General features: G+C 50.8%; 1 protein-coding gene and 1 pseudogene across 1 annotated transcript; both read left to right on the top strand.

Moving 5' to 3' along the window:
- The first annotated feature begins 712 nt into the window (after window positions 1–712).
- On the top strand, window positions 713–2,390 carry LOC105856110 (SNW domain-containing protein 1 pseudogene; annotated as a pseudogene).
- A 13,496-nt stretch (window positions 2,391–15,886) lies between these two features.
- WDR1 (WD repeat domain 1) lies at window positions 15,887–57,037 on the top strand. The gene is made up of 15 exons (XM_076001093.1): window positions 15,887–16,102; window positions 16,538–16,659; window positions 28,153–28,243; window positions 33,251–33,398; window positions 34,519–34,699; window positions 43,773–43,850; window positions 44,108–44,188; window positions 44,513–44,746; window positions 46,560–46,649; window positions 48,050–48,204; window positions 49,915–50,002; window positions 52,054–52,164; window positions 53,818–53,991; window positions 54,219–54,363; window positions 55,893–57,037. Exons 1-15 carry the CDS (start codon window positions 16,087–16,089, stop codon window positions 55,997–55,999), a joined length of 1,821 nt encoding a protein of 606 aa, XP_075857208.1. The 5' UTR covers window positions 15,887–16,086; the 3' UTR covers window positions 56,000–57,037.
- The last annotated feature ends 13,550 nt before the right edge of the window (window positions 57,038–70,587 follow it).

Here is a 70,587-nt window from a genome sequence, read left to right as displayed (position 1 = left end):
TTTGAGACAACCTAGCAAGACTGAGTGCTGTGGCATGAGCCTAGCTCACAGCAACCTCAATCTCCTGGGCTCAAGCAATCCTTCTGCCTCAGCCTCCCGAGTAGCTAGGACTACAGGCATGTGCCACCATGCCTGGCCAAATAACATAGAAAAAGTTACTATAAATAGAAATTAATTGGCTAGAGACAGGGTCTTGCTCTTGGCTCCAGCTGGTTTCAAACTCCTGACCTCAAGCAATCCACCGGGCCTCGGCCTCCCAGAGTGCTGGGATTATAGGCATGAGCCACCATGACCGGCCAGTTGTGGGATGTTCTTACGATAGGGAAAAGCCCCCACACCTGGGAGCCCTGAGGCAAAATCCACTGCAGATTGGATACATGAGAAGCTTATTGGCTGATCCTACTAATCCTACCATTAATCGGATAATCTTGCATGCTCATAGGTGATTGGCTACGTGTGATCCAAGAACCGTATATAAGACTGGAGAGAAGGCAGCCTCCTCTGGAAGCTGAGCAGTTGGGACGACCGGGAACCTGCTAAGATGAATCCTTTAAGGTGAAGCTCATCAGAGAGCTGAATGAGCGAGAGGTCCAGCTTGGGGTGTCGGAGAAGGTGTCCTGGCACTCCGAGTACAAAGACAGCGCCTGGATCTCCTTGGAGGTCTTCCTTATGAATTGACTGAAGGTGACATCTGTTTTCTCCCAGTATGGGGCGGAAGATGGCGCTCACCAGCTTTTTACCTGCACCTACTCAGCTATCTCAGGACCAGCTTGAGGCTGAAGAGAAGGCAAGATCTCAGAGGTCACGCCAGACCTCACTGGTATCCTCCCGAAGAGAACCTCCCCCATACGGCTATTGGAAAGGCTGGATACCTCGGTCATTAGAGGATTTGGGAGATGGAGGCGCTTTTCCAGAGATCCATGTGGCCCAGTATCCACTGGACATGGGACGAAAGAAAAAAGTGTCGAATGCACTGGCCATTCAGGTGGATCCTGAAGGAAAAATTAAGTATAATGCAATTGCTCGACAAGGACAGTCAAAAGACAAGATCATTTATAGCAAATACAGTGACCTGATTCCAAAGGAGGTTATGAATGCAGATGATCCAGACCTGCAAAGACCCGACGAAGAAGCTATTAAAGAGGTAACAGAAAAAACAAGGGTAGCCTTAGAAAAATCCGTATCGCAGAAGGTTGCCGCAGCCATGCCAGTTCGAGCAGCTGACAAACTGGCTCCTGCTCAGTATATCCGATACACACCATCTCAGCCAGGAGTGGCTTTCAACTCTGGAGCTAAACAAAGGGTTATTCGCATGGTAGAAATGCAGAAAGATCCAATGGAGCCTCCAAGGTTCAAGATCAATGAGAAAATCCCCCGGGGACCATCCTCTCCTCCTGCACCTGTCATGCATTCTCCTAGCCGAAAGATGACTGTAAAGGAACAACAAGAGTGGAAGATTCCTCCTTGTATTTCTAACTGGAAAAATGCAAAGGGTTATACAATTCCATTAGATAAATGTCTGGCTGCTGATGGAAGAGGGCTACAGACAGTGCACATAAATGAAAATTTTGCCATCCTGGCTGAAGCTCTCTACATTGCTGATCGGAAGGCCCGTGAAGCTGTGGAAATGCGTGCCCAAGTAGAGAGAAAAAGGGCTCAGAAAGAAAAGGAGAAACATGAAGAGAAACTTAGAGAAGTGGCCCAGAAAGCCAGGGAGAGGAGAGCTGGGCTCAAAACCCATGTGGAAAAAGGATGGGGAGGCACGTGAGAGGGACAAAATCCGGCATGATAGGCGAAAAGAAGGACAGCATGACCGGAATCTTTCTAGGGCCGCTCCTGATAAGAGGTCGAAACTTCAGAGAAATGAAAATCGGGGTATCAGTGAAGTCATTGCTCTTGGTGTGCCCAATCCTTGGACTTCCAATGACGTTCAGTATGACCAAAGGCTCTTCAACCAATCCAAGGGTATGGACAGTGGATTTGCAGGTGGAGAAGATGAAATTTACAATGTTTATGATCAAGCCTGGAGAGGTGGTAAAGATAGGGCCCAGAGTATTTATAAGCCCAGTAAAAATCTGGACAAGGACATGTATGGTGATGACCTAGAAGCCAGAATAAAGACCAACAGATTTGTTCCCGACAAGGAATTTTCCAGTTCAGACCGTAGGCAGAGAGGCAGAGAAGGACCAGTTCAGTTTGAGGAAGATCCTTTTGGCTTGGACAAGTTTTTGGAAGAAGCCAAACAGCATGGTGGCTCTAGAAGACCTTCAGATAGCAGCCGCCCCAAGGAACATGAGCATGAAGGCAAGAAGAGGAGGAAGGAGTAGACACACGTCTCTTCAAAGTGAATGAACTATTATTCAAAACCCTAATGATGCAAGTCATATGGGGAATACTTTGGCTGCGTTATGCTGTAACTGATAAAGGAGACAGATTTTTAAGCTGCAGGAAAAGGATTTGGTGCGGTGGGATTCTGAGGGCTGGGTTTGGCCTTGTCTTCTGAAAGCTGAAAAGGTTCGCTGGTTTGCCGCAAGGCCGGTGTGGACGGAAGGCCACGTTCCCACCTTGCGGTGGGAGTGGGCTGCGAGAAGCCCGCAGTCTAGGCTGAGGTGTTCTCCAGGAAGCAGATCTGAATCTGCTCAACCTCTGCGTCCTGGAGAAAGATGGCTTCATAATGGATGTACTCAACAAACCAGAAAAGTTTTTAAGGAAGATGCTGGGCAGGCTGATATCCTTTGATCTTGGAAGGAAGAAAGATGCCTGTAAACACCTGGAAGTTACCACTGGATAAACACGCTGTTCCCTGGGTTAGAACCCTGAGGTCCATCTCATAATTGTCCATTCTCTTGAATTTGAAAACTCGAGAATCATACAGTCATGATGGCCTTTTGCATCTCACTTTTGTGTTAGTATAATTTTAAATTTCAGAGTACTAAGGGGGTACAAATGTTTTTAGTCTTTTATAATGCTTGAGTCATGGTTATAAGTGCATGTCACCCAGATAGTGTTCATTCTTCATTGTATTTTGGGTAGGTTTTCACAGCTATCCTCTCCTCCCTCCCCCCCCTCCTGTGATGTCCATTGAGTTATACTTCATTCTACGCACAGGTGTGCTCAGTTAGTTCCAATTTAATAGTGAGTACGTGTGATGTTTTTCCATTATTTAGGTATTTTACTCTGGATCATAGTCTCCAATTCCATCCATATTGTTGCAAAAGGCATTAAGTCATCCTTCATGGCTGAGTAGTATTCCATGAGATACATATACATTTTGTTAATCGAGTTGTGAATCGATGGGCATTTGTGTCGATTCCACATCTTTGCAATTGCAAATTGTGCTGCAGTAAACATTTGGTTGTCATTTTTTGATAAAATGACTTCTTTTGGGTAAATGCCATTTGATCCAGCAATACCACTACTGGGTAAGTCTACTTTTATTTAGTTCTTTGAGGAATCTCCATACTATATTCCATAGAGGTACTAATTTGCAGCCCCACAGACAGTGTGTAAATGTTCCTTTGTCTCTGCATCCATGGCAGCATCTGTTTTTTAATTAAAAACATTCTAACTGGGGGAAAAAGACTGGAGAGAAATAAGGAAGTGGTGCTCAGAATTTGGAGGTATGCCCCTGAGCCCGCTGGTGAACCTGAGCCCGCCAGCGAAATAAAAGCTGATTCTCCAACCCTCTGTGCACCACTCGGTTCTTTCCCTGGTCAATCGCTGGAACACCTGCTGGAACACTTAGATCCTAAACGCGAAGACAGAAGCCCGTGTGTTTACATCCCTAGGTGTCAAAAGCACACATTACATGTCCTTCCCCCTGTCCTGACGACCCAGTCTGACAGGAACCAGTTACTGAAGCACAGCTTTGACGTTAACCAGGGGAGGAGAGAATCAGCACTTTGCCCACATGATATCCCAGCACAGGCCCCACTTCCGTGGGATACCGGTTGCGTTTTGATGTTCCTGAACCTCCCTCTCCCCTCAGTGCTGCAAGCCCACACCCTCCCTCAGCTTGTACAACCTACACAAAGCTGGCTCTGACTCTTCAAGACTTCAGGATACATTTAAGTACCATGTGAATAGACCAGGGAATAGAAGCATTGCATGACTAAAAAAGTGACAAGACTTCCAGGTTGCAGCCTTAACTCCTGTTGCACATTCCTCTCAGGCCAGGCAGGTTCTGCCTCCTGGTGTGTACACAGCCCTCTGCTGCCTTAGAGTCAGACCCCACCTGAGCCTGCATGGAAGGGGCTCTTCTCTGCCAGCATCATGAGCTGACTCCCCACCTCTTGCATGAGAAGCAGCCAGCCACAGACCACAAGTGCTGGAACCTGGGGGAACCCAATGTCTGCATGCACGGGGTGAGGAATCCTCTGGGTTCAGCAGATAGCCTGGCTGATGCACCTGCCCTGTACCCCCCCTCCCAGGCTCTGGAGAGTCTCACCTCAAAGACAGGCACGTGTGGGGATTATGTTCCACATCAACCAGTATGCTACCCCCCCCCAAAACCACTGCTATAACCCTCAGCACTCCCCACCTCAAGCAGCTGGCTACCACCACCTGCATGAAGACCCCTGGTGTTGGCGTCAAGCAGCCACGTCTGTTGTGAACTATCACACTCCAATGTATGTGGTAGGCCCAAGATCCCGTGGGCTCATCCCCAATATGTAACCTTTCTGCGCAGGTTCAGGAAGCCTTCAAGGTCCATGGCCGCCCTCGGCTCCACCGAGCAGCCAGCAGGACTCTGCAGGAAGTCACGAGCTCCCACTTGGTTTGTCTGAAAACTCCAGCCTGTGTGTGCCACCAGGGGGAAGGGACAGCAAAGCCACCAGGCCCAAGTGCCCAGCGTGAGACTTTGCTCATCTTCTCACCAGAGGCAGAATGGCTTTTGTCTGGGGGTAAGGTTCCCAGATATGTGCTAACAGGAAGATGAAGGGTCACACAGCACATCATACTGTGTCTTGTCCCCTGCCATGGTCAACGAGTTACCATGAAGTCATGGGGTCCCAGAACCTGCTCACGGATGACTTCCCATTCCATGGGCAACATGACAGTACCCAGTACCCATTATGCCCTAGAGCTGAGCAGACTGCAGTTTCCAACTACCCCCACCCAGCAGATCCTTCCCCATACCCCCACTCAGGGTCTAGATCCTTGGCAGCACTCCCACACAAAGCCCCCCCCCCCCCGTGTCCCACCTGCCTCAGGCCCCTTAGCACTGCCACAGTACTAGGAATTTGAGGTTTTAAAATCAAGTTGTGCCCCTCAGCATTTGCAGGGCATGTTCCCTGTGAGAGGCCTGGTAAGGACACAGTATCTGCTTAGACTTGGCGTCACCAATTCATGCAGGAAGGGCTTAGCACAGGGCTTACCCAGACACCTAAAGATCCCAGAGGGCAAGGATTCAGACGTGGAGGAGGGAGGCATTTCCAAAGTGACTTGAAAGGAGCAGTTGGCGGTCCCTCACCCACCTCACCCGGCCCCTCCCAGGGCAAGATTCCAGTTGATCCCACCCCACCACACTCCAGATTCTAGTGCCCTCTCAAGAAGGGGTCAGTGGACCCGCCCTGCTGTGCAGAACTGGCCACTCCCCACCAGCCCCCTCAGAGCCCCGGTCACATCCGGGCACCTCTTGCTGACTAGGGTGTCTGGCCAGGAAAGAGACTTCAAAGAGCAGCTGAGTCCTGCTAGGAGTCCTGCCTGGAAGAAGGTTCACTTTGGAAGTTGGGCAGGGGGAAGTTCCAAGAGGTCGGGCCACGTGATAAAATATCTTGAGGGTGGAGTTTACCTTGTTCTTTTTCTTGGACTAGGCTTGACTATGTTCGTCTCATGTCATTCAGTGAGGTTGAAATACTTCAAGCCTATCACAGCTGGTATGAACCAGACACCCACAGCTGACCCACCCAGAAGTCTCAGGTCGGCAAGGCTGAAGGCACAAGGGTGAGGTCTCTGCGCTCCTGTGTTCTGCTCAGAGCCGCTTCCAGAAGTTAGCCAGCCTTGCATCTAAGCATGTTTCTCCAGGTAGCCCCATCCCTCAGAGGTCACTATGTCCACATGACGAGGTTCAGCATCTTGATGCCTCCCTAGGTGTCACTGTGCAGCCACTGTGCTCCTGCACCATCTGTCACCCTCCACTTTAGTCCCGAGTGTGGCCCTAGCCAGAGCAGGCCACAGGAAGGCAGGCTCCTCCCTGATCCATGAGCTCTGGGAATGGGTCCCAGCTTCTGTCTCCTCTTAAGGCTCTTCAGGACCCCAGGAAGGCAGCTCTCAAGCTCAAACTCTGAGGTCCGCTCAGACTGAGGCATTAAAGCAGACACGTCTGTACCCTGAGTCCCTTTTCTTTGGCAAGCCCAGCCAGGTCCTCGTACCTGAGGACTCCACTTAGTCACATTTGATACTCCAGCTGTTGTGAGAGCCAGCATGGCCATGCAGGATCGAGCCCTTCATAGCCATAAGAGACAGTAACATCCAGCCAATACAGGCACACGGGTCTCTGCTTATGCGGCCCACACCTGCTGAGAGTGAGCCAAGAACAGCAGCTTTGTAGCCATACAAGGAGGCTTCATTCCAACATTGGCTGCAACTAGATCATCGAAACGATGCCTGTGGTGGGCAAGTAGAAGCCCATGCCATCCTGGCGTCTAAGCCGAGTTCTCCCCATCAAGATCAAGGAGAAGGGTGAAGGCACCAACCCTCCAACCGCAACCCAGCCGTGGAACACTCCCGTCAGGGAACTCCATGAGGAAGTGCACCTTTAAAGGCAGCCACAGACCCAACACCCAGTCAGAAGCTAGGGCAACACAACTGTTACCTCACCACCCAGAGAAACCCCCATTTCCTGCTGATAACAATGGGGTTGAAGGAGAAAGGTCAACACAGCTCCCTTCCAAGAATGCAAGGTCAACACTTCTCCCATGGGGGGAGAAGTGGGTACTTCTCGTCCCTTCACCCCAGCACTCCTAAGTCTGCCCGTGACAACGAACAGCTTTTCCTAGAGTTTGATATGAACCACCCATGACCCTGGCACCAGACTTCCATCATCAAGAAACACCCAGTCCTACTGGTCAGCAAGAATTCTCAAAGCCGATATGTCATGCCAAGAAATACCGGCACTGGGAGGATGCCAGATAGAGCAGGGCTTTCTGAAAGTGAACAGTGATTACCTAATTTGGCAAAGCATCGATCTCTGAACTCCCAAAGCAGAAAAATCTATGGTTCCATATGAAATGGGAAAATTTAGCAGCAAGACTTCCTGAAGGGTTCAAGTTCAGGAATTTCAAAGTAATCTTCATTTCTGTTTCTAACGGTAGTAATTTGATCATCTTTTCCATTTGGAATCAAGAGTATTATAGAAGTCAATGATGAGACAGTCTCATGGTACCCAGGACTGGTCTGACGTCATTCGACTAGTTTTCATCTCCAGGTACCACGGTGGTTAAGGTGACCAAACCTACCTACCACATGGACACTCAACCAGAGTGACCCATCTGAAAAGCATCAGGATGTGCCCCTAGAGTTCCCAGAAGGCCCTGGCCCCAATGACTTGAGCGTGGGTGTTCCAACAGCAGAGCCACCCCTCAGCCTGGCGACAGACCACAGAGGGTTGGTTTTTCCAGCAGATGCAGCAGCCTCTGTCCCTGCTTTTGTCTGCCTAGTCCAGCCAGCACAGCTGCCAGCTGGATGTCTCTACAGGAAGAAGCATTCCTGGGTTTTTTGCCTGTCTCTCCCCCCCCCCAGGGTGTGAGGCCAGGCCCTCAAAGCAATGGTCTGAGTTTTCCCCGACAAGCCTTGAAAGTTTTCCCCAGGAAGAGCTGTAACACCTTGACCTCACCTTGAAGGTTCTGAATGACCAGGGCAGCCCCTTCCCAGCCCTGTGGGTACTCCCCCCTCTGATAATCCCTGGTACCAAGTGACTCACTGGGCTTGCACTGTCAAGTTCCGTCTTTGATTGGAAGGATCACAAGCAGGCTGATGCACAGGAGTGATAACAGGAAGCAATCCCACATAAACAGCTTTCTTTGCACAGGCCACCTCCTCATGCCAGCCCATGCCCGAGTCCCAGCTGGTCCACCACACCCTTCCCATAAAGTGGTCAGAGTAGTGGCCCAACAATCTAAACTCCATGTTCAATGTCCTCTCACTTCCTGCCATGAAGGCAGCATCTGAATTTAAGATGGCTTTGGGAACCCCCAAACTGCCACGGTTCTCTTGCTGATTCCCATTTCCAGCCCTACTCCTAATTCCACACACACTTTCCTTTGGGCAGACTGTTCCTGAGCACATGGTTTACTCACTTTCCTCATTCACATCTCAACTTTGAAGTCCTCTAAGAAATCCTGACCTTCTCAGCCCTGGCAGCCTCCAGTTACCTGGCACACTCGGCCCAGGCACAGCACTCACGTTCTTCCAGGCAGCATGCTCACAGGACACCCAGGTCTTCCGAGAGGTGTGTTCTTAAAGTGCACTAAGACTTCGGGGGGTATTGGGGGGGAGGATAAACCGTACCTGGTACCAAACGCCAGGATTACACTGTCCGATCTTTCAGTGTACACAGTAACATGTGGTATATGCACAGCTTGTGTTTGAACACCATCCCACAGGTTGGAGCTCATGTAGTTTGAGGTATCCTGGTGTGTAATCTTGATCCCTCTGTAGTCAAGGGAGGAACTCGATGCATTTAGCTGGAGGCACCTTTTGAAGCTAGATCATGGAGTGGAGTGACTGGGAGAATACTTGGGGGAAGGCCGAAATAAGGTTTATGCAACGTTTTGGAAGACTGCAATAAGCACTCAGTGGCCGACAGTGTCAGTTCTACCTACTATTGAGCATTAGTTCACGTTTTAGATTTTTAAGAGGAACACTGCCATGAACATTGATTTCACTACTTTGTCCCATATGACTTGAAGTATTGGTCTGCTGGCTCTAAGAACTAGAATGCCACTTCCCTATGCCACTAGAAGAAGCTCAATGGGATTCTGAGTCACACAATATCCACAGTGTGCCAAGCAGACTATGTGTGGCTGGCCTAACACCACACTGCCTTGGTCATCTCTAATCTGCAGGGACAAGCCTGCCTGAGGGTCTATCGTTCCCTGTCCCACACATCTATAAGCCTCCACCATGGGCAAACTGCAGCATCTCCCAACAGTACACAACCATGGTACCAACTCCAAATAGCAGCAGCTGAGCCAAACGTAACTCGAGGATGGACGTACATACTAAACACCTCATTTAAAAATCCCTGCCAGTTGCCCGATGTTCCCAAGGGTACACAGTGATGCTACTTGACTTCAGCATTCAGGTCTCAGCTTATTCGTCCTCCCACCTCCCCTTTGGAATCTCCCTTTGATCTATTGATAAGAAAACCTCATAACACATGACTTGTCTGAGTATAAAGGCCTATTCCAATCCCAACAATGCCATGGGTAGAAACTGAAGCCCACGGGTGGGGGATGGGGTGCGGTCAGCATCTGCACTGAGACAGCATCAGTCCCTGGTCAGCTTGCGGCTCCCACCTAGCTCAGGGTACCTCTGCTTCCAAGTGCAGCCATATGGCCACACCAAGCAAGCTAAGTGAATTGGTCCACAGCACTCAAGGGGCAGGGGCAGACACTGAGTAACTCTTGAACAGGAAGTGCTCTGGTGGCATATTTTAAATGCAGACATTTGAAGCCACTGCATTTGAACATTTTAGGACAGAAGCCAGGACCTGGGCTGGAGCATAAGTGCTTGTCACTTCAGTGACCCTTTGGCCAGGCAAGTGTAGCAGAGGCACCTGATCTCAGACTGTACACTGGTTTGCAGTTTTCCCAAGGGCAGTTGCCTCAGAATGGATGACGATGCTTTTGTGGGGTAAAGGTGCCACTGTCACCAGCAAGGTGGACAAAGAAAACTCAACTGCCTTTACTTCCTTCAAGGGGCCCCAGAGGCTGGGGATTGGGGCTGTTGTCGAGGGGAGGGAAGATGTCTTAGGCAAGCCCTGCCTCAGATGCTGATGGGGCGGAATTTCTTCTCCCAGATCATGTTGAAGTACTAAGTCTCAGTGTGACCTCATTTGGAAATAGGGTTGTTGCAGATGCCATTAAGGTGAGATGAAACTAGAAAGGTAAGTCTTGATCTAGTTAAGACTCGTGTCCTTGTTAAAGAGGGGAAATGAAGACAAGCCCATGGAGAGACCACGTGAAGATGCAGGCAGATCAGAGTGGAGATCTTACAAAGCTGGGATGCACCAAGGATTGCCAATAAGCCCACAGAAGCCAGGAGAGGGGCCTGGAACATTCTCCGCCAGCCCTCAGAAGGTGCCGACCCTGCTCACCTCTTGGTCGAGGTTTCCTGCGCTCTAGAATCAAAGTTTAAGCCACTGGGTTTGTGGTCCTTTCTGGCAAGCAGTTCTAGCTGAGTAATACACTTCTTCCCAGGCACACAGACCTGGACAACTCCAGATCCCTGCCGGTGGGTTGGGTGATGTCCACCTGGAAACATGACCACTTGGAGGAAGCAGATCAGAACATTTGCTCTCAGCAGGGAGAGCCCAGAGTCCAAAGGGGGAAAGGGCTGAACTACACACATGCAGTTCCCCACCAGGCCCATCTAGCGGTAGGTCGAGAAGCATGAGAATGGGCGTCAGCTCGTCAGCGACCTCTCCATGGCAACAAGGGTCAAGAGCTGCTGCCAAAAATATCTGCATTGCTTTCTATGTTTTAGAAAGGAGCTGGGCCTTTGTCAATGTGTTCAAAGAAAAGCAGACTAAAGGCTATTGGTAAAAGGTTTTGGAAGCAGCCGCCACAGGCTAATAACCAAGGGGTCAGGGCAACAATGGGAAGTGTTAGCAGAAGCCAGCTAAACTTCTGAATGCAGCAGTACCCCCTGGGAAGGAGGCTGGATCTGGTCCCGCAGAACGTTCTTGAACACTCACATGGTGTGTGGATGGGCAGAGACAGGCTGTGGGGTCTACACAAGCGGACTTACTGCAGAAAGCAGAGCCACCCATGCTTGAAAACTCCGTATCGGCAACAGGCACTATCCCAAGACCAGACATCCCGCATGACACCAACTGACCACACTAGCCAAGCCCCTGTGCCACAGGTCAGACACCAGCACTCAGAGCCAAGCAGCTTACAGCCAACCACACCACTAGAGGCCAGCCAAGGCCTGGTCACTCTCTAGCCTAAGAGGAGTAAAAAGGGGCAGAGACTCAGCAGGAGTCTGGGTATTTGCCCAAAGGGATGGAGCTTTTCAATTGGAGGGTAACTGACACCATTCATAAATTTGGCTGACAGCGCCACTGGATTCCACCACATTTACTGGAATAAGGTTGGCTATTTAGGGAACTCAACTCAGACTTTCAGTCCACTCTTTTCAACCATCTCAAGAGGAACAGCCTAGGCTTTGAAGACGACAGATTTGAGCGCGAGTCCTGGTTACATCACTTGGGTTAAGACTTGTCTAAGTTCAGAAGTCCCCTCCCCCGCTGTAAGATGCGAGCCAAGTGCGCACAAGCCAGGGCCTGGCTCACAGGAAGTGCTCACATGAGGCAAAAGCAAGCCATTGTTCCAGAAAGGGGTTCTGGGAGGCAGACAGGAGGGACAGACAAGAGGGGAGAGGCCAGGACCATCACACCTGTGCCTCACCCTACCACACTTCCTATCAGGGAAAGGCAAGAGAAGCAACTACATTCTCACATGAGTTTTGTGCAAGAAGGAGCAGGTAGTAGTGTAACTCCTTTGACACAAATCTCAAGCAGTGTAGGGCACAGGCTTAGGGCCTGGTATCGCCCAAATAAGGCTTGACTTCAGCCAGTTAACTCAACTTGGTCCTTAGAGAAGTCATGTTTTAGGTACCCGCACGATGGTTTTAAGAGGGTAACTTGAGTTAGTGTATATTCCCTGAACTGTGTGACTAGTTTAAAACTGTACTAATTATAGTGAGTTCTTGGAAGCACATCTTAGGTGTCAAGTAGGAAAATAAGCTATGTCCAAGGTTCCATGACTTGCAAGGATTTGTAAGCTACCTACTGCTGGTTACAGGTGTTCACCTGCATGCATAACCCACTTCCTGATGGGCTGCTGCTCAGTTGATAGAGGCATTTACAGACAGGCCCCAAGAAGGGATACAGTGAACAAGCTCATCCAGGGTTGAGTAAGGAATTCACTTCTGGCCTAAATTTACAACCCAACAGTGAACACTTTTGAGTAACTGTGTAGGCAGGTCAGGGTCTGTGTTACACCAGTCATCTGATAGAGACATGAAGGACTAAAGCATAGAGAGATTTGGGGGTGATGCCTCAGCTCTTCCCTTCTGAAAGGGCAGCCCTAGGGCCCACCTTAGACTTCCAGGATCAAAGGTGGGTACCTGCAACTTCCCTAGGTTTCACCACCACCCCATCAGTTGATTACAGAGGGACTCAATCCAGCTGGGACTATTTGAGAATTAAGATGTGAAAAGCCCACTGGGTACCCAAAACATTGCAGGCAGACTCAGGGGCAGTGGGCAACCAATTCCTACCACAGGTCAGGCTTCTAAGCATGCCCACTGGCAACCACTTGCAGAATCAACACCTGGCATAGCCCCCCCCCCCTTCCTGGGGGCTCAGGGCAGTTGAAAGAACAGGGAAGAGGAAGTCCTTTCCTCAGTATGACATGAGCTTCGAAGTGCGGAAGTAGGTTGATAGGACTTAGAAGCTTAGGATTGTCCCCATTGCTCCATTTTTGCTCCCTGAAGTTTCCAAGAGCACAAACCTTGCACATCTCACATTCCCAGTTTATGGAGCCCAGAAACAGGGTTTAGAGGCAAAGCGTGCTCAAAGCACAAGGATGACTCCCATGAAACCATGCCCCAGGGCTTGCTTCTGCTACATAACTAAGCACTCAGAACTGACCCTAAACTCATTTCCTCGAAGGAATGTTAAGACCAACACCTGATGCCAATTAAGTGCTACCTTGAGTTACCCAACTCGAGCAATTAGAGCTGGTTTACTTAAAACTAGCCCCAGTTGGATCCAGTTGGCATTTTCCTCGATGAGTACTTGTTCGAAACGTTACTTTAAGCAGTATGTTTAAGAACATGCTAGTTTACACTTTGGAATTAGGTGCAAAGTAATGACACATTCATATTGCTCATTTCCTCAAGAATGTAAAAATTGGCTTTAGATTTTCCAGAATTTCACATGGGGCTCACTGGACAACTGTGGTCCCTGCTCTGTTTGGGGGAGACAGACTAACAGATTGATCTCAGTCTTGGTAATGAATGTAATAGTATGAAAGTATAGCTTAAGAGGCATCTGTGGGAAGACCCAGAAATAGGTGCAGCAGCCCCAAGGCAGGTGCACGGCAGGACAACTTAGTGGACTACCTGTTTGAGCCAGGCAGGGGCTAGGCACTCCAGGACCTAGTATACACAGGAGGGTGCTCGTCTTTGAAGAGATAGGGGGCCAAAGGCTGACCAGGTTTAAGTCATTCTGATTGTAATGAGTGGCTCCAAGTAGATGTAGTGAATAACTGGTCAGGAAGTGGCTAAGGTAGCCCAGGTGAGGTGAAGCCATGTTAGTGAACTAGAACAAATAAGAGATGCAGACATTCAAAGTGACGATTTGGTGAAGGCTTGCGTAGGGGTGAGTGAAGTTTCTGGTTAGTGAAGCTGGAGACTACTGGAAAGGCCACCCCAAAAAACAGGAGAGGGGAAGGCGAGTTCTGTTTCATTACGGCTGCAAGTTGGGCTTCACTGGGTGCCTATGAGATTCCCAGGGAGAAGCCAGGGAGATTACAGCGATGAGGGCAAAGAAAAGTGGGGGGCCAAGACACCAGGGACACCACCATTACTGGGTGTATTATTCAAGGCATGGGTGGGGACTAGGAATGAGCGTCACTAAGCCCCAACAACTAAGACAGATTTATACCCCAGGAAGAACTCAGGAGTAGACACCTTGGTTGCAGTCCCTCTCCTTCCAAACCCTGTAAATTGCCAGGTCTACCCCGTCTTCAGATACTGAATTTTCACAGCAAAGAACTCCACCCCACTCTAGGACTTCAAGCTCCAACATGTAATTTCCTCTGAAGCTAAAGAGAAGCCATAGAGCCCAGCAGCCAGGGGGTTGGAAGTGTGTCACCCAGATTTGCTTTCGTTTCCTTTATCAGTGTTAGTTCCAACAAGGCTAGAACTGTCAGTTCCAACAGTTCATGCACCCGAGTTGAGGTAACTAACTTGTAAGCGCTTGAAGCTGGCACCTCAGCTTCCCTCAATAGTCCTATTATGTAAATACACTAGGGTGGATGCAGCTGTAGCACTTGCTTTAACGGTCTCATTCAAGAGGTCTGATAATTAAAATCCTGGGTTCTCGGAGCAAGTACAGCCCTGCCTGTGGGCCATTTCTTTGCTTCAGGAATCTTAGCATTTTACACAAACACTTGACATCTTAGGGCCCCTTCAGTTCAAACTACCTTTCACGTCCATTTCTTGATCAGAAATTGTAGGTGAGGAGCATTGTCCAGGTGCCACGGATACTCTAGGTAGCCAGTAACATCAGGCGGAAGGAGGAACAGGAGTGTTTGCATAGAAGCAGAAGGCTGTATTTTAGGAGGGGATCAAGGCAGGTGAAACTCATTGAGAAAGTGATATTTGAGCAAGGTAGTACTTTGAAAAGACTAAATTAGATAGGTTTCTGGGGAGATTTTCAAGTAGGCAACAGATTGTGAGGTCAAGTACATTCCTGGAGCATTCTTAGCGCGCCGAGTACACCGCAACAAAAAACAGCAATACAGATAAGGGCAGTAAAGAGCCTGAAGCCATAACGGACCTTGGTTTTTTTACTTCACGAGACTTTGAGTCCCTGTAAGTTGAGGCTTTAAGCTGAGAATTACACTTCCACGTTAAGGATCACCCAGCTGCTATGTGAACACTGAGAAGTTAAGGAGGGTAGGAGCTTGAGGGGCCAGACAGGAAACTTAGGAGAGCCAGGACATTGGCTCCGTTCTGCAGAGTTAGGACCAAAGTGGCAAGTTATCAACCTGGGTACGTTTTAGAAAGCAAAGCCAAGAGGACTTTCAGCAGATTAGACAGAAAAGGAAAGTTGAAGAGCACTTCAAGGTTGGGTTATCTGAACATTTGAAGTACCCACAGGTGCTTTACATTTTCTGTTTTACCACCCTCCTCACTCCCTAACTGAAAGAAGGGTTGTACCCACCCCGAAAGGCGAAGCTTAAAGTATCAACTCCTCACAGCCCTTACTTCCCCACCACAGTGAGCCACTACCCCGACTATTAGAACTTGTAGCTTTCTGAAGTACTCCTGGTTTTCTTAGAACCTAGACCCTTTTCGCCCTTCTTGGCTTAGTTTTCTAGAAGGAAGTTTTACGAGAACCAGCGGTCGGCCCTGCAAGGCACATCCCTAAAGTTCACTGCTACAGCAGCGCTTCAAGGAGTGGGAACTCAGGCTTAGAAAAAAAGAAAAGAGGAAAGAACACCCCGTTTCCCGCCTGCACTCTGAGTTGCAAGACGCACGGCGGCAGCCAACACGAAGGACCCCGAGCGCGCACCACACGGGTACGAAAAAGGCTGCTTCAGGCTTCCAGAGCCTCCGAAACCCCCAGGGGAGCAGCCTCAGCAACCCGCCGGCCCTAGCTCACGAGAAGCACCGGACAGCTTCCCGCTCCCTGGCCGATTCTGAACGCGTGTGGCGTTCGCGCCGCCTTTTCACGGGGCTGCGAGGCGGGTTACAAACGTCACTTCCGGGGCGGGCCGTCGTGCGGGGCGGGGCGGGGCCGGCGGGGGGGAGGGGCGCGGCCAGGTCCGCGCAGGCTCGCCGGGGCCGCAGCCGCCGAGCTGAGCGCTTGACTATATATGGTCAAAGCTGGGGGCGAGCCGCGCGCGGGGCCGCGCTTCCGGGTTCGGGGCGTCCGCTGCGGCAGCGCGCAGGGCAGGCGCGAGCTGGCCTCGGAGCCCCGGCCTCGGACCGCCCCCTCCACGCCCGGCACGCCCGGCGCCGCCTTCCGGCCCAGTCCCCGGGCTCGGCCTTGGCGACGTCTGATTCGCAACGCGGGTCGGCCCCGGAGGCTCTCGGCGAGCGCGGCGCGGTAACAAGTGGGCGAGGATGCCGTACGAGATCAGTAAGTGCCGCGGCTCGGGGCTCCCGGCGGGCGCCGCGCTGCCCCGGCCCCTCGGCCCTCGGCGCGGCGGCGGGGTCTCCGGCGCGGGGGAGGGGTGCGGGCGCTGGCCAGCGCCCCGCCCGTCCGCCTGCCCTCGGGGTGCCGGGCGGCGATGCGCCTCCCGGGGGGCACCCCAAAGTTGGCGCAGCGTGCCGGGCCGGCAGAGCCCCGGGGTCCCCGAAGGGCCCGGCCGGGAGCGCCGACCAGGAAGTCGTGCAGTCTCCTGAGCTCCTCAAAGTGGCGGCCGCCCCTCCCGGCGGAGGCAACAGGTGACCGGCTGAGACCGGTCCAGGGTCCTTCTCTTCCCCATCGGTCCCCTCCGTCCTCTACCCGGCCTGGGGGGCGGCGAGGCAGGGGCTGCCCCTAATGTGCCCTTCCGCGTTTGTGTCTCCGCAGAGAAGGTGTTCGCCAGCCTCCCCCAGGTGGAGAGGGGCGTCTCCAAAATCATTGGCGGCGACCCTAAGGGCAACAATTTTCTGTATACCAATGGAAAGTGTGTCATCATAAGAAACATCGACGTGAGTACCCCATTCTTCCGCAAGGCGCTAGTTCCGTGCCTGCGCTCTGCCTTAGGAATTGGTGGAGTCTCTGAATTTCTCTTCCACGCCCTCACCTCCTGCCCAGTGGCCTGGGGAGGGAGAGGGTGCCACGCCCCCTCAGTCTAGGAGCCACACCTCAGGAGCCCAGAACAAGGTTTCAAGTTTGTCCAAGGCCATTTCCTCTTTTTCCTGATGGAGAAACTGAGGCTCAGATTAGTCTAGACCTTAAATGCGAGGGCTCTGGACCTGAGGGATCAGACAGACCCGGTCATCTGCTGCTTGGACCTGGGTGTGCCTGGGGACTTGGGCCTCTCTGAGCCCCCATTTCCTCATCTGTGAAATGTGACAATTTCCCCACATCCCCTGGCCACCTGGGCCTACTGAATGAGCTGATGCATGTCTCATGCCCAGCCGTGCCTGGTGCACAGTGAGCACTTGGTAAATGGCACTTGGGCTTACTCATTATTAATACCCTCGGTCTCCCTGTGTGGTAGAACCCTGGGTAACACCCCAGCCTCTGAACTTCAGCCTGATCTGCCACTGTGGATCTGAGCCCTGCAGCAAAAACAGGAACCAGTTTATTCACATGAATCATTCTCTACATGCACCCTGTACCCAGGCTTAAAATGTTTCCAGGGCCAGCTCCTCCTTGGGAAATCCTTGCAAATTCACGTTGTTCCTCCATAATTATTGAAGTGACCTAGTCTGCATGTCAGCCTCCCTGATTTCCAGGATTGCAGGTTTCTGTCTTCTCCCTTCTCAGCCTCAGTGATGGAAGGGGGATGGAAGCTGGAGCTGTCACCACGGCCACTTGGGAGGTTTCTCCTGTGCTGGGCCTGGGGATTCTGATTCTGTAGGCTCACAAGGGATGTCAGCCTGATTGCTTTGGTGGGTTGGGGTTGTCCCTGGTCAGGCATGCTTCATCTCCAGGAGCCTCACAGCTGGGTGAGAGAACGAAGGGCTCTGTGGGCCTCAGTTTCCTAGTCTGAGGTGCTGCTGGCTCTGCCCTGACTCTGGTTAAACCAGCCAGTCACTGCTGTTCCTCAGCTGGAAGACGGAGCCCTGTTTGGCAGTTGCTGCCCTGCCCGGGATTGCCGGGCACCTCAATTGAGGGGGAGGGTGTGAATGTGCTTTGAAGGTGCTAACAACTTGCTAGTCACACAGATTCCTAGAAAGCTGATCCATGCTTTCTTAGAACTAGGGAAACATCACTAAGGACTTCCATAGTAATGATCTGGAAGGCTCCAAAGTAAGGTCCTGCAATCTTGAGAAAATAAAAATCAACACATGTAAGGAGATACTCACTTAGTAATTTGACAGATGAAATGTGCTAAAATATTCTTGGGGATACAGAGGAGTAGAATATTAGGTTTTGCCCCTGACAAGGCCTGCCCACATTCATTGCAGTCCACATTCACTTCCAGGTAGGAGACCCCACATAAAGCTCCTGCTACGTGTCTGGTGCTCTGCAGGCTTCTAAAACTGCAACATCTCCTTTCACCCCCATGGGCTCTCACACTTTGAAGAGGAGTCAGGCATGGCAAGGTGAAGGAGGCGAATAACTAAGCCACTTCCAATGAAGAAGCTATTCACAGCCACGAACAAGCACCCCCTTTGTAGGAAGCTTTTCCTGACTTGTAAAACCCATTCTACTTTCTCCAGAGATTTTTTTTTCCCCTTTGAGAAGCACGGTTTCTCTCTGTTGCCCAGGCTGGAGCACAGTAGCCTTATCATAGCTCACTACAACACCTGGGTTCAAGCCGTCCTCCTGCCTCAGCCTTCCAGGTAGCTGGGACTACAGGCATGCACCATCATACCTGACTAATTTTTCTATTTTTGGTTCAGATTGGGTCTCGCTCTTGCTCAGTCTGGTCTTGAACTCCTGGCCTCAAGGAATCCTCCCACGTTGGCCTCCCAAACTGCTGGGATTACAGGCATGACCCACTGAGCCTGAGCCAGAGATCTTTATTCTTAATCTCTCCTTGGGGCTTGCTCTTCTCTCCTGAATGTGCACCCTCTTTCCCTTCTCATCTAAGTTTCTGCAGTGCTAGGACAGCATGGGATGCTGCTAATCTACCTCTCCCTGTGCCAGATGTAGGTCCTCAGTTTCTTGTTAGTTTGGTGAATGGACCATGGGTACTCAAGTAAAGGTATTTTTTATCAGGGCAAAGTATTCCTGGGGAAAAATGAGACATGAGTTCTCACAACCATTCAGGGCACCAGGAGGAAGATGTTCTAGTTGGAAAACAGGCTCAAGGAGGGAAGGTAGGAGGTTGAGACCAGACTATGGAAGGCCTAACTGATGTCTAATTGGCATCTCAGATTTAATGTACCTGAAACCAAATTTAGGTTTCCCGTGTGTCCTTCCCCAAAGGCCAGCGCCATTATTCCAGCTGTTCAGGCCCCAAACCTTAGACTTCTGTTGGACTTCCCCTTTCTTCAGTGCCGTGCTTAATTCTTCAGCAAATCCTATTGGTTCTGCATTCAGAGTATCTTCAGAATCTAACAAATTTTCTCTACCTCTGTTTCCATCCCCATCCAAGCTACCATCCTTTCCTGCCTAGATTATTGCCCCCCCCAAAAAAAACAACAACAAAGAACAGCCAAACTAGTCTCCCACCTTTCACCCTTGCTGCCCTGCGATCTGTCCTTAACACTGCAGCTAGAGTGGTCGAAACACAGGAGACGGGCATCCGACGGTCTCCCATGTCATGGTGAGAGCCAGAGACCTTACTGCAGTGGGCAAACCTCACCCTGCAGGTCCTCTCCTCTCTCAGCTCTGGGCACTCTTGCCTCTTTGCTGCTTCAGGAACATGCCACACATATCCGGACCTGCTGGTTGCTGTTGCCTGAGTATTCTTTCCTCTGGTGTCTGCAGGGCTTACTCCCTGTCTTCCTTAGATGTAAGTTCAGTAGGGGAGCTTCCCCCAAATGGAATTTCCATCCTCAGCCATCTCTATCCCTTAGTGCTGACAATAAATAGGAAGCAATTTGGCAGGCAGGCCTATGTACACTGCCTACAAGTGTACACAGGCTGTCTGCCCTGAGTAGGCATCAGCTCCAGGCAAGCAGGGCTCTTTCTCAGTTTCATTCATTGCTGTGTCCTCACACCTAGAAGAGTGCCTGGTATACTAAGCACCTACGGTAGGTGCTCAATAAGTTATTTGTTGATTGAAAGGCCTTGAAAGCTGGGCCAGGTTGGGCTGTGGAGATGAAAATAGGAAAGGCTCAGCGAGATTTAGATTGCTGGGCCTAAATCTGGTGGGATCCACCTTCTTTCAAAGCTAAGTACCCTTGCCGACTTTCCACTTGGAACTACCTCTGTCATTTATTTTGTTGACTTAAAAGTTGTTTAGTGACCCAGCATAATGGCACTTGTTAAGCTTGTAGAAAAAGGGTAGCTTTTTGTTCTTGGGGTTTTTTAATCTACTTATAACACAGCCCATTGCCTCCCCTGAAGAGGAAATTATCCTCTGCAGAATGAAAGCATGTTGTGATGGTGACCATCTAGACACTGAGTTTCCAGAGGGAGAGAGCTTCCAGAAGTAAGATTCCAGTGAACAGCATATACACCATGACTGAGATGAGTTACCCACTGAGAAGGGGTGGTTCATGCATGCAGGGGGCTTAAGGCAGGCTTCCTGGGAGTGTTGGCGCTTGTTTGGGTCTAAGGTGGTTCCTTCTAGCTTGTGTCGTCCTGTGGGCACAGCCTGGTAGGACCGTATTGCCTCTGCCTTCGGTGGCCTCTGTGCAAAGACTAGGATTGCTCCTAGTGGCTCTAAAGGAACCTGTTCACAGTTCTAAACTGCCAGTATCCCTCCCCTGTAAAAAGCCAGCTTTTGCCAGTGAGGTTCCCATTAGAGGCCTCTCGAATGCTGCCAGATACAGCCAGTGGATTTGCTATGCAGGCAGGTTTGGGACCTGCTTTGTAAAGTATCCAGTTCCTAGATTCCAGAACTGAAATACACATTTGGAAAAGTTATGTCTATAAAACTGATTATCAGGGGTGAAATGTTTACAGCAGTTTTGCTGTACATCCAAGTGTGGTGTCAGTGGGCTTGTCTCCTAGAACAGGGTGAGGACCAGTTTGGGGATGTTGAATTCTCTGACCAGTGTCACTTGGTGCAATCTTGAACCAGTCATGCACAGAAGCACCCCCCCTGTTTGTTCCCTGCAGGTTGGGGGTGGTGGCAGTGGGGCAGAGAGCTTGAGGACTGACCTTATTCCTCCCATCTAATTGCATGCCTGCTGAGTCCCTTCAGTGTGTCCAGGACACTCGTTGGCCTAATAGGGTACAAGATAGAGGCCCTGCTCAAACAGAGCTCGCTATCTTGGGTGAAATGAGTTCTGGGTGGCAGAAGGAAGTGGTGTGTTTGATTAATGCCGTGCCGGAAACATGCAGGCAGCAGCACCAGCTCCAGAGCCAGGAACCTCAGGGCCTTCTGTCTGACCACCTCACAGCTCAAGGAAGCAGAGAGCACCATGGGTCCTTCATCTCAGGAAAACCTGAGTGGCTGCAGGCACCAGTTGGGGGACGCTAGAGCAGAGGGAGCCAAGTCCGGGAGGCTACAGTGGATCTGGCTCTTGGCTACGGCACTGAGTTTGAGGGGAGACAATGCAACCTAGGCCAGGAAGGCCCTGCCCTGGTGTCCAGTGGTGGCAGGTGGCACAGGCAGCCCTGGGATAGCCCGGACCTGTTCGGGAGGTCACTGGAACCATTAAAGGTCAGGCAGACAAGTAACAAGATCAGATCTGCAGCAGAGAGAGAGTTCTGTATCTGAGATTTGAGGCGGGGAGAGCAATCAGGAAGCTGCTCAAAACTTAATGCATGGCCTGGGTGTGCTCATCTGGTTCGACTGTGCCTTCGTTCTTCACGTTCCCAGCACACATTCCCTACCCTGTCTTGCTGAGCCGTGCCTGAAAGCCACAGGGCCAAGATTTAACTCTGGTTCTCGGAGGGGTGATAGTGCCCCCACCTCATTCCTCTGAGGGATATTTCGCAGTATTCAAAGACATTTTTGTGCCACTCAATAGAAGCCAGGCCACTCAATAGAAGCCAGGGATGTTCCCAAACATCCTACAGGGCACAGGACCATCCTACAGCAAAGAATTATCCAGCCCAAAATGCCAGTAGTGCCAAGGCTGAGAACTCCAGTAAACAGCCAGGCATGGCTCACTCCTGTAATCCCAGCTACCCGAGAGGCTGAGATGGGAGGATCACTGGAGCCCAAGAGTTCAAAGCCAGCCTGGGCACCATAGCAATACCCTCTCTCAACAAACAAAAACGTTCTAATGCACCATGGTAAGCATTTTGAGAGAAGAATGTCTTGAGTGCTTTAGGAACTTGAAGGAAGAACCAGCTGTACTACAGAGCTGCTGGAAAAGCGGCACATTTGCATTGGGTCTTGGGGGATGAATAAGAGTTCTCCAGGAAGAGAGTTGAGACAGACACAGAGCAGAGGTAGGGAGAGTTGAGGGAGGAAATACCATGTGCACCTGGGTCCTCTCAGCCCCACTGTGGACACTTATGGGGTGGCCTTGGTATGTTTCTTGCCCTATTAGAGGGAGGGGAGAGATATTAAAGCCATCTTTGATATAAAAGAAAAGGTTCTGCCTCACTCCTGAGGCCCATGGAGGGAGCCTCTGCCACAGAGTGGCCTGAGAGGCCCCTACAATCCCTCTGCAGGGCGCTGTCAGGGATGGCAGTAGACACTGGGCTTGAAGGGGCCCTCTCTGCTCTCCCACTGTTGCAGGTGAGTGAGCATTCCCTACCCTGGTGACATTCCCCAATCCTTAGACCTGCAGATCCTTGGAACTGGTTGGCTTGCTAGTCACTCGTATCCCCTGTTCCCTGTGCCTACCCAGAAAAAGGCCAGCACCCCACCTGTACCCTCCAGTCCTAGTCCTGTCCTCAACCCATTCACTGTTCTACAAGGAGCATATAACCCTGAGTACCTCTGGTCTTTGCCGAGTGCATTTTGTACTGGGCAGTGGCCGAGCACTTGGCATATCCACCCTTGTTCTCTGCTGTTTCCACGACTGTAAGAGTAAGCAGAGTATCATGGGGTGGGTGGAGGCTTTAACTAAGTTAATTCACAAAGCGTCTCAGAGTGCCTAGGCCACGGCGGTACACGTCTGCTTTTGTCTCTCTGTGGAGATGAGGATAATGAAGTTCTGGAGGGGCACAGTCTACTCTTGTGACTGCTCAGTAAGGTCCTGGGCAGGTAGTGGGAGAGGGGAGGACAGAGGGAGGTGGCGGTGTCCTTTTTATCCATCTTCCTGCGAGGATCACTGCCATGCCCAGGGTCACATACCGAGTCTTCCCAGCCCTGGCCTGAGGCCTGTGGGGCTAAGCTGGGAGGCAGACAGGAAAGGCCATTCAGGGCATGGCAGGTGTTGAGTGACCACCTTGCCTCTGCCACCAGCTGAATGACCAGGCTCTGTGCATTTCTGAGACATAACTGCCAGCCATTGCTGGCAAACTTGTATTCTCCAAGTTAAGGAATCAGACTAACATTGGCACCATGTCAGGTGGTCCCTGACTTGCCGTGGTTTGACTGTAATGGTTTGAAAGTAGTCACCAGTCATGACACTCCTCAGCTTGCCCCCAGGGTACATCAGATAAACCCACCACAAGCCAGTAGCATCTGCGCCCAGGTTCAAGGCCTAGGCAGCCTAGGGCATGTCACTCATTGTCTCTGTGCCTTGGTTTCTTGCCTGTAAGATAGGTTATGAGGTCACCTTCCTTGTGGGAGGTGGTGTGAGGTTTCAAAGAGATTCCATTGAAGGGTCCGCACACTGTCCATCTGAGTGCGAATAGTGAGTGGGTGGTGGTTTCTTTCTTGATAAACAGCTACTAGGGTCCAGTCATCCCTGGTCTTTTGGCAGCCGCAAAGGCCCTGCCCTCCGTGGGGTCAGCTTAGAGTAGAAGGAAGGTAGGGTACAAAAATGTGTAGTACCAGGTGGAAAGTAATGAGAACAAAAGGGTAGGAGGTTAGAGAAGGTGAGTGTTCAGGGGTACGAGAGGATCATGTCTAGCTTGGAGTGTCAGGGAAGACTTCTTGGAGGAGGTGGCCTGTGCTTTGGTCTTAGAAGATAACTAGAAGAGCAACATGCTGCTGCTTTGGGAGCTGGGTTTCTTTGCACTCATTCAGGTTTGGCGTTAGTCACTAGTGATCAGAAGGGCTCTGCCAGTGGTGTTTAACACACAGGTCACTGCGGTGAGCTTCTGTTGCTCCCAGGGGTGTGTGGAAAGCTAGCACACCACCAAGGAGACTGTGGAGGAAGCTTGGGGCTTTCTCTGTAGGCTCCTGGGGACTGTCAGTGACTAGAGAAGAGCACGAGGAGCCTCCTTTTGCGAGCTGTATCATGCTGCTGAAACCTTTTTTGGTTGGGGCCTCCCCAGCCTTCCAGCATGTTCCATTGGGTTCACTGTGGGCTGAGAGCTATGATAAGAGTGCCAAAGCCTGGGACCCTGTGCTGTCACAGGCTATCTGTAAATTGGTGTGGTGTCCTCTGACCCTTTACTCACTGCCTGAAAGGGAGAGGACATGGGGATGTAGAGGCTTCGGGAACTGCAGAGCTGGCCGAATCGATGCTGCCCTGAGCTTAGCCACAGCGGGTATTTCTCCTGTGGGCTTGTTAGCATGACGAAGGCAGGACAGTTACAACAGAAATTGTAAAGGTGTTGAGGGTAGTTTGTTGAGGTGTCCCCTTTGACGGGATTCCTAGGACAAAAGACCAACTGTTGTTTCTGGGCAGGGAGCCCTGGCACACAGGTGGGAGGTGGGGGTGATCAAGTCTGAGGACGGTGAGAAAGTCAGAGCAGAACCAGCTTCCTGGAGAGAGTCCGAAGCTGCTACTCCAAATCCTTACCACTGGGCCTCGAACCTGGCCCTGTGAGGGCATGGCCGGAGCGCTCTCACAGGCTGTTGCTTGTCACCAACTGTGGGTCCTGACTCTGCGCCATATGTGATTCCCCAAGTGCAGGCGTCCTTCGTGTCTTCTGGGAGGCCCCCTGATTTCCTTGGGGGGTGGGCGGGTTGGGGGTGATGCCAGAATTCTAGGGCTTGTCCGGAGGTCTTGTCCTAGCCCCCAGGTGGGGCTAGGGGTGAGGGTCATGGGTCAGTGGGTTGGCAGGTCTGGCCCAGGGAGCTCCTGGCAACATCAAGGAGGCACAAAGCCTGGGGATCCTGGTATGGGGGGGGGCCTCAGGGCAGCTCCCAAGAGGAGCCAGGACAGGGGATAGCAGGCAAGAGCGTGAGGTCATCAGTGGCGTGAGGTAGAGATTGGCAGATTGGTAGATGGAGAGATGAATTAGGAAGCAGTTGTTGCTGTCCCCAGGAGGGACAGGAAGAGCTTGGCCAGGGTGGAAGGAGAGAGGATGGGCCAGACTGGGGTGAGGACTCTGCGGCAGCACAGGAAGGAAGCCCTGGAGGAGGGGCTCCCCCAGGCAGAGACTCCCCATCCCCGCTGGGAGATGGAGCCCCTGCCCGCAGCACTAACGGCACGCTGGGCCCTGGGATTGGCTTCCTGTTCTCCTTCCCCAAGACCATAGGAGGGAGGGAGGGCACAGCGGGGGTGTCCAAGTGCCATCTGGACCCAGCTGATCTGGAATGAACCTAACAAGCAGTGACAGTAGGGACAGGGGAGGTGTCTTTCTGGCTCTAGTAAGCGGCCTCCCTCTGCAAGCTGAGCAGCGTGGGCAGGAGGTTGCTGTGACTCAGATGTAAGTCATTATCTGCAGTTTGGAGTGTCTCCCCCCACGCTGACCCAGTTGTATTTAGAATACAAACGAGTGAGTGATTCATGGAGCAGGCAGGATTCGGGTGCCCTTGGGGATTTACACACAGCCCTGACCATTTAGGGGAAGGAATTTTTAAGGGCAGAACTTGACTCTGTGGTCTTGCCTAGTCATCTTCCATCTGTGGGATGCCCTTCCCACCCTTCCAAGACAGTGTTGCCCATGCAGAGTTCACCAGGAGCCAGTGAGGGCTGGGGTGGAGGGGTGTGCCCTGTGTGTGAGCAGAGGACCCTCAATCAGCCACGAGTGGGCACCAGGACAGTGTCTGAGAGGTCACTTTTTGCCAGGTGAGGGAACTGGTCTGTGTCAGGACATTGAAATATGAAGGACTAATCTGAGCAGGAGAGGAGTGGATCAGGCAGGCATTTAATAGACAACCAACCAGCAGCTTAGTTTTATGAGGTGTAATTTAGATACAAGTAAAATCTGTCAGTGTTAAGTATACAACTTGGGTCTTGACTGGTATATGTATAGTCGCATAACCACCACTGAAGTCATGACACAGACACTCCGTCTATCCACAAGGTGCCCTCCACCCCCGCCCCTAGCTGCTGCTGATCCACTCTCTGTCATTAGGCTTGCCTTTCCTCGAATTTCTTTCATATGAAGGGAAATCATGCAATGTGTAGTCTTTTTTTTTTTTTTATGTTTTTTCTCGCAAGATCTAATGCTTTTTGAGATGTGTAGTCTTTTCTGCCTGGCTTTTTCACTTAGCATAAGCTTTTGAGATTCCTTCCTGCTGTTGAGCATTTGCATTTTATTCCTTTCTATGGCTGAGCAGCTTTGCATTGAATGGATGTACCACGGTTGTTTCTCTGTTCACCTGTTGATGGACATTTGGGAGTTCCCGCTTTGGAGCTATCTGTGAACGTCATTCACATGTCTCTTTGTGGGCATGTGTTTTCATTTCTCCTGAGTAGATCTAGGAGTGGGTTTGCTGGTATTTTGTATGATTAGTGTATGTTTAACTTTATAAATAACCTGCCAAACTGTTTTCCAGCTATATCATTTTGTATTTCCACCAGCAGGGTATGAACATTGCAGTGTCCCCAGCCCTCCATCCTTGTCATCCTTGGTGACATCAGTCTCTTAATTGTATGGGTTCCAGTGTGTGTGAAATGGTATCTCATTGTAGTTTTGATTTGCGTTTCCCAGAAAACTAGTGATGCTGATCAACTTTTCATGTGCTTGTATACCATTCATATTACCTTCTTTGGATAGATAGTCGACATCTTGATATCTTTCTAATTTCATTAGCAAATGTTTATTCCAGAGTGGGTTAAATCATGAATCACATATCACAAGTATCTACTGTATCACATAATGCTAAGTGTTAAGTCTTAGGGATGAAAGAGGAGGACTATGTAAAATATTTTTCCTCCCCAAACCATTTATTGAGCACATGTTATTAGTTAAGTGCTGTGATGGCTATAAAGAGGTGAATGTCACCTTAAGCAGGTCACAGAAAAGTTGGGGGCCATGGACAAGGACATTAGGGACTGTAATGTGTGTTGTGCCTCAATGCTTTGGCAACACAGAAGAACAATATTGCTAGCAGTATAGGAGCCACCTTCGGAGGCTTCATGGGGGAGGTGTCGCTTCAGGGAGGCCTGCTGGGTGATTAGGTGCCAGCAGGCAGAGCAGGTGCCACAGTCTGAGAGCTCAGCACTCGCAGAGACGTGGAGCTTGGCAAGAGGGGGTTGGGGTTTGGGATATGTGTCTCAGGTCTCATTCTTGGGGTGTAGGTCAACATGGGGGTCCTGGGACCTAGAGGCTGAGGAGATTGCAAGTCCCGGGCTCTTGTCAAGGGGGCCGCAGGAGACAAGGGGGCTGAAGTGGTAGGTGGTGGGTCAAGTTAGATGTGCCTGACCAGCCTTCAGGAAGCAGGTCAGGCTCATTGGTGCTCAGCCCGGAGTGTGTAAGAAGCTGCGTCTTCAAGGAGCACTTGGTTTATGGAAAGCTGACAGCAGGTATCAGAGAGATTAGATGGCCATGTCTTTATTACCTCCCAAGAGAAAGCTTGACTGTGGAGACGTGTGTGTGTGTGTGTGTGTGTGTGTGTGTGTGTGTGTTATGCCTATGTCTGTGCTGCAAAAGGTAGTGGGGAATTGAGGTTTCATCCCAAACCCAGGTTTTTGACAAAGGTCCAGCTGCATGCCCCACTCTGGCCCTGCATGGCACAGCCAGGAGCTCTGTTTGGGGCATTTGGGCATCAGAGGGCAGCCCCAGGAGAGCTGATCCTGAGTGAGAGGGTGCTCAGCCTGGGGAAGTTGGGACGCCAGTCCTGGAATGCAGGCAGCCTCAACTGGCAGCTTCCCACAAGTAGGGGACAGTGGGAACCATGGTGGCTTTTTCAATCAAACTTCATGTATATATTTTACAAGTATATATTCTGTATTATGGAAAAGACAGAAAAGCAGATAAGAAAAAAAAAAGCCTCTGAATTCTGTAATCATAGACTAAAGAAAAAGAGTTAAAACTACCTAAAATTCTATCACCCAAAGATAGGCAGGTAGATGTATGTTTCTAGGGTTTTCTTTATGGAGTTTTTGACTTAAGGAGTTTCTGTGCATGTCATTTTTTCCCCACAAATGTGTTAACTTATAGAGCTGGAAGCAGCTTAGCTGCTCTATGTTCCTTCTGTTCATTCTGGGGTCTCCTCCCTGCAGAACCCAGCTGTGGCCGACATCTACACGGAGCATGCCCATCAGGTGGTGGTAGCCAAGTACGCGCCCAGCGGATTCTACATCGCCTCTGGAGGTATGTGGTGTGGCCCAGGTGGCACTTGGGACCCAAGGCTGAGCAGGGCTCCTGGCTGGGGGTAGGATGGGGAGAGAGAGGACCAGTGTATGTAGTTTCAGTTGGGGCTGACAAGGAAAGTATAAGACACTGAAGTGCCCCATTCCAGAACTGGTCTTAGTTCTAGAAAATATACTTTCTAGTTCTGAGTATTCCAGTTGGTTCCAACTCGGAGGTCAGCAGAAATGGCTCCTGTGAGGTTGGCCAGAGGCCTTCTGCGGGTAGCCGCATGACATGCTGGAGCTCACTACATGTGTGTCTGAATTGTAGTTTTGTGTTGTTCTTGTCCGCTGTCCTTTCCCAGTGCCTGACACAGTGCTGGCCTCAGAGCAAGCGCTTATGTTGTATTTGTAAACTGGGCCTTTGCTCTCTGCAGCATGGGCTTTTGTGTGGCACGGGAGGAGGCTGGGCAAGGGGCGGAAAGATCTTCACGCTTGCGGGAGCTTTATTCACTTAACTCCTTGAGGGCGAGCTTTACCTTTATAGATGAGAGCAGGAGGCACAAAAGTTGGAGTGGGGTCCCATTCATTCACTCACTCAATTATCCATTCATTCACATGCTCAACAAATATTTATTGCCTGCCATACTTAGCCCTGTTTCCAGCCCCAGGGAGAGCCAAGTGGTGAGTTGATGTGGGCCCCGTCAGCATGTCTAGAGAGTGACACCACGACCAGATCGCTGAACAAGCTAGACAACCAGGAGGGAAGGGCGGGATTAACATGTGCTGCTGGGTCCTGCTTGCACTGCCCTGCGTGTGCACAGCAGCCTGTTCCTGTATGTCTGGGAGACAACAGGCTTTGGGGTTGGGGGAGACCTGGGTTCAGCCCTGTGTTAGTCTGTTTTGTGCTGCTACAACAGATGCTACAGACTGGGTAATTTATAATGAATTGGCTTATGGTTCTGGGGGCTGGGGAGTTGGGGACTGAGGGGCTTTCTTGCTGTGTCATCCCATGGCAGAAGAAGAAAGAGGATGAGAGAGCGCCAGGGGGTTGAACTTGTCCTTTTGTAAGGAATCCCACCCCCTTGATAACAGCAGTAAGCCATCCATGAGGACAGCCCTGGTAGCCTGGTCACCTTGTTAGGCCCACCGCCTACACTGTTGCATTGGGGATGAACTTTCCAGCACATGCTTTTGGGGGGCACATTCAAACCATAGTAGCCCCTTGCTAGCCATGCAGCCTTAGTGGAAGAACTTCCCTTTCTGGGCCTTCATTTTCCCTTCCTGTGAGCTGAGGCTGCTGACGCAGTGCACCACAGTTCTTGCACCGCTTAACCCCAGGGTGACCACACTGTCTATCACCAAAACTGGGGCCCTGCACTGATCCAGCTGGGATGGCAGGCCAGCCGAGGTCATGGTGAGGGCCAGGCCAGGAGTCTGGTGTGTAATAGGTTCTTAATGATTTTAGTGTTGAGATCAACTCCAACTCCATCTGTAAAACTTGCTCTAATTTATATCTCATGTTTTATTTTAGCCATGTGATTTATTTTTTCCCCCGGCCCTGCTTGCCAGCAAAATGTCTCTTCATTTAAAGCCCCAAGATTTAGCCCAAACGTCTTTTCATTTGTGTTTAACATGGAGGTGGGTGCTCTGAGCAGTGTCTTCTCGGGAAAGGAATGTGGTTGGCAGGGCCTCCGCCCCCTGCCTGGCACGGCTTCCCTGCTCTGTCAGCGTCAAGCCAAGAGCCTGCCAGCCCAGACCTGCCCTCTCTGGGGTCCCAAAGGGGTTTTCGAGACAGAAATCAATGGCCTTCAGATGCTGCTGCAGAATCTACAAAGAAGGCCGTGTCGTGTCCAAGACTGACGCAAAGGATGGTCCCCATAAATAAACGACCATCAGTCTATTCTCTCTTGTTAAAAACATCCTGATATGGTGGAGGGGGTTTGAGGAACCAAGGGGGTTTGAGGAACCAAGGGGGTTTGAGGAACCAAGGGGGTTTGAGGCCTTACTCAGTCCACGTATTCTTGGGTGGTGATCACGTTTTCCATTCCTGATACGTTTCTTTGTACAGAGTGAAGTGATTGTTAAGGGTTACAGTGGAACATTTGCTGCAGAGATGGAGTTGGACTAAAAATAGTGTGGTGTGTAGGGCTTGGAGGGAGGAGGAGGGCGGCTCAGGAAGTGCCTGCTCACTAAGTGGGTTACCTGATACCTGGTGTGCCCAGCTGGGTGGAGGGTTTCCAGCACCTCAGGAAGCCCAGATGGGGTCCCAGCCCTCTGTGGGCTCTTTAGATCCTGCCAGGCTAACTGGACCACGGCTGCAGAAACCTCCATGCCTGGGAACCTCCAGCACTGAACGAGACAGTCTCTGCCTGCTGGGAGCCTGCATTCCCGCATTATGGTTCTCAAAGTGCAGGGGTTATTTCTGGGGCAGGCCCCATCCTCTGTTTTTCTGGAGATAGCTCCACGCTAGTGGTTTGCCCCGTTGCCCAGTCCCCTCAGCACCCAGGCAGCGATTCCCAGTGGCCATTGGGGTGCAGAGAATGGCAGACATCTGGTTTGGGTGTAAGCCCAGGGTGGGCTTCCTGGAGGAAGGGTCATCTGTGCCCAGGGATGGAGGCTGTGAGGGTTGCTCAGACCAGGGAAGACCAGGCTGCAGCTCAGTTGTGAGCAGAACTCTCCCTGGGACTGGAGGGCTGGCTCTCCCGCCTGCCACCCCATCTGCTTCATCCCATGGGTTTGCTGAGCAGCTCTGTGCCCTTGCGCATGGGGCACAGGGATGGTGCAGGTGCCCTGAGCACCGTCACTCCACTGTGCAGCCCCTTGCCCTGGTGGTGAGCAAGAGTTTGTGGAGGGAAGGAGCCTGCCCCATCCTCCCCTGTCCCAGCATTGCTAAGCTTTTCTTCCTGGTGCCATGTGGATGGACACGAAATGGAAGCTGTGCTTTTATTGTCTGCCCCCTCTGTAGACCCTTCTGCAGGGCAAGTGCTTAGTCTGTTAGGGTCACTGCTATTCCCCCAGCACATGAATTGGCCCCCAGCAGGCCCTGGCCAGTGTTTGGGGACTGCGGCAGCATTGTTCTCATCGGATCATGGCCTGAGCACCTGATCCTAGGCCCCTACTGTCTCTTTCCTGTCCTGGCTGCTTCTGAAAGGAATTACACAAGTGAGCAGGGCCCATGGAGGAGGCTGGTGAGATGGTGGGCGGGAGGTGGCTGGGAAGCCAGGCCTGGACTGGAGGCTGCGCTGATGAGAGGAGCAGGCAGTGGCTCATTGATCCCAGGGAGGCGGGAACTCTGGGCCCAGTCCTGGGGTGGAGGGTGAGATGCCCTCCACCCTATCCTGGGGAGCATTGTCCTCTCCATGGGGCAGTGTGTGTTTGTGAGTACACGTGAGGGCGCGTGTGCACACGTGTGTATGTCCTTCCTGCACACCCAGCATTCCTCCTCTGAAGCTGCCGGCCTCTACTGACTTCCCTTTCTTTTCCCGCTCACCTGTTTGACTGGAGATGGGACTTCACTAACCAGATCTCCAGGTTGTCTTCGGAACTTACCTCTGGCCACATGCCAGGACCTCTCCCAGAGGACCCCAGGCTCTCTGGGACTCCCCCAGTTAGTGCTGCTCCTGTGGACTTGGCATCTCCTCTTGTCTTTGTCTGTCCCCGTAGCTCAGCTGAGCACGGGGGACAGTCCTCACATGGGCCTCCCAAGTCTTAGGGCCTAGCCCAGTCTGGGCTCAGGCTCTGTGTGTGCTCATAAGTTCAGGGCCTCTGGTAGCCTCAGTTCATTCATAACTAGTCCTGGCTGACTCGTGTCAAGTGCTCCTGCATACTGAGGACTAGCCAGAGACTGTACGTGTTAACTTGTCAAGCCCTACAGCAGCGCTGTGAGGGGGCTCTTTTATTTTCCCCTCTTGTGTGAAAGGACATGGTGGCCATGTGCTTGATGAGGCCCACAAAGCCTGAATGTGCCAGAGGCTGGTTTGAACCTGGGACGCCTGCTCCTGAGGCCCATCTCTTGGCTGCTGCCCTCCCTTGCCTTGGCTCAACCAAGAAAACGGGTGCCGTTTAAGCAGGCACTATTTTCACTGAAAACAACTGGGGTTGTGTTGGTACTGACGTGGCCAGGGGTCCTCTGGAGAAAGCTCAGCACCTCTACCTACTTGGAGGCCTGGGCTGAGGTTCTTTTCTTAGCCCAAGAGTTTGTGTGAGATGCTCCCGTTTCTTACGCTGACACGGTGCTGATTTGGAAGGGGTGTGTCTGGCTGGGAGTCGATACTTGGTGACAGGATCGTGGCGTGGGAGGGAGGTGTGTGGCCTCCAGCATTGCTCTATTGCAGTTGGCGGCCCACGCTCCGGTGAGAACACTGTGCCATCAGGTTCAGTGTATGGGTCTCCTCCCCTCACAACACCTACCTTGTAGGTCGCTCAAAAGACTTTTACTCACACTTTTGCTTCCTGCAAGCTATGGAGCGTTCCTGGTAGCGAGTAAGGCTGCCAGTCAGCCTGGCAGCGTGCTGTCAGGGAGCTGCGCGGAGGGGCCAGGTCTGCTGACCCCTGTCGAGGGCCACCAGGCCAAGCCACAGCGCCACCCCAGGCTGCATGGCTGTGCCACATAGCTGCACACCTCAGCTCTGTTAGTTCCTGCAGCAGCGGCACAGGAAATGGGGGCATAGCTAATCTTCTCACTTTTACAAAGGTTGTCCAAGGCCTATAGGCCATTTAGATGCCCCTACAAGCAGAGAAATACAGTAACTAAACTGCTTCATAGCATATTGAAATGTTACTATCATGTGTCCTGTGCTTTTTCTGACACCTGAGCAGGGTTTGTTTCCCAGGTGATTGCTGGTGAAATGCAGAGACCCCAAGTAGCAGCCCTCGTGGGGACAGCAGGCTCTGCTTGGAGGGTGGCTGAATGTCATTTCCTTCTAGGAAGCCCGAGAAACCAGAGGTGGTGCTGAGTGGGCTTGTGGCCACGTAGCCCTTTTCCAGCGGTGACATGTGACTCATACCACCCCTGTGTGTCCCACAGATGTGTCTGGGAAGCTGAGGATCTGGGACACTACGCAGAAGGAGCACCTGCTGAAGTATGAGTATCAGCCCTTCGCAGGGAAGATTAAAGACATTGCTTGGACCGAAGACAGTAAGAGGATCGCCGTGGTCGGGGAAGGAAGGGAGAAGTGAGTCACTCCCTTGGCCACTCTGCCCGTCCCGTGGCCTGTGCTCCACATGCTATGCCTGGGTGGGACGGGGCGCAGTGCTGTCTGTGTCAGCTTGGACCAGTAGAGGTTGAGCTCCCAGTAGGGGCCAGGCCCCCAGCCGCCTTCACAGGTGGTGACTGACCACATGTGAGGAAGAGCTCCACATCACAGTGGCTCTGTCCCCAGGGCCTCACTCTCCTCTGACATCCTGAGACCCTCGCCTCCCAGCTGCTGTGCCCACCTTCCAGGCAGCAGGAGGGGGACAAGGCAAAAGCTACCTCTTTTATCAGGGTCCCTTCTGGCAGCTGCCATATGAACCTGCAAAAGAGACTAGACTGTGCTCCCAGCTGGGTGAGTCACCTAAGGTTCCCTAAGCAAGGAACAAGGCCCAGTGGACGCTGGAGTGGTGGGTGCTTCCTCGTGGGCCTGGTGACTGGCAGGTCAGTGCTGGAACCCAGGCTTCCTTATTCCAAGAGCCGTCAGGGTTCCTTGCACAGCACCGTGGCTGCCTACAAGGGCTTGAACTTGACTGCCACATGTCTTTATTTCTCTCCCTGAGAGGCACTTCTTAGTTTGTGCACTGGTGGGTATTAATTTTTCCATGGTTTTTCAAATCATTCCTGTTGGTCTTTGTTCCTTTTTCATTTGGTAGCAAATATTAACTACCACGTTATGTTTTTTTTTTAATGCCAGTCGAGAGCAAGGCGTCTCCGTTCCTTTAGGGGATAGTAACTGGTCTGCTTCCCGGCCCCTGCCCATAGAACCATTATGAGAGCGATGAAGCTGTAAAGATCCTCCCTGGGCAGGTGTTTCTGAGGCACCTGTCATGCGGGAGGTACTTTGGCATGGAGCCGTACAGACACGTACATGCGGTCCCTCCCCAAAAGCACCTAGGTTGTCCCTACCTGCCCTTAGATCTTTTGGATAAATACCCGCAGAGCCAGAATCACAGTGCTTTCAAGTTTGTTCCTTTAACTTCCCAAGCTGCCCTCCTAACATTCACTCCTGTCCTTGGTGCACTGGGAGCTCAGCTATCACATTTCTCATCGACCGTCCAGGATTGATTTTTTTTTCCTTTGACTCCTCTCGTTGGGTCCAGGTTTGGAGCCGTCTTCCTGTGGGACAGTGGCTCTTCTGTGGGCGAGATCACGGGACACAACAAAGTCATCAACAGTGTGGACATCAAGCAGAGCAGGCCATACCGGCTGGCGACGGGAAGTGATGATAACTGCGCTGCATTCTTTGAAGGACCCCCATTCAAGTTCAAGTTCACAATTGGAGTAAGTGGGCTTCTCTCTTACAGTGGTTTTTGGATGGACTTTGTGGTTTGTATGTGAGACCAACAGAGTGGAGGCCTTTTTAGATACTGATGGTAGAAACATCACAGCACACCTGTGCCATGATCTGTAGGCGCAAGTGCACTTGTTGGGTAATGTATGTAAATAGGGGAGGTCTCTCCAGTCTCACCACTTGCCCTCCTAGGGCCTCAACCAAGCATGTGAGATTTCAGCACAGAGGGTCCCTGCCCTGGACAATGTGCACACAACAGGGGTAGGGGCAGGGGCGTCTCTGGTGCCTGCGTTCAGGCAAGCATCCTAGGCTGGAAGTGCCCATTAGAAAGGGGAGCCTGTGGAGCCCGGAGTTTTGTCAGCCAGCTCTTCAGTTGTGGAAACCTCACACCTGCTAAGCTCGCTCTCATCAGCGCCACCAAAGCAGCAGAGGAAATGGGCTTGCAGGGAGTCAGGGTTGGCCTCTCAGGGACTCCCTAGAGGCGATGAAGGCAGAGACATGTATGCAAAGCAATGTACAATTAGAAGAATTAGAGCCCCTTTGTGGAAAAAACATGCCAACAGTGCCCCAGTGGAGTAGTCTGTGGGCATAAATGGCAGGGTCTCAGCCCCACACTGCGCATGCTCCCTCTCTTGGACAAGAGCCCAGGCTTCACTATCCCTCAATTTTCCCGTCTATAAGATGGGGTCTGTGGGGACCATCAGCATCTGATGGTTTTAACTGTGAATTTGAACCAGGAGTGCCTGCCCAGCTGGTCTGGAGCAGCTGCAATGCCATTTTCCTGCCCCAGTGGTTGGAGTGAGGGCGATGCAGGGAAGAGCAGCAGCCTGTCCCAGCGTGATCTGTGATTCTCGGCCTGCCCGGGCTCTCCCAGTTACTCTTAGCACATGTGCTGTGGGTGAGAAAAGGATGGTGGGACCACGCAGAACCCAAATGTGTGCATCTGAGGGTTAGTTTATGTCCTTGGAGGTGGTTGAGTTTGGGGATTGCCTGGAGGTCTCAGGTCTCATCGTCCTTCAGGAGCATCCGTGGTCTTGAGTGTCTCTGCCTCATGGAGGCTCAGATGAGATCATGTCCTTAAAGTGGCTCACTGAGGAGCACTGTGTGTTTTAATAACTTAACACAGTGAATCATAAATAGCGGGTGCAGGGTGCACGAAGTGGGCAGAATTCCCAGAGACAAATCTTGGCTTAGGGTACAGGAGGGCTCTCCAAGGATTCTTCACTTAGAGTGAAACAGGCTTCATGTCATCCCTGGAGCCTCAGGCTGTGCAGGGCCTGGCGGGCTGCGTGGGAAGCGTGAGTGAGGTATCCTGTGTCCAACAGAGCATGCAGCCCAAAGGTCCCTTCCGGACACCCTGTAGTTCTTAGATCCTGCCCCGGTGGCCACTGCCTAATTGGTAGGTACTACAGACCTGGCTATTTTGGGAGCTTTGTGGAAGGCTGTGGCTCCAGGTCAGTGGGGGCGTGCTGTGGGACAGAGGATGAGAAATGCTAAGTCAGCTGAGCATCCCAGAGAAGGGAGAAGGAGGAGAGACTTCCACGGCACACAGGGCCCTCCTGGCCTGTTTCCAGTGCCACTACCCCACTGCCCAGCCCTCCACATCCTGTTTGGTCTCATTTGGCTGTGATCTGGGCTGAGTGTGGGTGGGGGCTTCTTTCCCTGCCCTGGGAAGGGACCATTTGCTCTTGGCAGATGTGGATTAAACCAGGCATGGAGCTGCACAATGACATTAAGTGGAGCCAGGGTTTCCTTCCAGGCAATGGACTCAAGGCTGCGTTCTGCACCACTGTGTGCTTGCTCGGGGGCTTGGCCAGAATATTTTCCTGTTTCCTCTTTGTTTCTAACCTTAGAATGGTCACCACCCTACAGCCCCAGCCCAGGAGTGTCAGGTAGAAATGTTTGTCCACCCAGCCCGTCTCCAGGGCAGGCAGCACTGTGTGTCCTGAAGTCTTCCTGTGGAGGCCTCACCTACAAGTTCTGTTTGAGGACCTGGGAGAGATCCATAGGGCTATGGCCCAAGGAGCACAGACACTGGGTGGCAGCGCTGAGCTAGCTGGCCCGGCCCCTGATCTCTGGGGGAGTCCTATGCCTCCAGGCCCCCCAGGAAATAGGGTCGTGATGGCCTTCCTCCACCAAGCCCACAGCTGTGGGGAAAACGGGAGAGGTGCCAGGGGACATCCATGTATTCACAAGGACGTGCGTGGGGGTCCATCTGAAAAGATTGCAACAGGTTCAGCTGGCCTGGTGTCGAAAGGACAGGGAGGGCTCTCAGGGACCCCACACCTGTGGCACAAGCTGGCTTTTTCCCCAGAGCCAGAGGGCAATGGTGCAGACGATGGGAAGTGAGCCGAAGGCATCGAGGTTAAGTGAGGCAGGGGAGGACTGGGCTGAAGGCCCGGGGCAGAGCCTCCTGCCAGGCCTCTTTCCTTATATGCATTCTTCTCAGTCAAAAGCTGGGATGAGGAGGTTCTGAGGAATTAATTGAGCCTTTTGTAGCAAAAGCTTTTTAAAATTAAAGTATGTGTGGGATTTTTTTTTTTTTTTAGAGGAAATTAAGTTCCTCCTGTGAAATCCAAACAGTAACAGTCTTTTCTCCCGAAATCTTTCATTCCCAACCCCATGACCACCTGGGGTCACGGCTGCCTGCCTTCCTCCCCAGCCCTCAAGCCCTCGCAGCCTGTGCCTGCTAGAACCTTCCTGCGAGAGTGAGCAGCTGTGGTGGCATCTGTGCCCACCCCTCCCCAGGAGGCCACATGGCTGAGCCCTGGGACCCACCTGTGGGGGAGGAGGGAGACATTGTTGGGGAGGGCCCGGAGGGCTCTGGCTGGAGTGCTGCCTTGAGAGGAGCGAGTCATATTCTGAATTTCAGTACATGACAAAACAAAGCCCCAACAATGCCAAGCCTGAGTGAAAATGCAAACAGCATTTCGTAGAAAAGCAAGCAGGACCTTACGTAGTGAACTTGGGCAAGCCACCCTCCATCTCGCTGGCCCGAGTCTGGGGTTCCTGGCGCTTTTCCTTTTTGTTAAGGGTCCATCGTGTGGAGAGAGCATCAACTTCTGGCTTCACTGAAATTGAGTCTCAGCTCTGCTTTAGCCGGGCTGTCCTGTGCGCCCTCCAGGCCTGAGAGACCACGGCTCAGCTTGGCTCCTTGTCCGCATGAACCTGAACAAGACAGGTAGAGGATGGGGTGGAGAAGCCTTTTGCCCAGAACAGGCCCGATCCCAACTCATCCTCACCCACCAGCCACCCAGGATCACAGGAGGCTGGGGCTGAAATGGAGGCTTTGTGGGGAGGGGTGTTGAGATGTTCTCCCTGCCTCCCCCACTGCACCCATGGGTGTTTCTCCATGCCAGGCACGGCCTGTGGTGGGTATTCTGGATGAGTGATAAAGGGCCTAACTCTCACTTGTCGGCCTTCGTGCACCTTGTGGTGTGGCTCATAGACATGTGCACGGCATGGCTGGACACGGGCTATCCTCTTACGTACTGGCTCAGCTGAGGCTGCTGGGAACAGAGGGGTCCCAGGTGACACCCGAGCTGACCAGGTAGTGGTGTATGCCTGCTGGACTCAGGCCACCGGGAGCCCAGTGGCACTCTCTCCCTATCAGTGACATGTTCTTGGGTGTGTTACTTGTTACTTTGTTATTTCAGGCCCCAGTTTCCTCAAGGGGGGGCTTCCTTGACACAATCCAGCCCAGGGGGGCTGTAGCACGTGTTGGCTACAGCCAGAAGGCAGGAGTGGACCGGGCACAGGGGCGGCCTAAGGCTGTGCAGGGGTGGGGCTGGGGGTCCAGCTCAAGAGGTGGCCGAGTCAGGCAGCCATAGGAAGCTATGGAGTCTCTGAACTCCCAGCAGTATTTCTAAACCTGCTCCTCCTCTGTCCATTGGCCTGGCCTCCCTGTGGAGAGGCCTATTTTTAGCCCTCTTTTTTTTTTTTTTTTGGTTAATGGGCTGTTCACTGTGCTCTCCCTTTGAAGGGGCTATTTCAGGAGCAAACATTAGTCTGCTGCTCATTTGGACTCTTGCTGTTTGGCTCGAGTTGCAGGAAAAGGTAACAGGGATGAGGTTCTGCAGCCTGAGGCTCTCTGAGTCCAGCCCACGCCTGCTACTCGAGGGGCATCTGTGTTGTCTAGCCTTCACCTGGCTCCTCCCTTAAACCTGTGTGGTCCCAGGGCCCAGGGAGGGACACAGGACACTCCCCTGCCAGGCCCTGTGGGAGGTGCCAGCAGAGGTGCGTGCTTTTGAGGTGGGCCACAGATAGCCGCTTGAGGTCCCAGGGTTTGTGTGTCTTGGGTTGCTCTCAGACCTGGAATAGGGATATCTGTTTTCTGATTATAGGGAGGCAGTGAAATCAATGTTTGTTACAAGTTGAAACCAAATGGTGGCTCAGTGTTTTTCCGATTCATAGCATGTTCCTCACATACAGCAAGAGAAATCAGAACCTGTTGTCCCACCCTATGCTCTGAGTGCTCTGCTGAATTTGGGGCAAGGTCTTCTGGCCTCCCCATCCCTGCCGTGTTTAGTCAGAGGGGCCCAGGGGTGAGTCGATCCCAGCTTATGTAACCTCTGTCCACTTCACCATCAAGGAAACTCGGCTTTGGGGACAGAAGAGCCAGGGTGAGGGCAGTGCTGAGGATGAGAACGGGCCACACCCACTGAAGAAGCAGGGCTGGGCACCAGGAGAACCTCGGGTTTTGGTCTGGTCTCAGATTTGAGCTGTGGTTTTGTCATTTAAGAGCTGGGTTGTTTGACCTCATCCAGAAGGAGGAGTGAGTGGTGTCTGTAGCCACGTCCCCCCTCAGACAGGCTGAGGGGGTGAGACTCCTGAGGCACTCCCAACAGGGATGCACCCCAGCCGGCTCCTTCCTGCAGCAGCTGACCCCCGTTGGCACAGCCAGGGGACGCGAGCTGATGTGGATGTGGATGCGGGCGGGGTCCTTGGCATGGGGGTGGGCTGCTCCCTAAAGGTGGAGGTGGGGGCAGAAAGGGTGGGGACAGGCCTGGGGGATCTGACCCCTCTGGGCTGGCTTCTGGCCAGAACTTGCCTGAACCTGCCCAGCATCGGCCCATAGCCCAAGAGCCAGCGCAGCTGAGACAGGTGCTCTAGACAAGAAACTGGAAACCAGATTCTTGCAAGTGGTGTGGCTCAAGTTCCCCCTCTCTGGGCTTGGTTCTTCTATGGCAGGTGTTTGCCTGGAGGCTCCCTGGCCCCAGAGGGTAAAGTGAGGCAAGGTGACCATAGCCAGGAGGGCCTGAGATCCCAGTGTGGAAAGTCAGTTTCACTTTCAGTTAGTGTGGTGGATCATCCCAACTCCACACACCTGGAAATGCTAGAAAACATACAGCACGGCCCGTTAAAGCAGAAAAGTTCTTAGAGACAGGATGAATGTATGAAAGAAACTGAAAAAGCACAACACAGGCGGGCAGGCCAGGGACTTATCAGCCTGCACGGCTGTCACAACCCAGAGTCCATGTGGGCTCAGCCTAAGACAGCTCAGTGCTTCCATCCCCCACCCTTGTGGGTGGTGGCCACAGTCCACAGAGAATGAGCTCTGCAGTCGTAGGACAGAATTTAGTCTGATGACAGCCCTCGCTGAAATGAGGCAGGAAGGACAGTCTGCTCGTCCGCTGGGGTGGGAACCATGATTGTGGTCGCCCTCAATAAATCTCAAGCAGTTAATTACCAGACTCCCCATTGCCAGGATATTTGATTTCTCAAGCTTTTGTAATCTTAATTAAAACATGGGTTGGTGACGGGGGAGATTCTGGTTCAGCTCAGGACCAGGGCTCAGCCTTACCCGTGTCCAGCATGAGCACACTTGGCAGCACCCTGAGGAAGGGTTTGGGGGGAGTGAGGTTTGGGCTAATGGCTGAGGGAAGTGGGTAACTGGTGAGTGGGAAGTATGGGGTTGCTTTGTGCTGCAGGTCTGGGGCTGCATCTCTTTTCTGGCCCAGAGAATTTCCGTCTGCACCTACCAGGGCTGCCAGTGGGTGTCCTGGAGCCCAGACCTGAACTGACTGAATGGTTCTGTGAGACGAGAGCTGCTGCCCTGCAGGAATTGCCCAACAGCGTGGAATCTGTCTCCTGGCGGTACTTTGCAGACTGAGCATGGTGCCACGGAACCTCAGGCACCTGACTGCTCTTTCTGGACCCTCATTTCATCAGTAAAATGGGCATAGTTTACCTGCAAGGGTTATTATGTGAGCATTACAGACAGTGTTTATTATCAGGTCATTAAATATGAAATGTCCAATTTTGAATCAACAGTGTAGTTCATTATATCTCAAACAAGAAAGAAACAGTACAATTAAAGTATGCACCTAAACTATTGAGACAGTTTTGCCATCTTAATGGTAGCTTGCTTACGCCAACAGCAGGGAAGCTTGGAGAGCAAGTGGTGATGAAATCGCAAAAGGCGTTTTCCACAGCTTGTTGAGAATTGAATGTTTTTCCTTACAAGAAGTCCAAAGCCTGGAAGAAGTGGTAGTCAGTTGGTGCAAGGTCTGGTGAATATGGTGGATGACAGAGAGTTTCCAAGTCCACCTGCTGTAGTTTGAGCAGTGTTGTTTATGCAACATGTGGTCTAGCATTGTCTTGCAAGAGGATTGGGCTGTCTCTTGCCCAGTCTCAGCTGCTTAATCGCAAGCATCCGCATCATTTCATCCAATTGGTTGCAGTAGACATCTGCTGTAATCCATTGACCGGGTTTCATAAAGCTATAGTGGATAATACCAGTGCTGGACCGCCAAACAGACACCATTAGCTTTTTTTAATTTTTTCATCTCTCTTGCCTGGGCTAGAGAGCCGTGGTGTCAGCCTACCTCACAGCAACCTCAAACTCCTGGGTTGAAGCGATCGTAGCTGGGACTACAGGCATGCGCCACAATACCTGGCTAATTTTTTCTATTTTTAGTTGTTTGGCTAATTTCTTTCTATTTATAGTAGAGACGGGGTCTTGCTCAGGCTGGTCTTGAACTCCTGAGTTCAAGCAATCCTCCCGCCTCAGCTTCCCAGAGTGCTAGGATTACAGGCATGAGCTACCGCACCCAGCCACCATTGGCTTTTTTTGATGAATATTCGGTTTTGGACTGTATTTCAACACTTGATCTTTATCTAACCATTGTGCCAAACACTTGTAGTTGTCAAAAAGAATCCACTTTTCATTACACGTAACAATATGGTGTAGAAATGGTTCCTCTTTATGTCATGACAGCAAAGAAAGGCAAGCCTCTAGACAATTTCTCTTATGATGCTCGTTTAGTTCGTGCAGTCCCCATCTATCCAGCTTCTTTACTTTGCTGATTAGTTACAAATGGTCCAATATTCTTGAAATAGTAACATCAGACCTTGCTGCTAATTCATGCATAGGTTAAGATGGATTTGCTTCCACTACAGCTTTCAGCTCATCATTATCCACCTTGGTCTCTGGTCACTCACGAGGCTCATTTTCAAGATTAAAATCACCAACAGAATTCATGCATAGGTTAAAATGGATTCACTTCCACTACTGCTTTCAGCTCATCATTATCCACCTTGGTCTTAGGTTGCCCATGTGACTCATTTTCAAGATTAAAATCACCAACAGAATTTCTCAAACCATTAATGTAGTGTACGTTCATTAGCTACATCGTCCCCAAATACTGCGTTGCTATTTTGAACTTTCTGCCCTGCATTAGTTCCACAACAGAACTCATATTTGAAAATAACACAAATTTGTGGCTTACCCATGGTTTCATAAAAATTGCTTTAAATAAAAATCTGAAAGATAATCACAAGCCAAACTGCATTTGCAAGACTGAGGCTGTACCTTCACAATAAAAATAAAACAAGAAGTGTCAAAGTGTAATGTCAAGAGATATCAACTGTCAAACTTAGTACTTGAGGAAATCAAACATTTCATACTTAATTACCTAAATACACATGTTAGTTTGCTGGGGCTACCACAGCAGACCACCACAGACTGGGTGGCTTACACAACAGAAATTTATTTGCTCAGTCTGGAAGCCAGAAGCCATGACCAAGGTGTGGGCAAGGCCACACTCCCTGAGTCCTGCATAGTCTTTCTAGATTCTGACAGCCCTCAGTATTACTTTGGTGAGCACGCTTCCAATCTCTGCCTATAACTTCACTTCTGTGTCTGCACCTGTGTCCAAATTTCCCTCACCTTGTGAGAGCACTGGTCCTATTGGATTTAGGGGCCACCCTTATGATCTCATCTTAACTTGATTACTTCTGCAAAGACCCTGTTTCCAAATAAGGTCCCATTCATAGGTACCCAGGGTTAGGACTTCATTATATCTTAGAGGGGCAGAATTCACCCCAAAACATTACATCGGTTCCCTCCACAGAAGCAGCTTGTGCTTTAAAATTAAGTTGGTGATTTGCCTTGGGGAGGGGCTGATGATCTGCATTGGGTTAAATGGTCTTTTCTGCAGGTGGGTGTCTGTTCACCCTCTTGTGCTGGAGAGTTGGTAGTTGGTACCGACTGTGCTTGCTGGGTCAGCAGTGTCTGCGGGGCACGTGCAGTGGGCACTCTGCCGCAGCTCTGCGATGGGCGTTTAAAGGGTCATCCTCTGCTGTGAACGCTTGTTGGTCGAGAAAGGAATTAATTCATTTACTCACTCGGGTGAGGAACTTGCCCCCAGAGGTCATTTCTGCTCAGCCACTCAGACTCTTATTCCCAATGAAGGTCATAGCCGTTGTTTAATTTTGTTGAAAAATCACTTATTCCTCCAGCAAATGCTTTAGGATTGGGGTTCAAGCTCTCTCCAAGGCCCAGCAGGAAGAAGACAGCTCAGGGGACACTTGGTAGGGGAGAGAGGCTAAGCCAGAGGACGACCCACCTTGTTGCAGCTGGGCCCACCTTCCAGGCAGGCAGAGTGGTCAGGCAGGACAGGGGCTGCTAAAGTTCTGAAATGTTCCTGTGGACAACAGTTCACATCATATCTTCACAGTAGCTAAAGCTGAAAATCAGCTCTGTGTTTCAGACAGATCTTACCTGAACCAGGTGCAGCCTGCAGCCCCTTGTTAGATGAGTAACTGTCTGTTTTCCTGCAGGACCACAGCCGCTTTGTCAACTGTGTGAGATTCTCTCCCGACGGGAACAGATTTGCCACAGCAAGTGCTGACGGCCAGGTAAGGGCTTGGGGAGGGGGGGGTGACTTATCTGCCTGCACCTGCGACAGGCCCAAGAGAGCTGCTTCTGCCTCGCAGAAATTAGGCATCTCCTGGGGTGTGTCATCAAACCCCAGTACACATGTCTCTGCTTTTAGATGGTGCTGGAAGCTCAGTCTAACAGCACTTGTGTTTTAGAGTCAGTGGAGAAATGGCATGCTCACTACTGACATTCGCACGCATACACGTGACCCACGCACGTTTTTATTTCTTGAAAGATACACATCTATGACGGGAAGACGGGAGAGAAGGTGTCCGCGCTGGGAGGAAGCAAGGCCCATGACGGGGGGATTTATGCTGTGAGTATCAGTCTGTTTCCTGACCCGGTGTTTGGGATTTGGCCGAGTCCATGTGTGTAGTCATCCCTACTCATCTTGAAGTTAGACAAAAACTTGAAACGAGGGGCTGAAAGTCGGGGGGGGGGGTGCAGAGTTTCAGGGTCGTGGTTAGGTGGCTGGACAAGCCAATGGCCAGAATAGGACGCCCAGAGGTGGGTGTCTCTTTCCTGGGAAATGTCCCACTCCCTCCCCAGGCTCTGCCTTGTCCTGCCCAAAAGTGGGGGCAGTGGACAGGCTGCACTCTGAAGTTCTCTGGTATGTGACACACTGTTTTTGTTTGAATAGATTAGTTGGAGTCCTGATAGCACCCATCTGCTTTCTGCTTCTGGAGACAAAACTTCCAAGATTTGGGATGTCAATGTGAACTCTGTCGTGAGCACTTTCCCCATGGGCTCCACCGTGCTGGACCAGCAGCTGGGCTGCCTGTGGCAGAAGGACCACCTGCTCAGCATCTCCCTGTCTGGATACATCAACTACCTGGACAAGAATAACCCCAGCAAGCCCCTGCGGGTCATCAAGGTGAGGCCTGCTCTGGGGTGGCTCTGTTATTGGAGCAGCAGGGAAGGGATGAGTGTGGCCAGCAAGGAAAGGCGGGCTGGAGCGAGCAAGGATAAGCTGGAGACCATCACTGCTCCACAAGTCCTCCAAGTAGGATTGTGAGAAAAGTGTGAACAAGCGATTCAGGCGCTGCCATCAGCAGCGACTTTCCTCTGCTCAGAGAGCATTTTGCCATGGGCCTCCCCTAGCAGTGGGCTCTGGGTGTCCATACCCAGGTCCACCCTCCCGTGTCTGTCGGTAGGGCCACCTTGGGAGTGCAGGAGGCCTGTGCATGTCTGTTGCTGCTAATGCCATTATTGCCAACTGCCAGGGGCCAGGTGCTACAGAAACCTTGTGAGCTTTTATAGTTGTCAAAAAGGAAATTTACACCCTGGTTCTCACACTGAACCTGTGTGAATCATGTGGCCTTTTGTGCTGATCTCGGGCTGCAGTGGAGTTGGACTAGTAGTTCTTGGCTCTGGAACCGCCTGGAAGCTTTAAGAAGAGTTTGCTTCCTGGCCGGGCTCAGGCCATCCATCTTCAGGATGTTCTCGGGGCAGCCGGAGCTGTGCTTCTTGAGCTGAGGGCTGGCTCATTAGGCATCTCCAGGCCTCACAGAGAGGACACCTGTGGACATCTGGGCAGGGCCGAAAGGTTGCATTTCTCACGAGTTCCAGGCGAGGGAGCACCTGCATCGCCCCACCTCGCTCTGAGCACAAGGTGACTGGGCAAGCAGGGAGGGCTCCAGCCACCCCCATGCGGCTCATGCCCTGAGCAGCAGGCTTGACCAGAGGCTGTGTTAGAAACAGACGGCAGCTCAGTGCCACTTACTGGGATGTGTGATGATTTCTCCCAACTCCACTGGAAAGACAGAAATGGCTGTGCCAGTTCCGCGTTCTCCCGTCCTACTGAGAACTGTGTGTTCCTTTCTCCGAAGATAAATGCCATATTGTGGCAACAGGCAGAACGCCACAGAATGCTTGGGAAGTTCCTGGGGAAAAGCCTTGAGCGCAAATTGTGCCAGCTGGCAGTCGAGTGGGGCTGATGAAGAACAGGGAAACTGGCGGGGAAGCCGCATCCCCTGAGAGAGGAAGGGGCTGTGCTGAGCCCACACCGCCACCATTGCTTCTGTCCCAAGAGCGGTCATGGAGGAGAGTGAAGCAGATTTCTGGGTGTAGATGAGTCCTCTTGAAGCAGATTTCTGGGTATAGATGAGTCCTTGGTGCTCCCGCTGTGGTTGTCGGGGAGGTTGGGATATCAGAGCCCTCAGACATCTCGGGTCAGTGAGGAGGCTGGTTGAGAGAGAGCCAGGGCCCCCACCTGCCTCTGCAAGCTCTGGGGGCCTCCTGGGCCACCCCTAGGCGGCTGCTGTGCTCCAAGCAGGCGCAGCGCCCAGGCTGTCTTCTATGGTAAAGACACACAGCGTTTCCTCCTTCAGGTGGCTGTGAAGTCAGCTGGGTGCCAGCCACATGTCTGCATATACCAGGCGCTTGGGCGCCAGGCTTTGGTTCAGACCCAGGTCCGGGCCCACGGGCTTAGGTGCCTTGGAGGGAGGGGCAGGAAGGGTGGGGTTTTGTAGAGTGGTCCGGCGATGGGGAAGGCTGGTGGTGGCTCGGGAGCGTGTGTTCAGCCAGCTGGGGCTGCGGGATCTCAGCACACGTGCACTGCCATGTGCGGAGGGGCGTTTGTCCCCTTCCTGTCACCCAAAGGCTTAGAGGGCAGGAAAGCAGCTGATGGGTGGGGAGGGCTAGGTGGTGTGTCCTCAGCTCACCCTGGCCCTGTGTCTCCTCCACAGGGTCACAGTAAATCAATCCAGTGTCTGACGGTGCATAAAAACGGCGGCAAGTCCTACATCTATTCTGGGAGCCACGACGGACATATTAATATCCTTTGACTGGCAGAGCTGGCTGCGGAGCCGCTGGCAGGAGAGGGGAATTTCCCGTTCCCACAGTGCCAGAGGCCAGGCCAGCCAGGTGGCTGCAGGCCCAGCTGCACTCTTCCGACCAGCGTGGCCTCTGGGAGCATCCTGTCTGCCTGTCACAAGGACCAGCAGCTCCGGGCCTCTCGCTGTGCAACCCTGAGTGTGTGGCTTAACTTCTCTGAACTTGGGCTGCTCTTCTCCCTGTAAATGACAGCTAACATCACCCTTGTCCCAGTGGAGGCATTGAATCTTAGAATTGAGAAGGACTCGAACACCCTCTAGTAGAAAACCCTTGTTTTAAAAATGGTAAAACTGGGACTCAGCTAAAGAACCATTGCCAAGGTCACACAGCCTGTCGTCATCAGAGCTGGGACGATGTTCACTGGAGACGTGTGCGGGCCCCCTTACGAGTCCCTGTCTGGGGTTTCTGTAAACAAGCCCTCTGGTTTCTCCCTAGTATGAGGGTTTCTGTTCCCCAGCCTGGCCTGGGACTGCTGACACCCCCTTCACAGCAGTCTCTAACATTGGGGCAGCTGTCCGCAGGGCACATAAGGAAAAGGGTTAGAGTGGCCGTCACAGATGGCGGTAGAGAAAGCCCCAGAATCTGCCTGCTGGTGCTGAGCCATTGTCTCCAGACACGCTGGTCCTTGCGGGCCCCCAAGCCATGCTCCCGCCCTGCTCCTGTCCATGGTCCTAGTGTCATGGACCCCTGTTCCAGGTAGTTCCTTTCCAGGAGTGTGTCCACCGCAGAACATGCTGCTGGCTTCCCAAGGGGAACAGTACCCTGCGTTTGAAATGGGTCTCGTCACGGAAGCCACACTTCACGCCTGAGCACCTGGGGCTCAGTGTCCACAAACCACCCAGAGGCTGGGACAGCCCCTGAGCCTTTGCTCAAGGGCACACGGCAGGCACAGCCAGCTTCCTGCCAAGGGTAGTGGGCTTGACAACAGGTTACAGAAAAAGCAGTAGGAACATTGACTCAGTTACACCAGGTCCTAGGGAGAAGCGACTTCCTCCTGAGCCATGCTCTCCAAGGGCAGTGCTGACCACAGGTCATTGTGGTCATGGCATCTGAAGACTTAGCCATGTGTGACACTGTTACAAGGAGGCTTAGTTGGACTATTTCTGATTTGGAGTGTGGAATTTAAAATGGCCCACTGACTTGCAGTGGGGCCGTCTCACTGGCTTACCACACGTCTGAAATTCTAGTCGTGGACATCCAGGAGCTGTGTCGCTTCAGGCCCAGTGTCCTCCCCTAATTGTCTGGGACTTCTTGGCTGCTGGGACTAGGGCTGGGCGTGGCCTCCCCACAGGGCAGGTACCATAGTCCTGAAGGCTGGGCTTTTCCTTAACCCCCCCTACATTACTGGGATTCAGAAACGGGGGAAAACGACTCCTTTGCTGGGAAAGGCCACACGAATCAGGTGTCCAGAATGACTGTGGATGAGTCCGGGCAGCTGGTCAGCTGCAGCATGGACGACACCGTGCGGTACACCAACCTCATGCTGCGTGACTACAGGTGAGAGCTACCGCCTCTGGGGATCCACAGTGAACCTGGATTCCCACCCTGCCCCGAAAACCCCTGTTGCCAGTAGCAGTTACTTTCCTTGATAACATTTTATCTGCTCTCTGACCGTCTCTTCCCCTGAGCATCATTCCCCTGTTGTCAGGCCCTGAGCCAGGTGCTGAGCTGTAGACTCCAGGTGACCTAGGCCATGCTCTTGCCCACACAGGTGACCAGATGAGACTTTGCCCTGGGAGCAGGGGGGACAGATCCCAGGCCCTGTCCCTCAGAATCCTGCCAAGGTAGCTCCTTATCTCTCTTCTCATCAGTAAGAGTAGGCAACAACAGAGCCTACCTCAGGCTATTTGAAGGTCAAATGAGGCCCTCAGAGGCACCTGTCATAGGGCAGGTACTCAGAACAAGGTGCATCCTCCTGCTGCCCAAGGGTGAGGACGGGCACATGGCTGCTCTGATTAGAAGACACACTCTTGTTTTGTTTTTGCCCTGGTGCCTGTGACTGACTGTCACTGGAGCTAGGAGAATAGCTGTCACAAGTGGTCTGAAGCTCTGTGCAGGTGAGGAGGAATGAAAGGGATATGTTCTGGGTCCCTGAGTGGCTTCTGCCCCTCCAGTGCCCCAGGACTGGTCCCTCCCCTGCCCCAACAGGAGCTATTGTCCTGCCTGGGCCAGGTGCTGAGCTGTAGACTCCAGGTGACCTAGGTCATGCTCTTGCCCACACAAGTGACCAGATGAGACTTTGCCCTGGGAGCAGGGGGGACAGATCCCAGCCCCTGTCCCTCAGAATCCTGCCAAGGTGGCTCCTTATCTCTCTTCTCATCAGTAAGAGCAGGCGACAACAGAGCCTACCTCAGGCTATTTGAAGGTCAAATGAGGCCCTCAGAGGCACCTGTCATAGGACACAGAGGCACATCTCCCCTGGGAGATGTGGGCTCTGGGGTGCATCTTTGGGACTGCAGCACCGACTCAAGACAGATGGGTCATGCTTGTGCAGGCCCCACTTGCCTGACTGTCCCAGTGTCTTGAGAGTCAGTTGAGCCTCCTAGTAAGTGGCAGAAATGGCCCCAGGACCTAGGCATCTGAGCCCTACTCATCTTTCTACTGCCTGTGGCAACCCTGCTCTTAACATCCCTGTGAAGGTCTTCCCTGGCCATATCGGCCTGGTGACCTTGTTGCAGAGCACATCCAGCGGGCATTGGGGACCCCATTCTTGGCCTGGTTACACACAAGTGTCCTTGACTTACAATTTTTAAGAAGTTTGTATGCATGTGTAGATTTTTCTAGGACGAGGTTTGATAGCAATACCCAAAACAAAAGATTTTCACCCGTTAAAGGTAACAAATTCTTAAAAAATCAACCCCTTGTGGGACTATGCAGAACATAGTTCATCTGTGCCCAGGAAACTCCAGTCTTTAGCTAACAGATACGGGTGCAAAAGCTGCCACTGGGCAGAATGAGGGGGTTGTGGGTATTTATCACAGATAAACAGGACGGAGGCTGTTCCCTTCACTGCCTCTCACCACCCTCTCCCCACACCCCCCCCCATTCCTCCCCTATTTTAGCAAATCCCTGCTTCAGTGTAGATTACCATAGAGCTCCCTTCTCCTAAATAGCTAAATTGCCATGGCTTTGCAGAGAGTATATATGGATACCTACACTAAACTGCTCAAATGTTAAAAGTCACATGCTTTCCCTTCTTTCGAACAGCGGACAAGGAGTTGTGAAACTGGATGTTCAGCCGAAGTGCGTAGCTGTCGGCCCTGGGGGGTACACTGTGGTCGTGTGCATCGGGCAGGTTAGTGTGAAACTCGAGGGCATGGTGGGGATAAGGGGTCGGAGCTTACGGCCGTGTGCCGCCCGGTTTCTAAATCCCACTCCTGTCCCGCCTAACGGCCACTCTAGCCAACATTTCTGTTGAGCATTCGCTTGTGCTATGCTGAGGGCCTCACGTGTATTCACTTAATCCTCACCACGGTCCTGCCGCTTGGGCAGGGCATTGGCCCATTGTACAGATGAGGAAGTGGAAGCGCTTGCCCAGGGCTGGGATTTGTTGAAGCAGTAGACCTCACTGTGTGCCCATCGCCCTGCTAGATCCGTAGGAGACTCCACTTGAGTGAGTCTGTCTGTCTGTGCTCATGTGCAGGTCCCAGCCCTGCTGCATTGGAGCTGTGTGACTTCAGGCATTTACCTCACCTCTGAGCTTTAGTGTTCTCATCCCCAACAGTCTCACAAAGGTGATTACGAGGAAATACATGTTCAGCTCCTCACACCGTCTCAAGTTGTTCTCTCACAAACGAGGCTGAGGCTCAGAGCGGGCTGGTGGGGCCCCCAGAGCGTTCCCACTGGTGGCAGGGTAGTACCCAAGCCAGAATAGGGTGCAATTTTTCTGCCTCCCATAGCCCGGGTTCTCATCCAGTGAGGGCACCGGCACACCTCTTCTGGAATTTCTGGAGCAAAGCGCCCTAAACTGAGATCCAAGCCTGACCCACTTTGTACAGAATTCTGCTCTGTTACAAACATCTGTCAGTGGACCCGGGCATCCCGGCATGTCAGCTGGGGAAGGCAGGTAGCACCTGGGTCCCCTTCAGCACGTGACAAACCTCCCTAAAGAAAGCTGCCATTCAGGATCCTCCCGCCCCTGCTCAGTCCTATGAATTTAATTGCTTCAGGGAGAATGGACTGCTGTGTGTCCTAGATAATAAGAACTCCCTGCCAAGTAATTATCGCACACGGTCGGCCAGCCAGAGGGGCACATGGGGGAAGGCTGGGAAGCAGCGTTCTGGAAGGCTGATGGGCAGCTCCTCTCCATACGGCGGGATTTCTCCAGCCTCGGTGTCTGCACCTGGCCTCTGGTGAGGGGCGGAACTCAGGCTTGGCCCTGTCCACACTGCAGGCCTCAGGCAGAGCTCTGTGTCTCAGGCCTCAGTTTCCTTATCTGTAAAGTTGTCATGAGAAGCTGTCCCTGCCCTGAGGCTCATAATGAGTGCCCCATAGGATTGTAGTGTGCCAGTGGACAAGCTCTGGGGAGTCACTGGAACCCTTGGAATAAACATGTGTGCACATGTTTTCTGTGATCTGCCACTGCTCACCTGGTCCTCTAGGAGCATCTGTGACCCCAGCTCCAGGTGAGGGTCTTCTGCAGAGTTCCCTATTACCCAGGGGTCAGGGATTTTAGATCAGGAAATTCTCCAGTGGGCTCAGGGCTACAGAGGAGAAGCACCCTTGGCCCTGGGCAGCAGGCACAGGCTCCTGGCCACTGTGCTATGTAGCCATCTGCCCCTGATCCCCAGGGCTAGTCAGCTTGGGTGGTTGAGCAAGGTGGCCCCTGGACTGGGCAGCCCCAGCCCCACAGCTGACCTGCTGGAGTCAGGGCATGTGCCCAGCTACTGGGTAGTGACAGCTCCAGTGCTATCACACAAGCACTGATGAAAACAGGCTGTTTCTTTTTGCCTGAGTGGCCAGAACCTAGGATGCAGACATGTCATCATCTTGTCCACCGTTGCTTTAGCCACTTCCCACTGCTCATGTCCTCTCGAGTGTTAGGAGGACTCTGTTCAGCAAAGTCTGTTTATCATGGACATTGCATGATGGGAGGAACTAAGTGCAGTGACTGGGAAGTTGGTGCTGTCATAGTAACCGCAGTAATGATGTAGCGATGATGATGGTGACAGCAGCGTTTACTGAAATTCTGGCTGACCAAGACCTTTCATTGCCCCACCCAGCTGTGAGGTTCACGTGCTGGGGCTGAGCCCGGGGCTGTGGCTCAGCCCAGCTGGGCTGTGGCAAGGTTGGGGACGGAACCCACGAGGGCTGCCCTGCTCTGACTGGCTGCCCATGTGCCCGCAGATTGTCCTGCTGAAGGACCAGAAGAAGTGCTTCAGCATCGATAACCCCGGCTACGAGCCGGAAGTTGTGGCGGTGCACCCGGGTGGAGACACGGTGGCTGTCGGGGGCACGGTAAGGCCCTTTCCTCTCACCTACGGCTCTGATTTGGGTATCTGGGTGTGGCTTGGGGACAGCCTGGGCTGTGTGAGTCCTGTGGAACGCAGTGGGGCTGAGGTTTGAGGTTCCACTCTGCAGCCCCGCTGCCCTCCTGCCACCAAAGTGGGGGCCTTCCCCTGGCCAGCTGGCCTCAGGCTCCCTGCCCTGCCATGAGTGCCCTGCAGCGGGGCCCAGTGTCCGAGCAGTGAGGTGTGCCAGCTGTGGTGTCCTACTGGAGCACGTGGGTCAGGCCAGGAGGTGGGCGTGAGCCCTGGGGCGTGTTCATACTACAGTCCATGTCACAAGACCCTCAGGGAGTGTCTTCCACGTGCCGATGGATGGCCAGGCCAGGTGCGGTGGCCAAAGTGCCCACAGTCTTGGGGTGTCCAAGGGCCCTGGGCAGTGAGGGAGGGAGTGCTAAAGAAGGGCCATCTTGGCCCCAGGTCGGCCCTGCGAGTGCCTGGGAAGTGAGAGGGCAGCAGGTCAGGAAAGGAAGCACCAGCCCTCGGTTGTACAAGGAGAGAGACGAATTTTCTTAGCACCTCCACAGTGCAGAGTTAACCTGAGCATTGCACAGTTTTCCTTGAGTTCTGCCTTCTCACGGTCCACAGTATATCAATAATTCTCATGCCCTATAGTAAGTAAGGATTGTGTGTGCAGAGCGGTCACCGTCTTCCCGGCTGCGTCCTGAGTGCTTTACAGAGGAACTCATTTCTTCCTCCTGGGCCCCAGGAGGGCGGCCCGCTGGTAATCCAGCTCTGCTGCCGCCGTGGCAGTGCCCACCTGTGCTATAGAGGCCTGTCTGCTGTGTCCACACTGTCTCAAGGCAGTCGTGACACAGGAGCCAGGCTCTAGCGCTGGCCCTGGCCCACCCAGGTAGAGTCAGCTTCCTCCACCAACTTGGGGACCTCAGGTGGCCAGCTGTGCCTTTCTCACAGAGCTGCTCAGAGAATTTCGGGGATCCGTACACGGGGAGGGCCATGTGATTATTGTGGAAACGAAGACTCCCAGAGTTGGTGGTGACAGCTACAGGGAGGTGGACTGCCAACCTTAGAAAGAGCAGGTGTGCCCTCCCCAGGGAAGCAGTGCCTGAGCACGACGGGGTGATGGGGAGGCGGACTGGGTGCTCGCCGACAGCTGGGGCCACAGGGAACCTGCCCAGGTGCTGGGCAGGCAGGGGCGGCCTGAGGAGGGTGGCCAGACAGGGCCCTCATTAGAGAACTGCTCACATGCAGGTGTTTTCTCAAAGTTTGGCCCGTGAACCTCTGGGGGCATTTATGAAAAGTGCAGGCTCAAGCACCCAAACATGCAGAATCAGAATGGGAGGAGGCCTGGGGTGAGATTTTAACAGCCTCCCCAGGCCATTCTGCCATCTGTGGTAGCTAAGCTATAGGATCTACTGAAGGGTTTAGGAAGTACCCTCTGGTACGTGTGGCAGAAGGAGCGACACACCTGGCCTCTGGGAGCCCGGGCAGGGCCGTAGCAGAGCAGCAGTCAGAGCAAGGGCCCCTTGTCTCACTAGGACCCCGACTGCCCCTTCAGAAATGGGTGGGGCGGGGCATGGGGTGCGTGTGCACTCATGTTTGTCGGGGCTTGGGGAGCCTCACTTCCTTGCTGTCCCGCTTGCAGGATGGCAGCGTCCGCCTGTACTCCATCCTGGGCACCACACTGAAGGACGAGAACAAGCTCCTGGAGGCCAAGGGCCCCGTGACAGATGTGGCCTACTCCCACGATGGCGCCTTCCTCGCCGTGTGCGATGCCAGCAAGGTGGTCACGGTGTTCAGCGTTGCCGACGGCTACTCGGTGAGCAGGCAGCGGGCCGCCTCTGTCCTGTGTGAGGCGGCGCAGGCGGGAGGTGGCTGCACATTTCTTAGCTTTAGTTTTCTAGTCTCTGTGAGTAGCGGGTGCCTCATGGGATCAAGAAGTCAGTGAGTTCGTAAAGGTCACCTGGCACAGCGTTAGTGCCCAATGCAGGGTAACTCTGGCCCAAACCCTGACCTGCTGCCTCTCTGTTTTCAACCTGCAACTAGGAGAACAATGTTTTTTATGGACACCACGCAAAAATCGTCTGCCTGGCCTGGTCACCAGACAATGAACACTTTGCCTCCGGTGGCATGGACATGATGGTGTACGTCTGGACCCTGAGCGACCCAGAGACCAGAGTCAAGATCCAAGGTGACTCCTGCCCCCAGGCCTTGGCAGGGAACGGACTCTGTCGCCCATCTTCTGCCTGCTGTCCTCAGGGCTGTCACTTCTGTGCCTCTAGGGAGGTGACTCGGTGGGGGCAGGGGTCACGTTCTTCTCTCCAGCAGACACCAGCTGCTCTGCCGGCCTGGGCTAGCCATGCCAAGGGGCCTCGGGGCACTCTGTGTCCCAGTGGGAGCACACGGGGCCATATCCAGGACATGTGCGGAGCCGATTGAAGGCCTCGCTCTGGACCTCATCCCCCCACCCAGGGCCAGCCTTTCTCACTTCCTGGGGCAGCAGTGTCCAGTGGAGGTATAGTGTAACCCACACACAAATGTTCCGCTTTTCTAGTAGCCACGTTTAAAAAGGAAACAGATGAAGTTACTGTTAGCGGTATGTTTTGTTTTACCTGACATATCATCATTGCTTCCTGTAGTGACAGCTCATCTCTTTTTGGGGCCCCACATGGGTAGCACCTCCTTGATCTCCCACATCTCCTGTCCCCAGCACTGCCAGGCAGCTTATGCATGGTTTTGTCTCCTGTTCCCTTTTCTACACAAGGCAGCCTGTTGTATGAAACATACAGCAAGTCCAAGTGCACCCCCAGAGCCTGTGCCCAGCTGTAGGCCGAGGGGGGGCGCCACTGAGCTGCATCTTCAGCGTCCCTCCCAGGCAGGCAGGAGGAAGGCAGCCCGGGGTTTATCTGCTGTGTGGTCACAGCTTACCAAACACAAGCTGCCCCCAGCATCGGGCTTTCGTGCATATCATTGAGTTATACACCCGGAAAGAGTCAGTGGTGATGTGGATGGAGCTAGGTCTCTGGCATTAGGGTGTTGCCATGGCAGGGCTGGGGGTGGAGTCTGCCCCTGTTTAGTGGGGCAGGCAGCAGATTTGAAGGCTGGACGCCACCTGGGCTGGGGGAGCAGAGAGCTGGTGGACAGCCCCTTTCCTGGAGGGGGAGCCCCCCTGGGCTTTGTGCAGAGGGCTAGCTGGGGAAGGAACCACACAGTGGTCCCTCCCTGCTGGGATCTGGAGCCTGGTCACCATGCTGTGACTCTTGCCGGGGGCAGTCAGATAAGTTCCCCAACCTCATGCTGCTCAGCCTTTCATTGGTTGCCATACCCCCAGTTTCATACACATAGATACTGTGTTTCTGTTTATGTTTTTTTCTGTATAGCTTTTTTGTACATAAAAAGATTTTTTTTCACCTTCTTAGGGAGAGGGGACATTTTTGGTTGTCAGGACTTGGAGAGAGGGAGCGGTTGGCGTCTAGTGGGTAGAGGCCAAGGAGGTTGCTTGTTCTGCATGGCACGGCAGAGTTAGCCGTCACCTGCCCCCACACTGTTATCCCAGGCTCCTCCTGATAAGGGAAAGGGGTCTGATTAACAGCCACACTTGGTCAGTTTCTCGGGGCCCTGTTGATGGTTTGGGTGCAGCTTGTTCCATCTTCTTAGTCCAAGATATATGTAGAGGCAGAGAAATTTGGGTTTTCCTTACTTCAAGTCCTCTCTTTCCAGATGCACACCGGCTACACCACGTCAGCAGCCTGGCGTGGCTGGACGAGCACACGCTGGTCACGACCTCCCACGACGCCTCTGTCAAGGAGTGGACAGTCACCTACTAAGGAGCCCACCCCGGACAGACCGAATCAGGGACTAGAGTTTAACTGCAGCGGAACACATCATTTCTCTATTTCTGTAACGTGCCCCTGCCCCGCCCCGCCGCAGGAGGGAGGAGGGCCTTAACGATGACCCCGCCTCTCTACAGGGTGTCTGTGTCTGTACGTGTCCTTCCGAAAGCTTTAGACAGTAACAGTTTGCACATGAAAAATAAAGCGAGCACTTCAACAATGTGTGGAGCGTAACTAAAAACCCACAGCCCAGCCAGACCTTGAGAATGCAGAACATTCCAGAGGCAGCAGCCTCAAAAGCACAGAGCCCCACCCCCACCCCCACCCGCAGCTCTTGCTGTCTGTCAGGGGCAGCTGTACAGGTGAGCAGCCCGTGGCTCCCTCTCTCCTATGTGCAGAACATGTCTGCACCAGCGAGAGGGAATGTTCGCTGCAGTTCAGCAAGGCCGGAATTCTGCGTAAAGCAGGTGTCTGTCTCCCTGTAGTGCGTGTGCATCGCCACGTGGCAGCCTCCAGAAAGCCGCCTTAGGTCAGGTGGAGACACACACGTGACCCTTGGATGTGTTTCATTGTCAGATTTTGTGCTTGATTTTAAGAATGGAATTGTGGGATTTTTTTTAAATGTATTTTAACTGTTGCCTGTCAGTTTACAAGCTAGCACATCGACGGCACCGTGTCCGGGTTTCTAGAGCCCTTGTCAGGCAGACCCAGGTGTCCTGGTCACCGTTTCACCATCAGGCTTGGATGTTTTCCTGTCTTTCTCTCTCCCTTCTGCTCCTAAGAGCAAAGATTAATTTAAAGGCAAAGATGAAGTCACTGTAAACTAATCTGTCATTGTTTTTACCTTCCTTTTTTTTTCAGTGCAGAAATTAAAAGTAAGTATAAAGCACCGTGATTTGGAGTTTTTTTGCGTGTGTCGGAATCACTGGTAAATGTTGGCTGAGAACAATCCCTCCCCCTTGCACTTGTGAAAACACTTTGAGCGCTTTAAAGAGATTAGACTGAGAAATAATTAAATATCTTTTCTCTTCATTGTGGATCACTGCCTTTGTGTGATGGGGGCATGTGGGGTGGGGGGTGCTCTGTGGGACCCTCGTGGTTTCAGGTGTCTCGCCAGCCTGCAGCCTTGAAGGGAGATGTTCAGGAGCCTGAACCCCTTGTCTGCCACTTGTTGGAAGGAAAGCCCCAGACTCCCATCCCTACCGCTGCGTTACTGTGAGCTGGGCACATCCCTGCCTTCTCTGCACCTAAGTTCCTTCATTTGTAAACTGCAAGCATTGAGCCAGATGATATGGAGATCCCATCTAATTCTCAAATTGCTGGTAGTCTGTGACCTTTCTAATACTGCCTTCAGGTAAGGAATAACCCGAGTGTAGATGTTGGAAAGGAAATTCTCAAGCATCCCAGTTCATTGCAAAGTGAAAGGGGACTGGTCTTGGCTGGAAAGACAACATCATAAAGTTGTCTCTAAATTTGTTAATCTCAATTAAAAAACACTTTCCCCTTCTGAACATCTTATTACATTGCTTCTACAGTTCATGTCTATAGAGGAGCTATAAAAGTCAGGAAGATAAAATTAAATGTCAGTGTATAATATCTAAAGCTGGGGCTGCCACAAAGCCAAGTCCAGAAGTGTACCCTGTCCTGTGTGTTTTTGGGTTTGGGATAGGTACTTTTCTCATTAATGGGGGAACAATCATTCAGTCAATGCAGGTGATAAAACTTGGTAACAGTTAAAGTATAAATATTACTGCTTACCTTGTCCTTAACAGTAGATGAAATTAAAAGTAGATCAAAGTTTTGAGTATTAAAAAAAAGGAACCAAAAGAGTACAAGAAAATATGGAAGAATGTAGTCACACAAACATGAGTGTTTCAAAGAATGACAAAAACTATTAAGAATGAAAGTACATTTTTAACATCTGCATTGAAGGATAAAAGCCACCAGTCACAAAATCAAAAAACATGACAAATGACACCAAAACTTTCACTACATTCTAGATCAAAGGATATGTAAGTATGTTTGACACTTGACATCATTTTTCTTTAACACCTGTTAAGTTTTTTTCATGGGAATTATACACTCATACATAGGAAAGTTTTCAAAATATATGATAAAAAACAAACAATACATCTACAGTGGCCCAATTTACGAAAAAAGTTCACAGTCTCAGAACTAAAAGCAAGGCTTTGAGGTTTAGAAGACTTACAATAGAGGGAGGTGGTACTTCATTCCTTCCTCAACAAAATTAGAGGCTTTTAAAGCAAGATCTATACCTGGGGATCTCCACCCACTCCAGGGAGATCCTTGTACTCACCAGTGAACTTTGAAAGAAAACTAAAAATCAGAACGCCACTTTATCTTTTGCAAGGAAAGAATGATGCAGGTGGCATGTTCAGGGGGTCACAAGCCTAAGCACCAAGTCATGGTCATTGCTTTGGGAGGGGAGAAGCTGCCTTCACAGGAGTGACCAGATGGGGCCTACCCTCACAGCTCTGTTCAAAGGGTGGGTGATAGCTCTGTGCACACCAGTTTCATTTTGCAGACCAGCTTCAGCTATCTGGACAGTTTTAAGGATTCTAATACCTTGCTGGGCTACACTGGAACCAAGTGTTGGTCTGAGATGAATTAGCAATGTCTGGCAAGGATCTCTACTTCTGGAGGGGGAAGGGGGTAGCAAGCTCCATCTCCTGTCGTGCTCGTCTGCCCACTTAGGACCAGACAGACCTGTGCTCACCCTAGAGGAAGCAGTGTAGTGGGAGGAAGGCCACACCAAGTCAGGGGTCTTGAGTTCTGTTTCCAGCTCCAACACCTGGACCTCTCTTGATTGGCAAGTTCGAGCTCGACTAGAAGACTCTTAACTCCTAAGGGCTTCTTTTGGGATATGTGACAAAGGCTATTTCCATTAGAGCATCACCTTTTTAAAACGATCATGTAGATAACATGCATTTGGACAATTTGTTTTTTTAAAAGTGTTCATATGCAAGTGTGCCACGTGCAAACTGAATGTAAGGACATGCTGGAATTGAATCCTTGCTGCAAAAGAAGTTTTCATGTTCACTGCTGACCACCGTTTTCCCATAAATGTATTAATCACCAAGCTGACCAATTTGGGGGCATAAAAAGATTTCTCCAAGTGATTGCTGTATCAGAAAAAGGATCTCTTGTGTTGAGCCTTGTGTGGATTTGCTAGAGTATGCCCCTGAGTCTGTTAGAGCCTCAGGCTTCCTATGTGGGCCACGGAGAACTAGGAGCACCTCTGTGATAGGAACCAGCGCAATGTGGCACCTGGACACCTGGAAATTATTGAAGACACCAAAGAGCTTTTGATTATGTGGAGATGTACCAGAAGTTAAAAACCAAGGGAAAAAAAAAAACATGTATTCATGTATCTAAAAATAAATTATAAACCCATTACATGTTATCACTGCACACTTTTAAGAAAAATACTTTTCCAGTCGGATGCAGTGCCTCACACCTGTAACTCAGCACTTTGGGAGGCCAAAGCAGGATGATCGCTTGAGGCCAAGAGTTGGATAACAGCCTGGGCAACATACCAAGTCCCTGTCTTTACAAAAAAACATAAAAATTAGCCAGGCTTGGTGGTGTGTGCCTGGTGGTGTGTCCCAGCTACTGGAGCTGCTGAGGCAGGAGGATCGCTTGAGCCCAGCAGTTGGAGGTTGCAGGGAGCTATGGTGATGCCACTGCACTCTGGCCAGGGTGGCAGGGAAACTCTGTCTCACAAAAACCAGAGTGACATTGTTAGACATTTTGGAAAGTCACTTTAATGTCTGGCTTCTCCATTCAATCTGTGCAATACATTGTTTCAGTTGAAATATATGAAGAAAATCTGGTCTCACACAGATACACAGTTGGAAAAGGAACACGTATTTGAATAACATTTTCAGAGAATTGTGGATATTCATCTTTGGCACTATACCACAACTTGATAAGTGAAAATTTCTTAAAGGTTCATGGCAATGTGGAATCTGAAACCATATCAATGAACATTTTGCCCTCTGTTATGTTAAAATCCTCTTTGAAGGTGGAAAGCAACTGCAGACCCGAGGAATCCTCTGAAGACCAGACCTGACCCGCGTGGCGGCGACAGCCCAGGACTGCTGACCCAGACTTGGACTGGGGTTGTGGCATCTAAAGATTGAACTGGGTGACAACATGGACGGGTCGCGGTGGGGATTGGTTGTTGTGTTTTTGGGATGTTGTGTTTTTGGTCTAATGTTTTTGGGATGGAGACCTACAGCTATACTTACCGCCCCAAACTCCCACCAACCCCATAACCTTACATAGGTCTAAGGATTACTGTATAATGGTGTTAGTGTTCCCAAAAATAATATACCACGCTAAAGAGACAATGTATGAGGGCACAGTAGGGCAAAGAGTCACCAACCTAATTTTTAAAAGAAAGAGAGCCCTTCACAGCCATAACCCTGGCTACTCTTTTTGGCTTAGGGGCAATAGGAGCAGGAACTAGTATCTCTTCTCTGGCAATGCGGCAAAGAGGGTTTAATACTCAAGTCACTAACCTCCCTATCCGAGGTAGTGCTCCAGAACCGGAGGGGGTTAGATCTAGTATTCCTCCAGCAAGGAGGACTGTGTGCTGCCCTCAAAGAAGAATGTCGTTTCTATGCAGACCATACGGGAGTTGTTAGAGAATCTATGGCTAAGGTCAGGGGAGGGCTTGCCCGCCGCAAACGGGAATATGAACAGCAAGCAGGTTGGTTTGAGTCTTGGCTTAACAGTTCCCCCTGGTTAACAACGCTACTATCCACCCTACTAGGCCCACTCATTATGCTAATCTTAGTCCTTACTTTCGCGCCATGTGTAATTAATAGACTAGTAGCTTTTGTGAAAGAACGGATAAACACTGTCCAGCTACTAGTATTGCAACAACAACATCAGCAGCTATGGTCAAGTGCTATAGAACTAGAGCACCTAAGAGACCTTGAGGATGAGCAAGAGTGCTCGTCTGCTACCTAGAGAAAGGGGGGAATGTAGGGCAGAGGAATTTGTAGGATAGAGGAAGGGCAGAGGAATTCTTCCAATTGTCGGGAATTTACTTGGGTGGGGCAATGAGCTAACCGCAAACCTTTGCTTCTGGTCATTGCTTGCTTGCTACACCGCTGTAAGGGGAATTATGGGATGAGGTCATTGAAGCACGGGCAACTGGCCTATCAGGCAATAGAGGGCAACCAACCCGCCAATTATTTCAAAAGGCAATAGTGGGCAACCAATCATTTTAAAGGTCAACGCATGATCCATGCGTAGTCAGCTTGTGCGCAGCTCGTGCACCATGGGGATAAAAGGCATGCCGTTGTTCCGGTCGGGGTCCTTGCCTGCGAGAGTGGCCACTGCGTTGGTGCTCTGGGGCTTGGACCCTGGCTAGCCAGAAAATAAACCTCTTGTGTGATTGCAAAAAAAAAAAAAATCCTCTTTGAAGGCATTTTTTTTATCCATGCACAATTTTGTAACATTCTTTAATTGTTTGAAAAATAGTGGTTCATTGAGTTATAAGGATCTTTCAAGTGTGGACACATTTCATGAAAGTATTAAAGCATCATGTTTCTCCAGGGTACTGCCAATTTCAGCAGAAATGTCATTAATTGTTAGGAAGATACCAGGCTCACAGAACTTAAAATTCCAAATGAACATTCCAGGTCCTTGGATGTGTCCTTTCCTCAGGGCCTTCCCAGAGCCTCCTGTTTTGTCTGCCAGGGTGAGGCCAACGCGCTTCTACATTTTGTTTCCTGAAGGTGGCAGAAAGCATGGAGCAGGCACACGTGGTCTTCAGGGCCCACACACCTGCCGTGTCCACTCCATCTTATGAGGAACTGTTAGCCATGTAAGCACTCACCTTTAGAGGCAGGGAGCTGGAGTAGGGCTGAGATGACAGTCTGGTTAGGCGGCCCCAGGCCCAGCCATGACCCCATTACTCTGGAGGAGGGAGAGGGGGACAGCTAGCTGTCTCTTCAGTTGCTTTGGGGCAGATCTGGGAATATAATTTTTCCTGACATCTCTATGAGCAGTATTCTTGGATTGCAAGGTGAATTTTTAGAAAATATTTTATACATTGTGAGTATTTATCTGCATGGAACCTAGATTTTATCAATATAGTACTCTGCAACTAAAACAAAATGGAGAAATGTTTGATTACTAAGATTGCCATGAAATTGCTGAGACTGATATAAAACTGCAAATGCCTGTAATGCAAACATGATACAAAGCTTCAGTCCTGATCTATAATTTAAATCCCAAGAAGCAAAGCAGTGCCTTTTCGCTCTAATCCGTAGCACTAAAGAGGCAGTTTATCGACTAGTATTAATTATCTGTTTGTTTAATAAGAATATAATTATTGTGCCATGTAAGAAACAAAAGCTGTTTCCAGCAACTTTGGGGGTCCACCCTGTGCCGTGCCTGACTCACCCTCCTCCTTGGGCAGGGTCCTCGTTGGACTGCTAGACTCTTCTCCACCACTGGCATCTTCCACCTCAGACAAGTCGCTTCTCTAGTTCTCAGTTTCTCCATTTGTTCATTCATTTCCTCATTCTACATCTTTTGAGCATATGGCAGGTACTGTGTTAGGGGCTGGGAAGACAGGGATTAAAAATAATAACAATATTAGCTACTGTTATTCAAGCCAAGCAAAGTGCAGGCGACATGCCGTGCACTTCACAGATTTTCAGATTCACCTGATAAAATACAGGATACCCAGTTATACTGGAATAACAGGTAAATAACAAATAATTTTTAGTACAGGTATATCCCAAATACTGTACAGACATATACTAAAATTATTCATTATTGATCTGAAATTCAGATTTAACTGGGCATCCTGTACTTTTTTTTTTTTTTTTAACTCAATCTGGCAACCCTACAGATACTGTCATTTCATTTAATTCTCACAACAGTCCTTTGGGGCGTGGGTGTTGTCTCCACGTAGCACATGCCGGAACTGAGATTATCAGCTGGGTAATTTAGGGCAAATGATGACACTCCTGCAGGGAATAGAACACAGGATTGAAATTAAGTCTGCCTGACACTGAATCCTTGATAGAATTTCCCTGTTATTTCACAGTGGAGAATCAAGACCAAAGGATGGAAGGCGTAGGGAGACAAATTGTGCTTGTACAGTGGGACGGGCTGCCTCGGGAGGTAGCGAGCAGCCTGTCCCTGTTTGTGTGCAGCAAATGGGTGGCAGTTCAAAGGGTTAGACTGAAGATAATTGAATAGAGGGACCATTTGGAGACGTGTAGGTAGGGTGAAGGGAAAAGCTGTTACTGACGCTGGGCATTACGGGTACATCGGTAACCATTGCAGGGTATCCGTAACCGATGCAGGACACCAGTAACCAGTGCAGGGCATCAATAACCATTGCAGGGCGTTGGTAATCAGAGGAAAGCTGTTACCAGTGCTGGGCCTGCAGGGGTGAGGGGGGGCAACCCATACCCATACCCAATAAGAGTGGCAGCCAAAGCCAACAGGAGCCACAGGGAAGGCCTGGATCCCAAAGCTCCATCCCAGCCCTGTGGCTGCCCCGTTTGGCAGCTGCTCTCAGGTGCTCAGCAGGACAGAGCAACCTCAGCCCCTCACTGACAGGGGCAGTCCTGTGCACGGCTCCCATGAAGTCACCACCATGCCAGCCCCAGTCTTTTGGCTCCACCATCTTGAAATTGCATCTTCCATCCTCACACAGTTAGGTTTGCCCCTGCATGCCATCTCGGCAGCTGGCAGTGTTGCCTATAAATGGTATCTCCAGGGTCCACCTTCAACGTTAGACACTGGACTTGAACACACTGCCCTAGAGGGGTGTGCTAGCTAAGGGAAAAAGCACCACTCTTAGGACCAGAAGTATAGCTCTGAGCCCACATCTGCCTCTCACCCACAGATTGATGTTGGACAAGCTGGTCGTAAACCCTGAGCCTCCCTGTGTAACACGGCATAGCCCTTCTCCAAGATACTCCACAGGTGGTGGCGAGATTCGGGGGGACTTTCATTACATCAGGTGACTGACGCACACATGCAAGGAATTACTTCCAGGAACATAATCAAGGGCTTGTGCTCTTGTATAAGAAATAAATTGGTTTGAGAGAGTACAAGCTTCACAGAAGAGCGTGTCACATATCCAAAAATAAAAAATTGAAAGGCTGTAAGGAATAATGCTGGCTGGAGCCATCAACGTGGTCGCACAGAGAGCAAGACGACCACATCACAGATGGAGACAGACACCATCTCACTGGCAATCGAGTTAAGATCATCAGCCCACCTGCTTCTGGTCCCATCACAAATGAGTCTAAATGGCACTCCAAGGACACATTATTTTTTCAATAGTTTGGGATTGGAAAAGGTCACACTTCAAAGAGCACTCCAGAGAGAAACACCGTGGTACTCTTGTCTTTCAAATTCTAGCTTACCCTGATTTCGTTTGTAGCACATAAAGTCAAGTCAATGTGCTTCAAATAACCTGGATTTTTGACAATTGTGCCTTCTTTATGTCTTCATTCTTTCCTCCCTTCCTTCCTTCCTTCATTCTTTTCCTTCCATTATAGTATCTAGTTCATTGGATGTAGAAACAACATTAATAATATTTGAAGGTTGCAAAGAACTGTTCATCAAAATGAAGTCCATACTCGGGTTTGGACAAATTAAATGGACACAAGCGAACCCCAGTCTTTGGCCTGGTGGGGAAAGCGCTGTCTTAGCCATAAGACGCAAATACATTTTTGGGCGTAGTTGACATGTGCAGTAGAGACCCCACCCATTTCTTCGCTTTCAAACCAACTCTTTAGCTTTTGCTGATATAACTTGCAAAACCTCCCCTAAGTGTTTTCAATTAGAGAAGTGAAAACACTAAGTCTTGTTCATTTCAGTTTTTCAATATTCACTTTTAACTGGAACAAATTTCTGCCTGGCAACCAGCTTGTAGCAAGCAATGTGGACACCTGCCCTCTGGCAGACGACTTCCACAAGCCACACAAGCCGGCTCTCGACCTCAGCTCTGCTATCTACTGACACTTTAGGACAGGTCCTTGTGGGAGGTTGTCCTGTACATTGCAGGAGGTGGCACACCCCTCGTCTCTACTAGATGTCAGCAGCACCCCTGCCCCAGTTATGACAACCAAAAATATCTCCAGACATTGCTAATTCAAAGGGTCCCTTCTTATCTTTAAGGAGCTAGGTTTTTGTTGTTGTTAGGTAGAAGAGCTCTATAATTCTATGATCCTAATAGATTAATTCTCTTTAAAAAAACTGAGATAGTAGGCTTCTGCAGTTTATTCATTCAAAGTTCATTTAATCATTTAATCACTAATATATTCAACTATAGGGGCAGCAAAACTCCACTTCCATCCTCTTCAAGTCCTGGCTAGGCCCAAGAATTAAATTGACATAAGATAGATAAACAGAAGAAAAACACGCAAATTTATTTAATATAGGTTTGACGTGGCACAGGAGACCTTGTAAGAAAATGAAGACCCCAAGGAGCAGTTAGAGTCAGTTAATTCTATACAGAGTTAGACAAAGGTATCTAGTTAGTTGCGAAGAAGCAACTAAATCATGTGGAGAGGCTTAAAAGGTAAGAGTTGTTTTAGCAAAGTTGGTACAGAATTCTCTTGGTCTCAACTTCTCATCCTTGGGGATAAGGATGTTACGTCCTTCATGTGGGAATTTCATCTTTTGCTTTTAAGAAACAGCATGCAATCTTCTTGCACTTAGCTGTTTTTCAAGTGCCTTTAACTTAAAATGTCAATTTGCCAGAGTGGCATATTTTTAACTACTTCACGACTAATATGCATTGGACATCCGCTCAGTACCAGGCACCTCACTTGGCTTTGGGGACACACTCAGCTTCGAGAGTAAGATAAACATGGGCTTTCTTGTTTCACTGCAGTGGTGGAGCAGTGGGGAAGAGTTTGAACCGGGCATGCCAGGACAGTAGTGCCGGGCTCAAGTGCTGTGGCAGAGGATGTGCAGGGACATGGGGCCCGCCCTGGTGTGGGTAGGGATAGGCAAGAATTATCAACTCACCTTTCTGGCATGACCTTATGTACCCTGATGTATCAACGAGACCCTGATGTATAGAGCCTGGCATATAGCCGGCTCCTTTAACCACTTCGGGACCAGCGTGGACTACAGTCGACAGCCACAGATGAACGCATATAGCCGAGTGTCAACTTTAGCCAACAGCCGTGATATGACTTTTCTAATTTTTATTTATCAAAATAAAATTGTGAACCTTTAAAAATGTAATGAAAACATATATGTTACCTATTCTGATTTACATTACATGTAAAGCTGCCTGTAAAGTAAAACAAGCTTTCAGTGCTTTAAAGCTTTCCTCATTTAACCTCGCTTGATTTTTACCAAAAAGAAATAAAGAATAAAAAATAATAATAATAAAGCTTTCCTCAGCACATAAGAGCAAAACGGATTCGTCGTCAATGCACAGCACAAACTGTCGTGTGGACTATGAGTGCCGGCTGTGGGCAAGGTTTCACGGCCGGTGAGCGCCGTACCAAAATGGTAATACCCATCTCCCACTCCTCTGCCTGCCTTGATGTAGATGTCCTTCTCCCCTTTCTGGGGGCCTGCACTGTCTCTGGTTTCTGAGGCCCTGGCTGCAGTGCTCAGCTAAAAACAGCAGAGAGCAGCTTCAGATCGTGGCTGGGCAGAAGCTGAGCCAGCCTGCTGGCTAATGGCTCCTGGCAGAGGGGCCAAGGAGGCCTAGCATGGGCTAACAGACTGGGCAGGCAGCGTGCCTTGGCCAACAGGAAGCCTTGTTTACTGGCCTTCTGCATTCAGAGACACTGGCTATAACTGTTTTAAAACATCCAGAGTTGGCTGAAAATGAAAGTTTCCCCAAAGCTGGCATTGGTTGTCAAACCTGCTGGGCCCAGTAGGAAGAATGCCATCTCTTTTTTCTCACCTCCTTTGTTAAGAGGATGGACTGGCAGGAAACTGCTTTGCAATTATCTTGTTTAAGATGAGCAGAGGAGATAGTCACTCCCTGAAGGGATAACCCAAGCTCCCAAGCAGATCCCTTTCTACCAGCAAATAAATGAGCATGATTCTAGCCCATGGTGGGGGTGGGATAAGGCTTGCTTGATTGTTTGAAGTGGGCTGGCTTACCCTCTTGGCAGCCCTACCAAAGCTTTCCTGTTCTCAGCTTCTTACTCTTGGGCAAAAGAGGTAAATAGCAATAATTTGTTCCAAAGAGGTGCTAATGGATCATACCAAGTTAATTTCTCATTCTCTCCTCTTCCCCAAATCACCTTGCTAGTATCTCAAGCTCTTCTCCCCCTGTACTCCAAGAAGGGTGAACTAACACAGCTTTTAGACAAGTGGCCTTTCTCAATGTGTAGTCCAAGACCTTGTGCATCAGAAACTCCTTATAAAAATATGGGTTTCCTCCAGCTCATCCATGTCACCGCATATAACAGCATTTCATTTTTTTTTTTATGGCCAAATTGTATTCCATCGTGTATATAAACCACATTTTCTTTATCCATTCATCTGTTAATGGACACTTGGGTTGATTCTATCTCTTGGCTATTGTGAATAGCACTGCAATAAACATGGGAGTGCAGATATCTCTTCAACAAACTGATCTCCTTTCCTTTGGATGTGTACCCAGCAGTGGGATTGCAGGATCATATGGAAGTGAAATAAGGCAGGCACAGAAAGATAAACATCACATGTTCTCATGCATATGTGGAAGCTAAAAAAGGTAGAGTTCGTAGAAGTAGAGAATAGGAATGAATGTGGTTACTGGAATCTAGGAAGGAGAGGGGGAAGGAAGGCAGGGAGAGGGAGAGGTTGGTTAACTGATACAAAATTACAGACAGGTAGGAGAAATAAGTTCTAGTGTTCTATAGCACTGCACAGTGACAATGGTTAATAATAATTTATCGTATATTATCAAATAGCTAGAAGAGAGAATTTTGAATGTTCCCAACAAAAAGAAATAATAAATGTTTGAGGTGGTGAATATGCTAACTACCATGATTTGCCCATTACATGCTGTATACATGTATCGAAATATCACACTGTACCACATCAATATGTATGATTATCATGTGTCAATTGAAAATAATTTTTAAAATATAAATTTCCACTGCTTGGCAGTGTCTACTAGAATTAGACATATGCCCCTCCTCACCCATCACTCCCACTCCTAAGTATTTACAAGGGAATGGAGTGTTTGCGTTCAGCAAGAGATACGGTTAAGAACAGTTGAACAGGCCAGGTGCGATGGCTCACGCCTGTAATCCTAGCACTCTGGAAGGCCAAGGCGGGCAGATCACTAGAGGTCAGGAGTTTGAAACCAGCTCTGAGCAAGAGTGAGACCCTGTCTCTACTATAAATAGAAAGAAATTAATTGGCCAACTAATATATATAGAAAAAATTAGCTGGGCATGGTGGCTCATGCCTGTAGTCCCAGCTACTTAGGAGGCTGAGGCAGCAGGATTGCTTGAGCCCAGGAGTTTGAAGTTGCTGTGAGCTAGGCTGACGCCATGGCACTCACTCTAGCCTGGGCAACAGAGTGAGACTGTCTCAAAAAAAAAAAAAAAAAAAAAAAAACAATTCAAAAGAAAGCCAAACTGGAATCAACCCAGATGTACATCAACAGAAGAGAGGAACAAATTGTGGTTTATCTATATTCAGCAATAAAAGTGAATGAACTACTGATAGGGACGACAATGTGGAATTCATCTCATGAACATGATGCTGAGCAGAATCCAGACACAGAGAGACTCCTGTATGATTCCATTTACGTGAAGCTCAAGAGCAGCCTATACTATTCTGTGCTGATCGAAGTTAGAAGAAGGGTTACCCGAAGTGGGAGTGGGAGTTATTGACTGGGAAAGGGCATTGGGGAGCCTACTTAAGTATTAGAAATATTCCATATCTTGATCTGAATGGTGGTTACACAGGTGTACACATACGTAAAAATGCATTGAGCCCTATATTCAAGATCTATAAACTTTATAATATGTATGACTCATAGACACACACACACACACACACACACACACACACTTCCCAACCTGTTAAGATAAGTCACTAAGAACCTGTGAACAAGACCATCACAATCTCTACCCAAGACAGAAGCCACACTCTTATGGAAGTATAGGGCCATCCTAAATCCAGGATGACTTGTTCTTGAGATCCTTAACTAATTATATCTGTAAAGATCCTATTTCCAAATAAGGTCCCATTTTGAGGTGCTGGAGGTTAGGACTTCAACACACCTTTTGGGGGACACTGTTCAACTCACGACACCATCCAAAGCCATGTCTGTTCCCCTGCATCTGCCTCTAACTACATATGTAATAGTTATGGCCCAGCTAATTCTGGAAAGATTTGAGAGAACTGACACTAAAATGAAACAGATAAAAATAGGACTGATATAATAATAAATATAATAAGAACCACAAAGATCATTCATCCCATTAAAAAAGGCAAAAATTGCAACAAGGCAGAGATTATCTGTCCCAGTGACCAAGGGCAGCAGCTCCTGCCCAAGAGTCCAGGACATCACAGCCCAAGCTGGGCCATGCCCATCCTCCTTCTCAAGGGGCACAGCCTGGGGTGGGCATGGGAGGAGCAGCAGGAATGAATCAGAAATGAAGTCAGTGCCACGTGGCAAAAGGAATTCCAAGCAGCTGTCTTTTTCTACCTGAAAATAGCCAGAAGCTGCTAAGATACTGTTCCCTTGAAGCTCTGGTGCTGTTGCTGCGACACTTTCCACAGAAGGTGGTGAGGACTGAACTCTGATCTTTTTCTTTTGCTAAAAACTCTTTCCTAAGGAGGCCAGCTGGGTCAGGCTGACAAATGGTAAATTCCTACTAAGCGGCTTTTGTTAACCAAATAAAGCAGTGGTTTACTTCCCAACCTGATTCTGGTATGGCATTAACATCACCTAAAAGATAGGAAGCCCCTGTCTTAACTCAAGCATCCTAGCAGATGCCTATCATAAATTTAAAATATCTTAACTCAAGCATCCTAGCAGGCGCCTATTGTAAATTTAAAATGTCCTCCTGTCTGGACCTCCCAGAGTGCTCATACCCTTATCTTAAAGTAAGCATATCCTTTCTGGTCTTCTAGATAAAGTCTAACTCTCTCAGCCAATTGCCAGCCAAAGAATCTTTAAACCCACCTATAACCTGTAAGCCCCCCCCCCCTTCGAGATGTCCCACCTCTTTGGGCCAAACCAATGTATGCCTCTCATGTATTCATTTGTGACTTTGCCTGTAACCCCCGTGTCTCTGAAAATGTATAAAACTGAACTGTAACCCAGCCACAGCGAGTCCACTTGCCCAAGGCCTCTTGGCAGTGGCTCCGGGTCATGGTCCTCAAATTTGTCTCAGAATAAATCTCTTAAAATTATTTTGCAGACTTGGTTTTTTTCCGTTGACAGTGGCAAGCCAAGAAGACAAATTGTCTTCAAGGTTCTTCGTAGCTGGAATTCAGAGGTCCCAGCAAGGCCAGCAAGACCAGGGAGGAGGCTGCTGAGGGATCACCAAGAATTTGCATTGGAATTATTGGCATTTCACATGGCAAATGCA

The sequence above is a fragment of the Microcebus murinus genome, chromosome 3 (assembly GCF_040939455.1).
Source record: "Microcebus murinus isolate Inina chromosome 3, M.murinus_Inina_mat1.0, whole genome shotgun sequence".
NCBI classification, from domain to species: domain Eukaryota; kingdom Metazoa; phylum Chordata; class Mammalia; order Primates; family Cheirogaleidae; genus Microcebus; species Microcebus murinus.
The sequence above is the reverse complement of the archived record's forward strand: the minus strand, read 5'-3'. Positions and strand labels throughout refer to the sequence as shown.

Bases quoted from the DNA above. Each gene is read 5' to 3' on its own strand.
- WDR1 (XM_076001093.1), top strand. The intron at 28,244-33,250 runs GTATGTGGTGTG...TGTGTCCCACAG, and splicing joins ATTCTACATCGCCTCTGGAG to ATGTGTCTGGGAAGCTGAGG. The intron at 54,364-55,892 runs GTGACTCCTGCC...CTCTCTTTCCAG, and splicing joins GACCAGAGTCAAGATCCAAG to ATGCACACCGGCTACACCAC.